The sequence below is a fragment of the Rattus norvegicus genome, chromosome 3 (assembly GCF_036323735.1).
Source record: "Rattus norvegicus strain BN/NHsdMcwi chromosome 3, GRCr8, whole genome shotgun sequence".
NCBI lineage: Eukaryota > Metazoa > Chordata > Mammalia > Rodentia > Muridae > Rattus > Rattus norvegicus.
The window spans coordinates 30,116,004-30,188,092 of record NC_086021.1 but is presented as its reverse complement, the minus strand read 5'-3'; the positions used below and the strand labels follow the sequence as shown (position 1 = coordinate 30,188,092).

The window sequence follows — 72,089 nt, the reverse complement described above, 5'->3', positions numbered from 1 at the left end:
AATTAGCTAGTCCTTGGGCAAAAATGATCACAGTCCATTTACACTTATGTTTGCTCAATGTCCCTGTAAACATCAGTCCTGCAATTACCAAAGACACCTGGTCAGTTGCCCAGACAACTCCAAAGGATTCATGTCACAACAAAAGTCCTAGCTGAGATTAGGCAGTGTGTGAGATGAATAGGGTGAAGATGATATAGTCAAACGCAGATGTATCTGCCTGAATATGCACACTCACATAATCATCCTGAATCTCAACTTCCCAATAGCATTAATGACAAATATAAATTGTGTTACTGAGGTAGTCTTCTTCTTTGTAGAAATAGGCAAGTTTCCAGCCCAGTGAGTGATATACCCCTTTCATAGAAGTTAGAGGAGAAATCATAACACCTAAGCCAGGATTTATGGTTAAGAAAAGTCAGGAAAATTGTTCCCAGGATAGAGAAGAGTCACAGGCTAGGAGGAGCTTGAGCATGATTTTAGTGCAGACTTGTGGCATCCAAGGCACTACAAGGACAATAGGAGAACTGATCACAGATCAGTTGGATCCTCTCCAAATTTTCAGGCAAAGCAAGGCACCTAAAACAAGGATCTCCAGTGATATTAGATTTCTGGAAGTGACTTCTCCATGTGTCCTTGTTGGGGTCTTTAATAAAGAACTGAGGAGAATCAATCAGAGAATGAGAGAGACAGAGCTCAGAGTAAACCAGTTACCAAGACCCACAGACTATGGGATCATTGATGGTCACAGTCACCTCACTCATCTGTCGCATGAACTGGAAATTCAGTACCTGCTTCCACCCAGCAGTCATAGATTGTCCTCCAATCATCTGAATCATCAATGTTCTCACAAAACCAATAAGTGCTCAGTAAAGTTCCTTTCCCAATCTTTACACAATGTCCTTATGGACGTAAGTACATGAGCTTCACACTACCTCAGTATCTGCCTCCCCTTGGTCCTGACTCCTAGGATCCATAAACCCTTGACCTTATTTTCTCCTGTGCATAAGACTCAGGACAAAGTTGAGATTTCAGATAGCTTTTCTACTTTTGTGGAGAAGAGGCAGAATGAAGACCAGGCATTTCATATGGGAAGGACATGATGAAATTAGCTCTCCAAGCATGGATTGCCTAAATAGTGAGCAGCAGCAGCAGCTCAGCTACCTGATTAGAGAAAGAATTTGGTGGCTCTGCAGTCATTATGGGCAGTTCAGTGAGCTGGAGGAGTACCTAGAGGGATGAACACAATGTGGCCTAAACACAAGCCTCAGAACCAGGACTCATTTTGTACAAAGGGTCCTGAACTTCTCAAGTAAACACATAAAAGAGTTGCCATCTGGCACCTCTATTAATCAATGACAGGATATCGGAACATGGATGAATGTCTCAGGACTGTTACATCTCAAAAAAACCAACAGAGACACATACACACCACAAAACACACACACACACACACACACACACACACACACACACACACACACACACACACAAAATAAAGTACTAAACACAACCTCTTAGAAACCTCATCAGTCCTAAAGGCCCTTCTCAGCAATCCTCAGGTCTCTGAATAGAGCAGTGCTTCATTTGAGCACATTAATCTGCCTGATGCTTTTGTTAGAATTAGAAATTCTAAAAGAACTCAGAAACTGACAAAATAAATTGGTAAGTAAAAATCCACAGTCAAGAACTCCTACCTCTGTCTGAGTCCTAGAGATGGGTTAGTTGTCTTTTTCCCCCATAACAGGGTGATGCAATCTATACTTTCAAACATAATTTTTCTTCTGTGTCATTACTCAGACTACTTCTTATTCTACCTCCAAAATTCTCATGACTTTGAGCAGGAACAGCACCAGGAGAACACAGAGAGTTCAGGGCCTTTCTGTGTTTTTTCTAGCTTCTCATCTCTTTCCTTTACTAGGTTCTGAGAAAGCACAAGATTGCACATCTGATTGACTCAACATAATAAGAGTCGTAAGGGCCAACTAAGGCATGTTATGAAGAAGAAGAAGGAGGGGGAGAAGGAGGGTGGAAGGAAGAGGAAGAGGAGGATGAGAAGACGAGGAGGAGGAGGTGGAGAAGGGGGAGGAAGAGGAGGAGGAGGAAGAGGAGGAGGAGAAATGAGGAGATCTCTGTACCCAGATCCTGCAGGAAAGAGAGCTGGATTCTCAGAAGTGGGGACAATCATGAGAGCAGAGGGAAGACCACCACTTCTGCTTGCATTCCTGGCCCAAGAGGAGCATGCCTGAAGCCCCTGGACACAGGAAGGTAGGAGCACTCAGGGAAAGGATACTTCTGGTCTCTGCCTGTACCCAGAGCTGAAAGCCTGTCTCAAGGAGTGCTGACATACCTGAGAGCAGAAGCAAGAACACCACTTCTGCTCTGAGGGACCCTCCTGTAGCCTTCAGTACACAGGAACCAAGGAGCAGTCTGGGACAGTATCCTTCCAGTTTTTGCCTGCATGAAGAGCTGAACAGGTCCCACAGCTCTCTGTATCCAGATCCTGTAGGGAGAGAGCGGGAATCTCAGAAGTGTAGAAAATCCTGAGAGCACAGGAGAGACCACCACTTTAGCTCACATGGCTGGCCCAAGAGGAACCCACCTGGAACCCTCTGGACACAGGAACTTAGGATCAGACTGGAACAGGATTCTTCTGGTTTTCACCTGCACCCAGAGGTTACCCTGTGACACAGCTCTCTGTACCCAGATCCTGATGGGAGAAAGCCAGTCTCCAGGAGTGCTGACACACAGGCTTAGAGGAGGGTCAAGCCACTGTCAAGAGACAGCAAGAAAAGCTAACACTAGAGATAACCAGATGGCAAAAGGCAAGTACAGGTGCCTAAGCAATAGAAATCAAAGCTACTTGGTCTCATCAGAGCCCAAATCTCCCACCAAAGCAAATACTGGATATCCCAACACACCGAAAAAGCAAGATTTTGATCTAAAATCATATCTCATGATAATGTTAGAGGACTTTAAGAAGGACATAAATAACTCCCTTAATAAATACAGGGCAACACAGGTAAAAGAAATAGCCCTTAAAGAAGAAACAAAAACTCCCTTAAAAAATTACAGGAAAACACAACCAAAGGTAAAGGAATTGAACAAAACCATCCAGGATCTAAAAATGGAAATAGAAACAATAAGGACATCACAAAGGGAGACAACCCAGGAGATAGAAAACTTAGGGAAGAGATCAGAAGTCACAGATGCAAGAATAACTAACAGAATACAAGAGAAAGAAGAGAGAATCTCAAGGGCAGAAGAAACCATAGAAAACTTAGACACAACAGTCAAAGAAAATGCAAAACACAAAGGCTCCTAACCCAAAATATCCAGGAAATCCAGGACACAATGAGAAGACCCAACGTAAAGATAATAGGTGTAAAAGAGATTGAAGATTCCCATTTCAAAAGGCCAGTAAATATCTTCAACAAAATTATAGAAGACTCCTAACCTAAAGAGGGAGATGCTCATAAACATACAAGAAGCCCACAGATCTCCAAATGTTTTGGATCAGGAAAACGTCTCCCTCTGCACCAGGAGCTGACCTGGTCCAAGATCTCTCTCTACCCAAATCCCATGGGGAAGAGCTGGACTCTCAGAAGTTTGGACAATCCTGAGATCTTGGGGGAGACCACCACTACTGCTCACATTCCTGGCCCAAGAGGAACCTGCCTATAGCTCTCTGGACAAGGAACCTAAATCAACATGTAGAAAAATGCAAATCGATTCACTATTATCACCCTCTACAAAGCTCAAGTCCATATGGATCAAGGACCCCCACATTAAACCAGACACACTCAAACTAATAGAAGAACTAATAGTGGGGAAGAGCCTTGAACACATGGGCTCTGGGGAAAATTTCCTGAACAGAACACAAATAGCTTATGCTCTAAGATCAAGAATTAACAAATGGGACTTAATAAAATTGCAAAGATTCTGTAAGGTAAAGGACGCTGTCATTACAACAAAAGAGCAATCAAGAGACTGGGAAAAGATCTTCAGCAATCCTACATTCAATAGTGGGCTAATATCCAATATATATGAAGAACTCAAAAGTTAGACTCCAGAGAATCAAATAACCCTATCGAAAATGGAGTACAGTTCTAAACAAAAATTCTCAGCTGAGGAATATCAATTGTCTGAGAAGCACAATAAGAGTACACACATGAACAGATCTATGGCTCCAGCTGCATATGTAGCAGATGATGGCCTTGTTGGGCATCAATGAGAGGAGAAACCCTTGGTCCTGCCAAGGCTTGACCCCAACCCAGTGTAAGGGAATGTCAGTGCAGGGAGTTTGGAAGGGGTGGGAGGATGGGTGGGGGTACACCCTCATAGAAGAAGGGGGGAAGGGAGATGGTAAAGGGGATTTATGAATGGGAAACAGGGAAATGGGGATAACATTTGAAATGTAAATAAAGAATCCAATAAAAAGTGAAAAATGACAGACAGGCAGAAAGAAAGAAAGAAAGAAAGAAAGAAAGAAAGAAAGAAAGAAAGAAAGAAAGAAAGAAAGAAAGAAAGAAAGAAAGAAAGAAAGAAAGAAAGGAAGGAAGGAAGGAAGGAAGGAAGGAAGAAGGGAGGGAGGGAGGGAGGAAGGAAGGAAGAAGGGAGGGAGGGAGGGAGAGAGAGAGAGGGAGGGAGGGAGGGAGGGAGGGAGGGAGGGAGGAAGGAAGAAAGAAAGAAAGGAAATGAGAACAGAAATATGGCAGTAGGGTAAGTGAGCTTACCCTGAAGGAAAAATCTTTCATGTTTTCAGGACAAAGGCTCTAATGATTTCATGAGCTGCTTTGTAGCTGGAATTCACCTTGAGATAGAAAGGAAAGCTCATTAACAGAAATAGAGCACAGTGTGAAGTTATAGAACAGGTGCTGAAAGTTACACCAAATCACACAATGAGAGGCAGGCAATCAGTCTCCCATGGTACCTAGAGTTTGGACATCCATATATACAGAAGAAATGATTGGCTCAGTCAGAAGAATTAACATTGCACTACATGAATAATATCCATCAGAAATAACGGTATCATACACTCAATACTACCCTATCTTGAAATCTGTCTTTTCTGTTTTCCTTTATACAGTCATGATCCCTGAGAAATATTTTTTCTTGCTTTAATACTTGTTTATTATAAGAATAACTTTCATGTAAAAGTATATTATTTTTCAGATGGAGGTTTAGTCCCTGGGAGCTCTGGTTGGTTGGTTTTGTTACTCTTATGGGGTTGCAAACCCCTTCAACTCCTTCAATCCTTTCTCTAACTCCTCTAATGGGGACCCCATTCTCTGTTCAATGGCTGGCTATGAAGTGTCTCTCTGTATTTGACATGCTCTGGTAGACAGCCATATCAGACACCTGTCAGCATGCACTTCTTGGCATCAGAAATATTATCTACGTTTGGTGGCTGTATGTATATTGGCTGGATCCCCAGTTTTGGCTTTTGTAGAAGGATCTGATGATTTTTTGAATTTCCTCAGATTTTGTTGTTATGTCTCCCTTTTCATTTCTGATTTTGTTAATTTGGATACTCTTTTCTGTGCCTTCTGATTAGTCTGGCTAAGGGTTTATCAATCTTGTTCATTTTCTCAAAGAACCAGTTTTTGATTGTTGTTTCCTGTTATTTTTGTCTTTAGAAGTGAAATTATGCTTGCATGGTTCTCTTTGGTTTGTTGCAAGAATGTTACATTCTTGCTTTTTTCTAGGGTGTAGTTTCCATAATTGTGTTGGAGTTCTCTGTTATTAACCATTGTATGGCTGAATTTTTGGAAAAGTATTCTGTAAATTTGGTTTTGTCATGGAATATGTCAGTTTCACCATCTCTCTTGGGAGTTTTGCTGGATATACTAGCCTTGGCTGGCATTTATGTTCTCTTATGTTCTGTATGACTTCTGTCCAGGATCTTCTGGCTTTCATAGTCTCTGTTGAGAAGTTTGGTGCGATTCTTATAGGTCAGCTTTTATGTGTTATTTGTCTGCTTTCCCGTACTGATTTTTTTATAACAAATTATATATTAAATTTATTTTTATTGTATATGTTTCTTTATTTACATTTCAGATGTTATTCCCTTTCTTGGTTTCCTGTTCATAAGCACCCTATCCCCTCCCCCTACCACATAAGGGTGTTTCCCTCCATACACCCCCTCTTACCACCACCCCCAACATTGACCTACACTGAGAGTCCAACCTTGGCAGTACCAAGGACTTCTCCCTACACTGATGCCTGAACAAGACTATTCTCTGCTACATATGAAGTTGGAGCCCTGGATCAGTCCATGTATAGACTTTGGGTAGTGGTTTAGTCCATGGAAGCTCTTTCTGGTTGGTTAGCATTGTTTTTCTAATGGGATTGAAAACTCCTTCAGCTCTTTCAATCCTTCCTCTAATTCCACCAAAGGGGGAACTGAACTGTTCTCAGTTCAGTGATTTGTTGCTAGCATTCAACTCTGTATTTGACATGCACTAGTTGTATCTCTCAGAAGAGATCTATATCTGGCTCTTGTCAGCATGCACTTCTTCATCAAACTTATCTAGTTTTTGTGACTGTATATATAGGGATCACATGTGGGGCAGGCTCTGAATGGCCTTCCCTTCAGTCTCTGCTCTAAACTTTGCCTCCATATCCCATCCTGTTGATGTTTTTCTTCCCCCTTTAAGGAGGAGTGAAGCATCCACATTTTGGTCATCCTTCTTCTTGAGCTTCATGTGGTTCAGGGATTGCATCTTGGGTAATTGGAGCTTTGGGGCTAATATCCACTCATAAGTGAGTGTGTGGGATTGTTTTTGGGATTGGGTTACCTCACTCAGGATGGTATTTTCTAGTTCATTCCACTTGCCTAAGAATGTCATGAAGTCAATGTTTTTGATAGGTGGGTAATACTCCATTGTGTAGATGTACCACATTTGTTGAATCCATTGCTCTGTTGAAGGACATTTAGGTTCTTTCCAGCTTCTGGCTATTATAAATAAGGCTGCTATGAACATAGTGGAGCATGTGATGTTGTTGTATGTTGGAACATATTTTGGGTATACGCCCAGGAGAGGTATAACTGGGTCTTCGAGTATTGGAATGTCCAAATTTCTGAGGAAACTCCACACTGACTTGCATAGTAGTTGTACCAGTTTGCAATTCCACCAACAATGGAGGAGTATTCCTCTTTCTCAACATCCTCGTCAGCATCTTCTGTCACATGACTTTTATCTTAGCCATTCTGACTGGTGTGAGGTGGAATCTCAGGGGTGTTTTGATTTGCACTTCCCTGATGATTAAGGATGTTGAACATTTCTTAGGTGCTTCTCAGCCATTCGATATTCCTCAGTTGAGCATTCTTTGTTTAGGTCTGTACCTCATTTTAATAGGGTTATCTGCCTCTCTGGAGTCTAATTTCTTGAGTTCTTTGTATATTTTAGATATTATCCCTCTATCAGATGTAGGATGGTTAAAGATCTTTTCCCAATCTGTTCGTTGCTGTTTTGCCCTAATGACAGTGTCCTTTGCCTTACAGAAGCTTTGCAATTTTATGAGGTCCCATTTGTCAGTTCTTGATCTTTCAGCATAAGGCATTTTTGTTTTATTTAGAAAATTATCCCCAGTGCCCATGTGGTCGAGACTCTTAGCAACTTTTTCTTCTATTAGTTCGAGTGTATCTGGTTTGATGTGGAGGTCCTTGATCCACTTGAACTTAAGCTTAGTTCAGGGTGATAAGAATGGATTGATTTGCATTCTTCTACATGCTGACCTCCAGATGAAACAACACCATCTGTTGAAAATGCTATCTTTTTTCCATTGGATGGTTTTAGCTCTGAAAAGTTATTTCTGTGGAATAAAAAGAGTTGTTAGAAGATCATGGGCTGAGAGAAGAGGCAGTGGTCTCAGCATGAGTTTAATAAGACAACACCATAAAATATAGCCTTTGGTGCCTTTTCTTATTTATTTATTTTTTAAATTTTTTATTACTTTTTTTGACAATTCAGTTGATGCCCCCTCCAGGTTACTCACCTCATTCCTCCTTACCTCTATCTCTATGAGGATGGCCCCATCAAGCCTACCCACTCCCTAGGGCCTCATCTCTTGAAGGTTATAAGCATCTTCTCTCCCTGAGGCCAGACTAGGCAGTTATGTGCTGTATATGCATTCAGGGCCTCAAATCAGCTTTTGTATGCTGCCTGGTTTCTGACTCAGTGTCTGAGAGATCTCAGGGATCTGTGTTAGTTGAGATTGCTGGTCTTCCTATGGGGTTGCTATCCTCCTCAGCTTCTTCCAGACTTTCCCTAATTCAACCACAGGGGTCTCCAACTTCAATACAATGGTTGAGTATAAGTATCTGCATCTGTCTGAGTTAACTGCTTGTTGGGCCTCTTGGAGGAGAGTCATGCTAGGCTCCTATCTAAAGGCACATTATAGCATCAGTAATAATATCCACTTGAGCTAGATCTAAGGTGGGCCAGTTACTAGACCTCCTCAGTCTCTTTTCCATTTTGTCCCTATAGTTCTTTTAGACAGGAACAGTTCTGGGTCAAAGTTTTTGACTGTGGGGTGACAACCCCATCCCTCTTCTTAATGCCCTGTCTTTTTTCTGGAAGTGGAGTCTACAAGTTCCCTCTCCCCACTGTTGGGCATTTCCTTCCTCTGAATCCTGGGAGTCTCTCAGCTCCCAGGTCTCTGGTACATTCTAGAAGGGCCCCCCAAACTTCTACTCCCAGAGATTACATATTTCCATTTATTCTGGTGGCCCTCATGGTTTCTGTCCTGTCTTCCCGCATACCTGACGATGTTCCCAGTTTGCCCTCCACCTCCTCTTCCACCCAGATCCTTCTCTCCCTCTGCTGCCGTGATTGTTTTCTTCTCTCTTCAAAGTGGGATTGAATCATCCTCATGTGGGCCCTTCTGTTTGTTAATTTTCTATCAAATGTGGGGTTAGTGAAGATATCTCCCAATCTGTAGGTTACCAACTTGTCCTATGACTATGTCCATTGCATTACAGAAGCAGTTTAGTTTTATGAGGTCCCATTTATCAATTATTGATCTTAGCGCCTGGGCCATTGGAGTTGTTTAGGAAATTTCTTCCTGTGCCAATGAGTTTGAGGTTCTTTCCCAATTTCTCTTCTATTAGATTCAGTATATCTGGTTTTACCTGGACGTTCTTGATCAACTTGTACTTGAGCTTTGTGCAAAGTGATAAATGTGGACCTAATTTCATTTTTCTACCTACACACTGCCAGTTAAACCAGTATCATTTATTAAAGATGCTTTCTTTTTTTCCATTGTATATTTTTGGCTTCTTTGTCAAAGGTCAAGTATCCAATGGAACAGAACCTAAGACGCAGAAATATATTCACACACCTCTGGGCACTTGATTATTGACAAAGATGCAAAAAAAATCACACAGTAGAAAAAAGAAAACTTATTCAACAAATGGTGCTGTTCTAATGGAATGTGGACCTGTGAAAGAATGGAAATAGATCTATATACGTCACCCCGAAGAAAACTCAAATACAAGTGGATCAAGGACATCAACATGAAACCAGATACAATGACTCTAGTAGAAGAGAATTTGGGAAAGAGCCTTGAATGCAATGATGCAAGAAACAATTTCCTGAGCAGCATTCTGCTGGCTCAGGTTCTAAGACCAACATTTGATAAATATGACCTCACGAAACTGAATTTTAAAAGGGGGTAAGGCAATGAACACTCTCAGTAGGACAAAGTGACAGTCTATAGTTTGCTAAAAGTTCTTCACTAACCCTACATCTGACTGAGGGCTAATATCCAAAATATGTAAAAAACCCACGCAGTTAGAGTCCAACAAAACAAATATCCCAATTAAAAATGGGGACAGAACTAAACAGAATTCTCAACAAAGAAATCTTAAATGACTCAGAAACACTTTTAAAAATGTTTAACAGTGAACCCAGGAACCTCAGTGAAGCCATGAACAGGATCCTCCAGTGCCTAGGAGCTAATCCTGTGCCACAGCCTGCCGCACCTCAATTCTGCCCAGAGAAAACTTGTCCCCCAGAAGTGTTGGCACACCCAAGCTCACAGGCTCACAGGAGGAAAAGCTCCGGTCATAGCATAAGCAACAGAAACTAATGTTACTTGGCATCTTCAGAATCCAGTTTTCTCACCACAGCAAGTCCTGGATACCACAACACACCTGAAAAGCAATATTCTGATAGAAAATCACATCTCATGATGATGACAGAGAACTTTAAAAAGGACTTAATTAGCTCCCTTAAAGAAATACAGGAGAGCACAGGTAAACAGGTAGAAGCCATTACAGAGAAAACATATGAATCCCTTAAAGAAACACAGGAAAACACAACCAAACAGGTGAAGGAATTGAAATAAAACCATCCATGATCTAAAAATGGAAATAGAACCAATAAAGAAATCACAAAGGGAGATAAACTCTGAGATAGAAAACCAGAAAAGAGGTCATAGATGTAAGCATCACCAACAGAATACAAGAGATAGAAGAGATACTCTCTGGTGTAGAAGATACAATAAAAGAAAAACGTTGACACAACAGTCAAAGAAACTGCAAAATGCAAAAAGATCCTAAGCCAAAATATACAGGAAGTATAGGACACAATAAAAAGACCAAATATAACAATAATAATAATAGAAGAGGGCAAACATTCTCAACTCAAAGGGCCAGTAAATATTTTCAACAAAATTATAGAAGAAAACTTCCCTAGCCTAAAGAAAGAGATGCCCAGAAAAACAAAAACAAAAAACAAAAAACTAAAACAAGAAGACTACAGAACACCAAATAAATTTGACCAAAAAAGAAATTCCTCCTGTCACTCATAATGAAAACACCAAATGCCCAAAACAAAGAAAGAGTATTAAAAGTCATAAAGGAAAAAAAGTAAAGAAATATATAAGGCAGACCTATCTTACACCAGACTTCTCGACAGTCTCTAAAAGCTAGAAGATCCTGGGCAAATGTCACACAGACCCTAAGAAAACAAAAATACCAGCACAGGCTACTATACCCCCCCAAAAAAAACTCTCAGTTACTAGATGAAGAAACCAAGATATTTCTTAACAAAACAAAATTTAAACAATATCTTTCCACAAATCCAGCCTTACAAAGGACAGTAGATGGAAAACTCCAACACAAGGAGGAAAACTACACCCAAGGAAAAGCAAGTAATTAATCTCCTTATAACAAAACCCCCAAAAAGATAACAACACATAATTCCATCTGTAGCAAACAAATAGCATGAAGCAACAATCATTGACCCTTAATATCTCTTAACATCAATGGACTAAGTTCCCCAATAAAAACATATAGGGTGACAGACTGGATACATTAACAGGACCCACATTTTGCCGCATACAAGAAACATACCTCAGTGACAAATGCAGACACTACCTCAGAGTAAAAGGCTGGAAATTTTTCCAAGGAAATGGTCCCAAGAAGCAAATTGGAGCAGTCATTGTAATATCAAATAAAGTCGACATTCAACCAAAAGTTATCAAAAAATGAGGAAGGACACTTCATAACCAACAAAAAACATCTACCAAGATGAACTCTCAATTGTGAACATCTATGCTCCGAATGCAAGGGTACTCATGTTTTTAAAAGAAATTTTACTACAGTACAAGCATACATTGTACCTCACACTACAATAGTGGGAGACATAAATTTTCCATCTCACCAATGAACAGATAATGGAAACAGAAACTAAACAGAGACACAGTGAAATTAAGAGAAGTGAACCAAATGGATTTAACAGATATCTATACAACCTTTCACACAAAACAAAAGAATATACATTCTTCTCAGCACATCATCATACCTTCTCCAAAACTGGCATTATAACCAGTTACAAAACAAGCTTCAACCAATATAAGAAGATTGAAACAATCCCATGAATCCTACCAAATCAGCATTCACCAAAACTGGACTTTTTTAAACTTTATCAACTTGAGTATTTCTTATTTACATTTCGATTATAATTTCCCTTCATGGTTTCCAGGCCAACATCCCCCTGAATCCTCCCCTTCTATATGAGCTTCCCCTCCCCCATTACCACCCTCCCCCCAATAATCACGTTCACTGGGCGTTCAGTCTTGGCAGGACCAAGGGCTTCCCCCTCCACTGGTGCTCTGACTAGGCTATTCATTGCTACCTATGAGGTTGGAACCCAGGGTCAGTCCATGTTGGGTAGTGGCTTAGTCCGTGGAATACCTGGTTGGTTTGCATTGTTGTTCATATGGGGTCTCGAGCCCCTTCAAGCTCTTCCAGTCTTTTCTCTGATTCCTTCAATGGGGGTCCCATCCTCAGTTCAGTGGTTTGCTGCTGGCATTCCCCTATGTATTTGCTGTATTCTGGGTGTATCTCTCCGGAGATATCTACATCTGGTTCCTGTCAGCCTGCACTTCTTTGCTTCATCCATCTTATCTACTTGGGTGGCTGTATATGTATGGGCCACATGTAGGGCAGGCTCTGAATGGGTGTTCCTTCTGCCTCTCTTCTAAACTTTGCCTCCCTTTTCCCTGCCAAGGGTTTTCTTGTTCCCCTTTTAAAGAAGGAGTGAAGCATTCACATTTTGATCATCCGTCTTGAGTTTCATTTGTTCTAGGCATCTAGGGTAATTCAAGCATTTGGGCTAATAGCCACTTATCAATGAGTGCATACCATGTGTGTTTTTCTGTGATTGGGTTACCTCACTCAGGATGATCTTTTCCAGTTCCAACCATTTGCCTACGAATTTCATAAAGGCATTGTTTTTGATAGCTGAGTAATATTCCATTGTGTAGATGTACCACATTTTCTGTATCCATTCCTCTGTTGAAGGGCATCTGGGTTCTTTCCAGTTTCTGGCTATTACAAATAAGGCTGCTATGAACATAGTGGAGCACGTGTCTTTTTTATATGTTGGGGCATCTTTTGGGTATATGCCCAAGAGAGGTATAGCTGGATCCTCAGATAGTTCAATGTCCAATTTTCTGAGGAACCTCCAGACTGATTTCCAGAATGGTTGTACCAGTCTGCAATCCCACCAACAACGGAGGAATGTTCCTCTTTGTCCACATCCTCGCCAGCATTTGTTGTCACCTGAGTTTTTGATCTTAGCCATTCTCACTGGTGTGAGGTGAAATCTCAGGGTTGTTTTGATTTGCATTTCCCTTATGACTAAAGATGTTGAACATTTCTTTAGGTGTTTCTCAGCCATTCGGCATTCCTCAGCTGTGAATTCTTTGTTTAGTTCTGAACCCCATTTTTTAATAGGGTTATTTGTCTCCCTGCAGTCTAACTTCTTGAGTTCTTTGTATATTTTGTATATAAGGCCTCTATCTGTTGTAGGATTGGTAAAGATCTTTTCCCAATCTGTTGGTTTCCATTTTGTCCTAACCACAGTGTCCTTTGCCTCACAGAAGCTTTGCAGTTTTATGAGATCCCATTTGTCGATTCTTGATCTTAGAGCATAAGCCATTGGTGTTCTGTTCAGGAATTTTTTTCCAGTGCCCATGTGTTCGAGATGCTGCCCTAGTTTTTCTTCTATTAGTTTGAGTGTATCTGGTTTGATGTGGAGGTCCTTGATCCACTTGGACTTAAGCTTTGTACAGGGTCATAAGCATGGATTGATATGCATTCTTCTACATGCTGACCTCCAGTTGAACCAGCACCATTTGCTGAAAATTCTCTTTTTTCCATTGGATGGTTTTGGCTCCTTTGTCAAAAATCAAGTGCCCATAGGTGTGTGGGTTCATTTCTGGCTCTGCAATTCTATTCTACTGGTCTATCTGTCTGTCTCTGTACCAATACCATGGAGTTTTTATCACTATTGCTCTGTAATACTGCTTGAGTTCAGGGAAAGTGATTCCCCCTGAAGTCCTTTTATTGTTGAGGATAGTTTTAGCTATCCTGGGTTTTTTGTTATTCCAGATGAATTTGCAAATTGTTCTGTCTAAGTCTCTTAAGAATTGGATTGGTGTGGAAAGCCGTGATAGCATTCGCCATTACAAGATGGCGCCGGCTTCCGCTGCACCAGCCCGACTTCCTTTCAGGAAACTGGCTGTGTGCGCATGTGCAAGAGTGTGTTCGCACCAAGTCTTTGCCCACCCAGGGGCGTGCCAGTGAGATCATGGGTAAGTGACCAATCAGGCGTGGACACACCGTGCTAGGGTTTTATAAGGAGCGCCTTTCTGGGCCCCGGGTCTCTCCTCTTCAAGATGCAATAAACGCTTTGCTGCAGAAAGATACTGGTGTCTGCGCGTCGTTCTTGCTGTCAAGACATTGGGAGCGGGACAGATTGGTATTTTGATCAGGATTGCATTGAAACTGTAGATCGCTTTTGGTAAAATGGCCATTTTTACTATGTTAATCCTGCCAATCCATGAGCTTGGGAGATCTTTCCATCTTCTGAGATCTTCTTCAATTTCTTTCTTCAGAGGCTTGAAGTTCTTATCATTCAGATCTTTCACTTGCTTGGTTAAAGTCACACCGAGGTATTTTATATTATTTGGGACTATTATGAAGGGTGTCATTTCCCTAATTTCTTTCTTGGCTTGTTTCTCTTTTGTGTAGAGGAAGGCTACTGATTTATTTGAGTTAATTTTATATCCAGCCACTTTGCTAAAGGTGTTTATCAGGTTTAGTAGTTCTCTGGTGGAACTTTTGGGATCACTTAAATATACTATCATATCATCTGCAAATAGTGATGTTTTGACCTCTTCTTTTCCAATCTGTACCCTTTGATCTCCTTTTGTTGTCTGATTGCTCTGGCTAGAACTTCAAGAGCTATATTGAATAAGTAGGGAGAGAGTGGGCAGCCTTGTCTAGTCCCTGATTTTAGTGGGATTGCTTCAAGTTTCTCTCCATTTAGTTTAATGTTAGCTACTGGTTTGCTGTATATGGCTTTTACTATGTTTAGGTATGGGCCTTGAATTCCTATTCTTTCCAGGACTTTTATCATGAAGGGGTGTTGAATTTTGTCAAATACTTTCTCAGCATCTAATGAAATGATCATGTGGTTTGTTCTTTCTGTATGTTTGTATAATGGATTATGTTGATGGTTTCCTGTATATTAAACCATCCCTGCATTTCTGGGATGAAGCCTACTTGATCATGGTGGATGATTGTTTTGATGTGCTCTTGGATTCGGTTTGCCAGAATTTTATTGAGTATTTTTGTGTCGATATTCATAAGGGAAATTGGTCTGAAGTTCTCTTTCTTTGTTGTGTCTTTGTGTGGTTTTGGTGAAAGAGAATGTGGCTTCATAGAAAAAATTCGGTAGTGCTCCATCTGTTTCAATTTCATGGAATAGTTTGGATAGTATTGATATGAGGTCTTCTATGAAGGTCTGATAGAATTCTGCACTGAACCCGTCTGGACCTGGGCCCTTTTTGGTTGGGAGCCCTTTAATGACTGCTTCTATTTCGTTAGGAGTTATGTGGTTGTTTAAATGGTTTATCTGTTCCTGAGTTAACTTCGGTACCTGGTATCTCTCTAGGAAATTTCCATTTCCTGCAGATTTTCAAGTTTTGTTGAATATAGGCTTTTGTAGTAGGATTTGATGATTTTTTTTTAATTTCTTCTGATTCTGTAGTTATATCTCCCTTTTCATTTCTGATTTTGTTAATTTGGACACACTCTCTGTGTCCTCTCGTTAGTCTGGCAAAGGGTTTATCTATCTTGTTGATTTTCTCAAAGAACCAACTTTTGGTTCTGTTGATTCTTTCTATGGTCCTTCTTGTTTCTACTTGGTTGATTTCAGCTTTGAGTTTGATTATTTCCTGCCTCCTACTCCTCCTGGGTGAATTTGTTTCTTTTTGTTCTAGAGCTTTTAGGTGTGCTGTCAAGCTGGTGACATATGCTCTCTCCTGTTTCTTTCTGCAGACACTCAGAACTATGAGTTTTCCTCTTAGCACAGCTTTCATTGTGTCCCATAAGTTTGGGTATGCTATACCTTCATTTTCATTACATTCTAAGAAGTCTTTAATTTCTTTTTTTTATTTCTTCTTTGACCAGGTTATCATTGAGTAGAGCATTGTTCAACTTTCATGTATATGTGGGAGTTCTTCCCTTATTGTTATTGAAGTTCAGCTTTAGACCTTGGTGGTCTGATAGGACGCATGGGATTTTTTCTATCTTTCTGTATCTGTTGAGGCCTGTTTTATGACCAATTATATGGTCAATTTTGGAGAAAGTACCATGAGGTGGTGAGAAGAAGGTATATCCTTTTGTTTTAGGATAGAATGTTCTTTAAATTTCTGTTAAGTCCATTTGGTTCATGATTTCCCTTAGTCTGTCTACGTCTCTGTTTAATTTCTGTTTCCATGATCTGTGCATTGATTAGAGTGGTGTGTTGAAATCTCCTACTATTATTGTGTGAGGTGCAATGTGTGCTTTGAGCTTTAGTAAGGTTTCTTTTATGTTTGTAGGTGCCCTGGTATTTGGGGCATAGATAATTAGGATTGAGAGTTCATCTTGGTGGATTTTTCTTTTGATGAATATAAAGTGACCTTCCTTATCTTTTTTAGTTGAAAATCAATTTTATTCAATATTAGAATGGCTACTCCAGCTTGCTTCTTCCGACCATTTGCGTGGAAAGCTGTTTTCCAGTCTTTAACTCTGAGTTAGTGTCTGTCTTTGTCTCCGAGGTGTGTTTCCTGTAGGCAGCAGAATGCAGGGTCCTCATTGCATATACAGTTTGCTATTCTTTGTCTTTTTATTGGAGAGTTGAGACCATTGATGTTGAGAGATATTAAGGAATAGTGAGTATTGTTTTCTGGTGTATTCATATTTGGATGTGAGATTATGTTTGTGTGCTTTTCTTCTTTTTGTTTTGTAGCCAAGACGATTAGTTTCTTGCTTTTTCTAGGGTATAGCTTGCCTCCTTATGTTGGGCTTTACCATTTATTATCCTTTGTAGTGCTGGATTTGTAGAAATATATTGTTTAAATTTGGTTTTGTCATGGAATATCTTGGTTTCTCCATCTATGTTAATTGAGAGTTTTGCAGGATATAATAAACTGGGCTGGCATTTGTGTCCTCTTAGGGTCTGTATGACATCTGTCCAGGATCTTCTGGCTTTCATAGTCTCTGGTGAGAAGTCTGGTGTGATTCTGATAGGTCTGCCTTTATATGTTACTTGACATTTTTCCCTTACTGCTTTTGATATTCTTTCTTTATTTTGTGCGTTTGGTGCTTTGACTATTATGTGACAGGAGGAGTTTTTTTCTGGTCCAATCTATTTGGAGTTCTGTAGGATTCTTGTATGTTTATGGGCATCTCTCTCTTTAGGTTAGGGAAGTTTTCTTCTATGATTTTGTTGAAGATATTTACTGGTCCTTTGAGCTGGGAGTCTTCACTCTCTTCTATACCTATTATCCTTAGGTTTGATCTTCTCACTGAGTCCTGGATTTCCTGTATGTTTTGGACCAGTAGCTTTTTCCGTTTTACATTATCTTTGACAGTTGTGTCGATGATTTCTATAGAATCTTCTGCTCCTGAGATTCTCTCTTCTATCTCTTGTATTGTGTTGGTGATGCTTGTTTCTATGGCTCCTTGTCTCTTCCTTTGGTTTTCTATATCCAGGGTTGTTTCCCTGTGTCCTTTCTTTATTGCTTCTATTTCCATTTTTAACTCATTCACCTGTTTGATTATGTTTTCCTGGAATTCTTTCAGGGATTTTTGTGATTCCTCTCTATAGGCTTCTCCTTGTTTATGTTTTCCTGCATTTCTCTAAGGGAGTTTCTTCATGTCTTTCTTGAAATCCTCCATCAATATGATCAAATGTGATTTTAAATCTAGATCATGCTTTTCTGGTGTGTTTGGATATTCAGTGTTTGCTTTGGTGGGAGAATTGGGCTCCGATGATGCCAGTAATCTTTGTTTCTATTGCTTCGGTTCCTGCACTTGCCTCTTGCCATAAGGTTTTCTCTGGTGTTACCTTGTTCTGCTATTTCTGACGGTGGCTAGACTGTCCTATAGGCCTGTGTGTCAGGATTGCTGTTTTCCTGTTTTCTTTCAGCCAGTTATGGGAATAGAGTGTTCTGTTTTCAGGCATGTAGCCTTTCCTGTCTACTTGTCTTCAGCTGTTTCTGTGGGCCTGTGTCCTGAGTCCACCAGGCAGGTCGCAGAAAAGTTGATCTTACCTGTGGTCCCACAGCTCAAGTTGCTCATTGGGGGTTGCTTTTGAGCTCTCGGTGAGGGCAGCAACCAGGAGGGTCTGCGCTGCCTTTTGCCGGAGCCCCTGTGCACTGGGGTCCCAGATGGCGTTAGGTGTTTTCGTCTGGAGTCAGAAATGTGGGCAGAGTGTAGTCTCTTCTGGCTTCCCAGGCATTTCTGCCCCTCTGAAGGTTTAGCTCTCCCTCCCATGGGATTTGGGTGCAGAGAACTGTTGACCGATTCCCTTCATGTCCGGGCGTTTTCTGGACTGCCAAAACTGGTCTTTAATAACAACAAAATCAACATAAATCCATATATACATGGAAACTGAATGACTCTTCACTCAATGATAATTCTAACTAGAAAAGAAATTAAAGACATTATAGGATTAAAGAAAGTGAAGGCACAACATAGCCAAACTAATGGGACACAATGAAAACAATGCTAAGAGGAAAATTCATAGCTCTGAGTGCCTCCATAAAGAAAACTGGTGAAAGCATACTCTAGCAGCATAATAGCACATCTGAAAGCTCTAGAAAAAACGAAGCAAATACAGCCACAAGGAGCAGGTGGCCAGAAGTAACCAGACTCAAGGCTGAAATTAACCAAGTAGAATTAAAGAGAACTATATGAATAATCATCAAAACCAGGAGCTGGTTCTTTGAGATAACCAACAATATAGATAAACCCTTAGTCAGAATAACTAGAGGGCACAGAGACAGAATCCAAATTAACAAAATCAGAAATTAACAGGAGACATAAAATTAGAAATTGAATAAATTAAAAAATAATCAGATCTTATGACAAAAACCTATACTCATCAAAAAATGGAAAATATCAATGAAATGGATTTTGTAGATAGATACTAGGTACCAAAGTTGAATCAGGATCAAATAAACCACCTAAACACTCCCATAACCCCTAAAGAAATAGAAACAGTCATTAAAAGTCACTTAAACAAAAAAGGCTCAGGGCCAGATCGTTTTAGTGCAAAATTCTATCAGACCTTAAAAGAAAACCTAATACTAATATTTTTCAAACTATTCCACAAAACAGAAGCAGAAGGAACACTACCTATTTCATTCTATGAAGCCACAATTACACTGATACCTAAACCACACAAAAAGCCAACAAAGAGGACTTCATATCAATTTCCCTTATGAATATTGATGAAAAATACACAATAAAATTATTGAAACCACATCCAAGAGCACATCAAAATGATCATTCAAACCACTGAACTGAGAACAGGACCCCCATTGAAGGAATCAGAGGAAGAACTGGAAGAGCTTGAAGGGGCTTGAGACCCCATATGAACAACAATGCCAAGCAACCAGAGCTTCCAGGGACTAAGCCACTACCTAAAGACTATACATGGACTGACCCTGGACTCTGACCTCATAGGTAGCAATGAATATCCTAGTAAGATCACCAGTGGAAGGGGAAGCCCTTGGTCCTGCCAAGACTGAATCTCCAGTGAACGTGATTGTTGGGGGTAGGGTGGCAATGGGGGGAGGATGGGGAGGGGAACACCCATAGAGAAGGGGAGGGGGAGGGGTTAGGGGGATGTTTGCCCAGAAACCAGGAAAGGGAATAACACTCAAAATGTAAATAATAAATACTCAAGTTAATAAAAAAAAATGATCATTCAACGTGATCACATAGGCTTCATCCCAGGAATGCAGGGATGAGTCAATATACAGAAATCTATCAATGTAACCCACTATATAAACAAACTTAATTTTAAAAAAGCACATGAACATCTCATTAGATACTGAGAAAACATTTAACAAAATACAACACCCATTCATGTTAAAATTCTTGGAAATATCTGGAATTCAAGACCCAAACCTAAGCATAGTAAAAGCAATATACCGTAAACCAGTAGCCAACATCCAATGGAGAAACACTTGAAGCAATCTCACTAAAATCAAGGAAAAGACAAAGCTGCCCATGCTCTTACTATCTATTCAATATAGTACTTGAAGTTCTAGCCAGAGGAATTAGTCAACAAAAGGACAAAGGAATTCAAATTAGAAAGAAGTCAAGATATCACTATTTGCAGATGATATGCTAATAGAACTTCTACAGCTGACAAACGACTTCAGCAATGTAGCTGAGTATAAAATTAACACAAATAAATCAGTAGCCTTCTTCTACTCAATGAGTAAATGGACTGAGAAAGAAATTAGGGAAATAACACTCTTCACAATATTCACAAGTAATATGAAGTATCTTGGTATGACTCTAACCAAGCAAGTGAAAGATCTGTAATGACAAGGACCTCAAGTCTCTGAATAAAGAAATTAAAGAAGACCTCAGAAGATCAAAAGATCTCCCATGTTCATGGATTTGCATGATTAATATACTATAAATGGCCATCTTAGCAAAAGCAATCTACAGATTCAATGCAATCCCTATCAAAATTCCAACTCAATTCTTCACAGAGACAGAAAAAGCAATTCGCAAGTTCATCTGGAACAACAACATCCCAGGATAGTGAGAACTATTTTCAACAATAAGAAAACATCTGGGGGAATCACCATCCTTCACCTCAAGCTGTACTACAGAGAAATGGTGATTTAAAAAATAGCATGGTGGGGCTGGGGATTTAGCTCAGTGGTAGAGCGCTTACCTAGGAAGCGCAAGGCCCTGGGTTCGGTCCCCAGCTCTGAAAAAAAGAACCAAAAAAAAAATAGCATGGTATTGGTCAGAAACAGATAGATCAATGGAATATAATTGAAGACCCAGAATTAAACCCACACACCTATGGTCACCTGATTTTTGACAATGAATCCAAACCATCCAGTGGAAAAAGGACAGCATATTCAAAAATGACACCAATAGATTCAACTAACCTAGACTACTTGCAGCCTTCAGAGACTGAGTCACCAAGCAAAGAGCATGCATGGGCCACACTAAGGCCCTGAAACATACATAGCAGGTGTGCAACTTAGTCTCCCTGTAGGTTCCCCAACAACTGGAGTTAAAACTGTCCTATACAACTGTACCCTGATTGTAGTATCCATTCCACAGCAAAGGTGCCTCCTCTGCCCTCTGTGTGAGAGTATATGGTAGAAACATAATGGGCCGGTGTGGGCCTAACTCAGGATGTGGCTCATCCTCTCAGAGGAGGAAGGAGAAACTGATATGGGGTCAGGGGAGGGATTCTGTGAGAGGGGACTGGGAGAAGGCAGCATGTGGTATGCAAATGAATAAATAATAGGAAAACAGTAATATACATAATTACAACTCTGATTTTTTTTTAACCTGAATCATAAGGGATGGGAGCCACTTTCTTTTCTAAGACTTAATAATCTGGATTTCCTGATTTATTTGCATCAGTATATAGTGGAGGGCCTCCAAAAATTGGTAACCCTTTTACTATTTAGAGAGAATCAAATTAGTTCTTTTTATAAAATGAAATTACTTATTCTGGGGATACTTATTGTTAGTTTTCCCCCTAAAAATGACTGCAAACTCTCTGCCAATGTTCTTTTTGTGCCCACAATGATGCATTTTCAGCATTAAAAAACACATTGCTGTTTCTAGTTGTCTTTCACAACTGTCTTTCCTTAGTAGACAGGAAAAAATGGCTTGTGTTGTTAGTTTTCTGACATTAAGGAATTGACTCTAATAGTCTTTGGATGACCTCTATTCATAATCTCTGTCTTAAACATTTCAGAGAAACCTTTATCCCTGAATCCTAAGGAACTGTTTGTCAACAGTCCTTTAGAGAATGACCTAATCTTTCACAGCCACAGCAATGGGAACTTTGTATTTTTATATCTCATGTGATTGTTTGTATAACCACAACTGAAATGTGAACATTAGATTCTAAATCCACAATAGTTTTAACACATTCATTAAAAGGTGCAGATCTTCCTCTTTCATGTCAAATAGACTTTTTGCATTCAGCATTAGCAAATTCAAAGGCTAAAGATTTAGTTAAAAATTTTCTAGCATTTGGATCTGATATTGCTTTATTTAGAGATGTAGTTAGTCTTTGTACAAAGCCAGAGAAAGATTCATTTGATTTTTCTTTGGCCAATGTGTTGTTATCTTCTATGGTATCTTCTATGCCTGAGATTCTCTCTTCCATCTCTTGTATTCTATTGTATATCTCTTTAGAGATTTTCCATCTCCAGGGTTACCTCCCTTTGTGATTTCTTACTGTTTCTGTTTCCATTTTTAGGTCTTGAACTGTTTTATTCATTTCCTTCACCTTTTTTGATTGTGTTTTCCTGTATCTCCTTAAGGGATTTATTTGTTTCTTGAGGGCTTCTACCTGTTTGACTGTTTTTCTATAATTTTTCATTGTTTAAAAATTTCATTTGTTTTTTACACTCCAGAATTTATTCACCTTCTGGTCCACCCTCCAACTGTTCCACATACCATACCTCCTTCCCAACCGCTGTCTCCACAAGGATGTCCCCACTCCCCCAAACCCCTATCCCACCAGACCTCTAAACTCCCTGGGGCCTCCAGTCTCTTGAGGATTAGGTGCATCTTCTCTGACTGAACCCAGACCCAGCAATTCTCTACTGTATATGTGTTGGGTCCTCATATCAGCTGATGTATGCTGCCTGGTTGGTTGTCCAGTGTCTGATCTCAGGGGTCCAGGCTAGTTGAGACTGCTGTTCCTCCTACAGGAACACCCTCCTCCTCAGCTTCTTAAAGCTTTTCCCTAATTCAACCACAGTAATCAGCAGCTTCTGTCCATTGTTTGAATGCAAATATCTCCATCTGACTCTTTCAACTGCTTATTGGGTCTTTTGGAGGGCAGTCATGATAAGTCCCTTTCGGCAATTGCTCCAGAGCCTCAGTAATAGTGTCAGGCCTTGGGGCCTCCCCTTGAGCTAGATCCCACTTTGGGCCTATTGCTGGATCTTCTTTTTCTCATATTCCTCTCCATTTCCATCCCTGAAGTCCTTCCAGACAGAAACAATTATGGGTCATATTAATCCCATCCCTCACTTGATGCCCTGTCTTTCAACTGGAGGTGGACTCTACAAGTTCCCTCTCCCCAGTGTGGGGCATTTCATATAACGTCCCTCCCTCTGAGTCCTGAGAGTCTCTCAACTCCCAGGTTTTTGGTATATACTGGAGAGTCCCCCTCCAACCTCTCCTGAGACTATCTCCTGAGGTTGCCTGTTTCCATTCTTTATGCTGTCCTCAGGGCTTTAGACCATTTCCCCCACCCAGTAATTGATCATTTTTCCCTCTTCCCTTCCCTGTCTCTTTTCCCCCCCAGGTCCCTCTTTCCCTCTTCCCCGTCATGATTGCTTTCTTCTCCTTCCCAAGTGGGACTGAGGCATCCTCACTTGGGACCTTCAGAATACCAATATTCCTATATTTCTTTGAGAGAATTATTCATATCTTCTTTAAAGGCCGTCATCATCAGATAGTATTTCAAATCACAATCTTAATCTTCATACCCAAGGCTTGCTGTAGTAGGAGAGCTGGGTTCTGATGGTACCATGTTTTGTTGACTTGTGTTGATTATGTTCTTGTGCTTGCTTTCACTATCTGGCTGTCTCTGGTGTTAGCTGGCCTGAGTGTTCCCAATTGGAGCAGGACTCCTGAGAGGCAGGTGGGGCTGTGTGCCCAGGGTTAGAGCAGGCCTCCTGGGAGGCTAAAGAACATCAACAAGCCAAATACTTTTATATTGGTAGGAATTTTTGCATATTTTATTAATATAAAATTTTATTAATTAATATAGAAATTTTATTAATATGTTTTTGTTATAACATACTGTATTGTGTTTCAGCTATTGTTTAAGATATTGTACCTTAAACTTTAGGTACAAATATAAGTTATATTTTGTTACAATATACTGTATTATGTTTCAAATATTGTTTAAGGTACTGTATTTATGCAACTTATTTTAAAATATAAAGTGAAGTTCTAATTGTTGAACCTGCTATTATAAACTATTTTGGTTAATTAATAAATCAAATTATTAGTCTATCAAATTTATGGTCATGTTAGATATGAGTTTAGTTAATCACTAAAATAAGCATCCTAGTTTCCTGTATATGTTTTCAAAGTTAAATAGATAGTAGATATCTAGAAACAAGCAACATTTCCCTATACAGAGATATACTGTAGGTAAATGGCTTCAAAAACCTCAGTGATCTACATAATATAACATTTGAAGGTATTTTGTTAATAAAGGGCTCTTTGACAATGAGACATGTCAGCTCCTTCTACTTAAAAAAAAGGTGATGAGCATCAAAGAACCTCCATATGGAGTTTCCTTAAATGAAATCTAACCACCAGGCAAAAACTGCCATTGCTTCAACTGCTGACCAAATGCTGTGCAAACAGTGGACCAGTGTAGGGGTTTGGGTCCCATGTCCACTGCCACGGGGTGTGGGCACTCAGGGAGGCTGGACACAGGAAGGTTGACTATGCTTATCCCACACTGCCAGTGAAACAGGTGTGGGCTGTAGCAAAGCACCAGGATAACCACTCCAGTAGTGGGGAAACATAGTCTGAGATGTAGGACAGCTGGAGCTGGCTTGGGAATCCCTAAGCCTGTGAAGAGGCTGAGGCCATAGAGGTCCCAGGCTTTTGGACATCTATGTCATCTATTCAGGAGCCACTTAATGTCAGAGATGAGCTGATAATAGAATCTTGGCACGTGGCTGGATCGATTCCCCCCAGGGAGGGAACAGGGGATCTCTGGCTATTCCCATAGGGATAGTCCTTGGCTTAGCAGTCTTGGGGTGGGGGGTGGCTAGGAGTGCAGAGGGGCCTTTTACAGGAGATTAGACAACAGCTCTGTAGGCAAAGGCTATCTCTGTGTCTTCCCAAAGGAGATCTGGATGAAAAGAGGCAGCTCATGATTTTAAAGCATTTATTGTCATGGTCGAAAGTGGATACCCCACTTCTCAGGGTGGTCTTGAGATGAAATCTTTTGCAGGGAGGAAATGTCTGGGAAGGAAAGCTTATTGGTTAAGCCCTTCAGGCCTCTGTGTACCTTATTAGAATGGCAATTCCTGTTTTGAGCCTATATGACCACTGGTCACATCCTTTTCCTCATCTAGATGAGGAGGGGCTTGATGCATTGCCCTTAAGTGACTGATGGCCACAAATCTATGGGAGTGCTGTGGCTAGTGACAGGGGCCTGGTGCGCAGGAGCAGGCAAAGCTCCTACCTTCCCTTCAGAGTCTCCAGGGCTTCTAGCATTAACTCAACTGGGGACCAGGCCACCTTTCACAGTTTCACAGACAGGACATGAAGGGAAGTGACAGCCAAGACAGGTTGTCAAAGCCTTCAGGATTCCTGTTTCATAGAAAAATATGTCATATATTCTGGGCCAAAGCAGTCTTCAGATGAAGATGTAGGACTCTCAGCTCCTCCAGTGCCATGCCTCCCTGGATGCTGCCATGTTCCATGATGATGACAGACTGAACCTCTGAACCTGTAAACCAGCCCAATTAAGACTTGCCTTGGTCATGGTGTCAATTCACAGCAGTAAAATCCTAAAATGGAAGTTGGTACCAGGAGTGGGGTATTGCTATGATAGGCCTAACCATGCTTTTGTTTGACAGAATGTGGATTTGGGGAATTTGCATTTGGAAAGTCATGGAATGTTTAAGTGGAGCTTAATGGGCCAACATAGTAGGAATATGGAAGAGGTTGAGGGTCAATTGAACGTGTAAGCCTGCTGGCCCAAAAGTTTTCAGTGGAGAAGAACTTTAATATGAGGACAAGAGACTGTTTTATGTGATGTTTTGGTGAAGAGTGTGCCTGCATTTTGCCATTGTCTGAAGAGACTGCTTAAGGCTAAGGCAAAGATACTTATATTAATTGTATTGACAAAGGAAGTATCAAAAAAGGCCAATAGAGACACTGTTCTTTTGTTAAGTCTGATGAAGAATGTTTTGAACAAACGTAGCAAACTGAGAAAGGAAAAAAACAACAAAATATATAGTTTGAGTGTTAAAGGGACACCAGGAAGTGAAATGGAGCTGAATCCTGTATTCAAAGATATTAAATTAAATTAAAGGACTAGTGACCTTGGGGCAAGATCCCACCCAGCTGAGTTTAGATCCATACAAGCCTTTAATTCTAGGAAGCAAAGACAAGCAGATATCTGAGTTCAAGGCCATCCTAGAACAGAGCAAGTTCTAGGTGAAGAAAAACTTAAATGCAAGCTTAGTGGACCACACCTTTATAATCCCAGTGCTTAGGAGACAGGCATACAGATCCCTTGAGTTCCAAGTCAGTCTATGCCATAATTTCCAAGATAGACAAGCTTAGGCAGTGAAGGAGTTGGAAAGCAGAAAGCTAGTGATAATGTAATAGAATAAGGGGGCAATGTTCTAGCCCCAGCAAGCAGCAGAACTCAGCAGCTTTGGAACGTGGTCCTGGCTTTAGGGTCCAGAATAGAAGGGACTACTGGGACAATTGATGTTGTTTAGCTAGAGCTAAAAAATTAGGGGTGATCACTGAGGTGAAATCTTCTGGGAAGTGTTTTGTGAGAGCCTAAAGAAGCTGTGTTCCAGAGGTAACCAAGGTAGTACCTACTGCAGTAACCATACTTGATAATGTATAAGAGTCACCCAGGTGGTATTGGTTTTGAAGGCATAAGGGAGTCATGAAAAAGAGCTGAGGCTTGGCACTGTGAGAGGTGATGAAAGGCTATTGGTGAAAGTGCAGCCACAGTTGCAGTTGACAGCCTAGGACTAAAGGGGTCATGCAAAAGAGTTGAGGCTTAGCACCATAAAGAAAGCGTATGAGAGGCTATTGCTGAAGCATAGTTGCAGTTGAAGACCTCAGTGTATTGGAAATACCAGTACCATAGGATGATCATCAAGAACAGCAGCAGCAGTGCAGTGGATCAACCTAAGCTTAGAGTGCTACAGAGGGCAGAGCTGGAGAAGTGATGCTAGCCCTTTTGGGAGCCCAAAAGATAATATGCAGGTCCTGTACATTGAAAATGAAGCTGTAACCCTGAAGTTGCCTTGGAGACTACAAGATGTTTGAGATTCCAGAGACCTGTGCTATCTGCTGAGAAAAGCTGCTAACAGGAAGTGAAACCCACCCAGGAGAGAGAAGTTTGTTTCAGTCAACAAAAATAAAAAAAAAAGGAGTTGGAGATCTGAAGACCACTTTGATATCAGACATGGAGGTATAGAATTTGGAGTTTGCCCAGCTGGTTTCCTGGCTTGCTTTGGGATTACAGTTAAGTGATTAGATGAATCTCAGAAGAGACTTTGAACTTTGGACTTTTAACATTGTTGAAACAACTAAAGACTCATGGGGCTTTGGAAGTTGGACTAAATGTATTTTGCATTATTCTATGCTTAGGTATGGTCCCCATAGACTCATATGTTTGAACAAGCCTAGGGGGCCAGGGAGTGGAATGTGATGGTTTGTATATGCTTGCCCAAGGGAGTGGCACTGTTGGGAGGTGTGCCCTTGTTGGAGTAGGTGTGGTCTTGTGTGTTTGGGTTTAATACCCTTGTCCTAGCTACCTGGGAGTCAGAAATCTGCTAGCAGCCTTCAGATGATGCTCAGCTCTTCCAGTGCCATGCCTGCCTATATGCGCCATCCTTCCTGCCATGATGATAATAGACTGAACCGCTAACCCTGTAAGTCATCCCAATTAAATGTTGTCCTTTATAAGACATGCCTTGGTCATGGTGTCTGTTCAGAGCAGTAAAACCTAATAAACAAAACAGGTCATGACTGTGCCTTATGCCTTTGGAAGAACCTGAACCTCAGAACTGATGTGGTTGGCTAATTCATAATTGCTGCTGGAGAGGTGGCTCAAAAGAGCACTATCTGCTCTTCCAGAGCTCCTGAGTTTAATTGCCAGCAACCACACAGTGGCTCCTAATTGCTGAGAAATAAAGGGTGTGATAAGAAGTCAAGTCCCAGGAGTGTCCAGAACTAGGCAAAGAGCACCTACATAGGCTGTCAAGATTCAGAAGAGTAAATAAATGCTGGAATATAAGCCCAAATAACCCAATGTTCACCTGCGTGTGATAGAGAAAAATATCATAGCTATGCATGGTGAGAGGCAGAGAGAGATGAATCTCTTTGAGGTCTAGACTGTCCTGGCCTGGTGGCAAATTTCAGACCAGCCAGAGATACAAAGGGATACTCTCACACACAAAAACAATCTCAAATGTAAAAGTGGAAAACCAGCCAAAGACACAAGAGGCTTTAGGGCCCAGAAACCATTTGGGAACAAGATAAATTAGGATTTAAGAAATTGTTGACTGTCTTTGGATCCTGATTCCCTAACTGGGCTGCCTTCTAGTGCCTCACTTTGGAAAGGATGCACCTAGACCTAGAGATGTGCAATTGGGATATAAAGTGAATGAATAAACTAATGAAAAAAGGAAAATAAAAAAATTGAAGAACACCAGATCTAGGTGTGGTGGCATGTGTGTAACCTCAGGATTCTGGAGTTAGAGGCAGGAGTATGAGGAATTCAGGGCCATCCTTGGCACATAGTAAGGCTGAAACTGGGAACTATTAGAGGCTTTCTGTCAATAAAAAGCAAACAATACCCCAATGCTACTCCACCAAAAATGTAAAATTTGGGGCTGAGAACTGAGTTAATTTCTGACACTACAAAAGGAAAAAAGTAATGATCCCTTATATTGGAAATTTTAAATGAAAACTAGAGTGCAAAAGGAGTGTGGTAGACCTAATTCTCAGAAAATTCAGTCAGTAAATGTCTCTAAGATAGAGTCAAGACAGGGAATGCACCTCAGAGGCAGCATGCCAAGCTAGTATCCATGATGCCATGGGCTCAATCCCAAATTTGTTAAAACAAGAAAAAGGAAAGAAAATTTAAAATAACCCTAATCATGTAGAGATACATTTATTCCAAGGAAAGAATAACTAGCCATTAACAGATAAGCCTAACATGAGGAGAGGCACTGGGCACAAGGTGCTGCTTGGCCCCATCAGAGCTGAACATAAGAATATCTGGTGCCTTTAGGATGACTCTCTCTGCCTTCCTGTCTGTTGCTATGGGCACTAGCCCTCTGTCAATCCTCACAGAAGAGGAAGGAACAACCCAAACTGAGGATGCAAGGGCCACCAGGTAACTGCATGACAGTTTCTCCCATGTTTTGAAGGCTCTACCAGCTCATTAAATACAAGGAGATACATGGGAGATGAAGGTGGTTGACACACTAGGGACTCAATATGTGGTAAGCCAAGTGGTTCTGGGCTCTGCTGGACTCTGAGGTGAAATAGAGGGTGACAGTAAGCAATGTCTCTCAAATCCTTCCACAGACTGGCTACAGGTAGGGCCTCTCCAACAGGGATTCAGCTATCAGTTCCTGATCGCCTGATGGTTCTTGGGCACGGCCACATATCTCAGCTTCTTCATGATGGAGGGCCAGCCCAGCAGCTTCTGGTCCCACACATACTCTGGGGACAGCACCTTTGTAGGCTTATGGTATAGCAGGTACTTGTTCAAATGGCTCTCGTCATGCCACACAGCCTCAATACCATTGGCCTGGTCCTCTACCATAGCCTGGTGGCAGGCCTTGGTGAGATGGTGCACCTCCACCACTGATCCCCCAAAGAAACCCCCTGCATAGTAAAAGTCACCCTCATCCCTGGGGATGTAGGCCTGAGACTTTGGCCGGCGCTCATAGGTAAAGGACTCTCGTCGGCTACGGTAGAAGCCAGGATGCAGGGTGCCAAAGAGCGCTGAGAGAATCTCCACACCCACGTGGTCACTGAACTTCATGTCCACATCTCCACACACCAGATAGTCCACCTCATGCTGAAAGCGCTGCTCTGAGAAGTGGCTGATCATCTCCATCCTGTGCATGGACACGTCCTGCCAGCGGGTGTAGTTGCGCACAGTTAGCACCACCAGCTTCCGCCCTGCGCCCAGGGGCACCTGTGGCACATCAGATGGCCGGTCAGTGAATACATAATAGATGACCTTGTGTCCCACCATGAAGTGCTGCTCTGCCGTCTCCAGGAAGAGTTTCAGGAACACCACATACCTATGAGGGAGGACAGGGGTGTATGGAGAGATTTAACACAGCTAAAACAAAAATTAATGGTACATAGGGACAGGCTCTGGAAACCATGGCTATCCTTTGATCCTTCCACTTTATAGCTATCCTGATCAGTCTTCAGGCTATACTAGCCTCACCCTGCTTTTCTGCAGAAGGGTGCAACATCAGCAACCCATCTTATCATGGAAAGCTGATAGTCCTGGGAGCTTTCAGCCAGGCAGCAGGGCTAACTCCAGCCCAGGCAGATTCCCTACAGGTACCTCTTGTCTTGGCAACTCCTCAGCAGACCATCTCTCCATGAATCTGTCACCCTAGCCCAATAATTACATCCCCATCCTATGACATTTCACACCTTACACTTTTGCCTTGACATGAGCAGAGCCTATACTCATACAGTTCCACTTTTAAACCCTTGTAGAAATTGGATGGATTTTTATGGGTCTGGCACCTGCACCCCTCTTTTGTTTACTCTACAGCACCCTATCTCAGTAAAGCAAAAGGTCTCTATATCCCAGACTTCCTCATCAGAGAATTGAAGGTTCCTGGAGACAAGGCATTCAATAACTCACTTATATCCCTAAGAATCATTCCACATGAACCCCACCAAAGCATGAATCAGTCTCACAGAGTAGAGAAGGCAGAAAGTCAGGTACCCTAGAAAGAAAGGCACGCTTAAACCAAACCCTCAGGTCCAAGTACAAAAGGCTTATAACCCAGGTTCTAAGTCATCTCCAAACCCAAGAAGTTTTAATTTCCTTCAGATGGCTGCCTCTCCCTCAATCATGGCCAGTGCCCCATGTCTCCACCATGGAAACAGGGCTCCACATCACCTGGAAAATGTACAAAGCCCTACCCACTTCAGTGGCAGAAATAGGCAAGTGGCAGTTATCCCTGGGCAAAGGCCACCATGGGGCTCCCAGCTACTCCCCTCAGAGGCTTTCTTCTTATAGACAAGACTCCTACCTACACCTGACAGGTCTCTTGCTCATTTATCCAGCAGCACCAAGAAAAAGTTATGTCTTCTTACTATGAAGGACTCTCTTGCTAGGGGCCACAGGCATTCTCAGGTTACCTAATATTTCTCCGGGTAAGTCCCTAACTTCTCTTAAGTCTGACTGATACAAAGGCCTCAGAGTTATTCATCACAGACCTCACCCAGCACTGCAGGGAAGCACAAAGCCCTTCTCATATACAAGCAGCACAAATGGCTTCTCTTAATCCCCACAGCCCTCCACGCAGTAAAAGCACCATCCTGCTTTTCACATCTTCCAACAGGGCATGTTTCTTGCCTGTGCTCTAAAGTCAGCCTGACTCAAAATCTAAGGGTGTCACAGTACCAACCCTTCCTATCCATGTATCCTGCATCTGAAGACACCAGTGACCACAGGTCACTTGCTTGCAACTTGTTCCTCCCTGCCAACCTTGGAGATGAGGATACATATTGGGGAAGGGGAGGGGGGTTTGGACTGTGTATTCAGAGGCTGATTTCTCTTTCCAGTCATCTGGTTGCAATCCAGACTATGGCTCGGTCAACCATCTATAGTTTCAATGGTATGTAAAAATAGTTTTCAATCACATGATTGGTTAAAGAATGAGCTGATCAGGGGTTGGGGATTTAGCTCAGTGGTAGAGCACTTGCCTAGGAAGCGCAAGGCCCTGGGTTCGGTCCCCAGCTCCGAAAAAAAGAACCAAAAAAAAAAAAGAATGAGCTGATCAGACAATCGCTGGGCAGGAGAAGAGAACAGGAAAGGACCTCCAATTGCTGTCTGGGGTCTTAAGAAGAAGAAAGATGAACAGACAAGAAGGTGCAGAGACCATGTGACTCAATCAAGAGGGTTCACCATGAAATTTTGATGGGAGAGAGAAGACATGAGGACACACATGTAGCAGAGCCGGTGCAACAAGAGATGGCAAGTAACAAGTAGTGGAGCATTTGGCTGTATATGAGCCAAATAATCTGGTTAGAATAGTTCAGGGACAGCCCAGCTTAGTGCTTTCAGGTTGTTAATAAAAATTAAGTGTCAGTGTCTTTAAAACACCCTACAGTAATTTGAGAGTAAAGGTGGCTAAGAAAAGCCCCTGGAATTCTATTTACAGATCCACCTTAAGTGTGAAGGATTCAAATGGCACCTGGCTGAGAACATAGAGGTAAGGATAGGCTGGCCTTGGGTTCAGGAAAGAGGAAGATCTTCATTTACTCACCTGTGAGTACACTCAAGCTCAGGAAGATGATTTGCTGAACAAACCTAACACCCACTGCATCTTAAATACAAGAAGCTTGGAGCTTGGTATGCCTGTGCTGCCACCCTGACCATTGTGTGTATATATTTATACATGAGCTTGCGTGAGTGTGACTGTGTGTGTGTGTGTGTGTGTGTGTGTGTGTGTGTGTATTTACTTTTCTATGTATTTATGTAGAGGCCAGGGGTTGACTTGGGCCAAGGGTGACTTCTGTCATTCATCCTTTTTTGTTCTTCAGACATGGTTGTTTCATTGACTCTGAAGCCCACTAATTGGCAGGTCTGTCCAGAAAGTGACTTGGATCCACTTTTCTCTTCTCTCTACCCCCACCGCTGGAATTACAGGTACATGCCACCATGCCAAGCTAGTATAAGGGCATTAGGGATCAAACTCAGTTCCTTCTGCCCTTGATGCAAGTGTGTTACCCACTAGCCATCTCTCCAACACCAGCTGCTTACTTTTTGATGGCAAACACAGTCAGTCCAATTGTGGTATTCTGAAGCTTGAACTGCTCATTCAGTATGTCGATGTTGAAGGTCCCCTCCCAGATGATGGGAGCCAGCCAAGGAGTGAAGACAAGAACATCATTCCTACTACATGAGGAGAGATCCAAGGGCAACATGTGACCAAACATGCCTGCAGGATCCCTTCTCAGATTCCAAACCCTCACCTTCCTCCAGGGCTGATCACCCTCCCAGAGGACCTGGGCCAAGCAGAAGCAGCTCTCAATGACTTTGGGTGTCATTTGAATACATCTTTGATTTTCTTCAGACTTGGTTGCTTCATTCATCTGAAGCTCACTAATTGGCTAGCCTTTCCAGAAAGTTGCCTAGATCCACTTTTCTCTTCCCTCTATAAACACTGCTGGGATGGTGCATGCCATCATGACAAGCTATTATAACCCCTCACCCCAGCCATGAAAGCAACTGAATTTTAGTATCACCACACTCACCACATCTCTTAAAAATTCCTGATGACAGAGACAGGAAGCATGGGCCAGAAGCCCAAATGTAAAAGGAGATTCTCAGTGCCATATACTTAATCAAATACCCTTAAGATGCTGAAAGTGTTGGTAAAGTGATATCAATGAGAATTACAATCATGTCTTTGGTTTTTGTGAGTTAAGTTTTATCCAGTGCTGGAGACTGACTCAGGGCCTCAGGTGTGCCAATGAACTATTCCACTAAGGCAAGCAAATCACCCTTTAGTGCTTTACAACTTCTGGTCTACGCATGCAGGGACTAACTCTACTCACATGGGTGTTAGCACGTTTGGCTGTGGATAGGCCATCCTGAAAGAAAAAAAAATAAAACAAGATTTTAAGTTGACAGTAAGGTCATTATATGCAAGTCTCTATTGAGAATAAAAACCTATGATCCTGGGTTCTGAGAATGAACTAAAGCAGGAAGATCACAGTCTTACTTGACATAAGATAGAAAGAAGAAATTATGACACCCCATCCCACAGCCTTAGCTGTGATGTCTAAAGACTACTTTAATTCACAAGATTGCGTATGTCTTTCCTGGTATATACTGACATCCCACCTGGTCCTGCAGCTCCTTGCTAGTGGCACACAGCATCTTGGCTTTCTGTCTTGGTCAGGCACCATTTTCATCAAAAGTGCAAAGTGTTTTCCACAAAACTCCTGGCTCACTGTATGGCAGTGGGTTGTCACTGCACAGGATGCCAAGCCCCATGGCAGAAGAACCACTTCTGCTAGTAAGCTTCATACCCTATGATGGTTTGTAAAACAGACAGCAGGGTAGAATGATGCTCAGCACTAGAAGCCCAGGCTACTCTTGCAGAAACACAAGATTTAGCTCCAAGCACCCATATGGAAATTCAAAACAGTGAGTGGTCCTAGTCCAGGACTAGGGAACTGAGGCCCTTTTCTGGCTTCTTTGTGCACAAGAACAAATGCAGCACCCAGACACACATGCAATCAAAATATTCATACACATAAAATGAAAATAAATCATCTAAAAAAATCATCACAGGAAATTTCTGCTCAGGGATGAAGCCTTTTGACATCTTATTGGGTGAGTCTTGCAGGCACTCTTCAGGACCCAGCCCTTGGAAGCACTATTGATTGGCCATGATCAGAGAACAGCACAGAAGAGGCAAGGTTGGTGACAGAACCCCTAGTAAGAATCAGTGTTTAATGGGCACAGTTTACAGGATGAAATATTCTGCAAGTGGGTAGTGCTGATGGCTGCACCACAGCATGAATTTGCTTGCTGAACTGGACTCTTGCAATGGTGAGAATGCTAACTCATGAGTGATGTATGTTGCTCTGAGAATGGTGGTGAACACATGTAAACTTGGCTCTGTACCAGTTGAGCTATCCTGGTTATTTAAAAGCCAAATGGCATGCAGTTAGTAGAGAGTTATATGCTCCATTTCAGGTGCAGGAAGGAAATTCCCAGTTGCTCATGGTACACACACACACACACACACACACACACACACACACACACAGACAAACCTCTAATGCAGGATTTGAGAGCACCATGTGAGGGCCAGATACCTTGGCACACTTACAACTTTCTGGACATCCGTCTGCCTGGTAGCCATGCTGCAGAAAAAGAACACAGGAGGCATGCTTATACCAAGAAGTATTAGGGTTCAGGAACACAGACCCTGGTGGAAGGGCACAGTGGTGCCTGAGAGTAGCGTATATCTGCTAAAATTAAAGAACAGCACCATAGCGATTGCCCCAGGCATTATGCCCACAACACAAAAGTCAAACACAGCTACACCATAGGCACAAATGTCAAACACAACAGTCAAAGTTTACTGTCCCACATTCACAAGATACTCTTGACTGGATTCTGAGCAGAAAAGGAGTTCCAGAACACTGCAGACTGCCATCCCCTTCCCATCATGAAATGCAGTCTATTCCTACCCTTAACCTAAAATAGCAATGATAGTGGATGACTTCAAACACAGCTTCTGGGATCCAAAGATAACATTTAATAGATTACTGGTCTAGAACCTTCTATCCAGGATGAATAGTAGTTTAACCTACACAGAAAGGGCCCAGAGATGGAGCTTCTGCCTAGAGACACACTCAACCACAAGAAATGTGTGAGATCTCTAGGGAAACACACCTCTCTATGTATAGCCAATCATAGGAGCCTCTGAAGACAGAGTCATCAAAGGTGTGACTGTCTCCTAACAAAAATGAGGGTGTGACAGCGTTCTGTATAGTCATGAAAAGGTAACACAAGAAGAAACTAGTGGGAACAAAGAATGGGTAAGAGGTTGTGTAGTCTAGTGAGAAATACAACATAGTCAAAGGTCAAGGCCAGAGCCCCAGCTCAAAAGCATAAATGGCTTATGCAGGAACACAGAGGTAGGCTGCTAGGGTGGATGGATCCACAGGCAGGATCCAACTCTTCCTACCTTTTGTTCTAAAGAATCACTAGATACTAGAAGGAAATTAGGATTGAGACAGACATATAAGCCTGTGTGACTGAAACAAGCCCACAACAGAACTAGGAAAGCAGAGCGAAATCAGGGGATGCCTTCCCAAAAGACAGACTGATGGGATCTGGAAAGGTAGGGATGGAGAGGGTCTCCAACTTGTATCTGGAAGGGAAAAGACATTGCACTCAGCAGGCTGCTGGAGAGGTGTGTGGGGAGCAGAACCTGCTCTTAGAGTTGCTTATGGGAGCATCTGAGGCTGCGGTGAGGACCTGGAGAAAGACTAGAATCATCCATGTAGAAATACAGTCAGAAGCCACAAGGCAGCATACAGCAGAATGCTCATTCAGCCAGTAACCCATCTACCTAACACATGCACTAGTGTGACACATATATCACTAATAGACGTGTACACTTTTCAATGCTCACTCACCAAGTCTCACCTCCTGGGTTCCTGAATTCCTGGATTTTGTGGCTCAGGAATCCATAGCTGTGGGAAGGATAGGCATGGGGATAACTGATCATGACAGACCTGACCAGCTCTCTGCCCCACCCTCCAAATGTACCACTGTGCCCAGAAGAGTGAGCACAGAAGTTCCCAGTGGAGACCAAAGGCCAGGTGACAGGTCTAAACATGCTCACCCTATTAGAAAGAAGAAGTGGTAGCAAGGGCCCTTGGAACAAGACCTGCATGTGAACACCCGTAGTAGTTGCATACAGCCCCTACTCTGTGTTGGGTACCTACAACCCAAGGCAACATCAGAGAATATTTCCTGCCTGTGTCTAAACAGGCCCAGGAGACACGGCAGTGTCTTTGCTCTGTGTGGATTTGCAGACCATCTGCATACATAGATAGCTGAATTCTTGCCTCAAGTTTGACCATCTTACCTTCCCCAGACCAACCATCACAGCTAGAGCCAAATAACTGGGTGTCTAGCTACAAACACCTTTTGTGGAATCAGAGGCTTCACTATATTGGCAACAAAATCTGGACATGCCACTGTGGGTACTGAGCCAAGAGCACCCTCATTACTGCTATTATAGTAGGGATGCACACAGCTCAGTGTCCCCATCAGAACTTTAGCCCATTCTTACCAGCCTGTGTCCTTCTTACCCAAAGAAGACTAAGACAAGCACAATGAAGGGAAGGATTCCAAGGTGAAGTGAGTAGCATTTCGGTCTTCCTGAAAAACAGCACCAAAGGATCTAGTTACTCACCAGCTTCTTAGGCCTGACTCCCCTCCAGGCTTGTCCTGAGATTCAGAGGTCATCCTGTATCCTTCAGCAACCACTCAATGTCAGGCAGCCCCAATGTGGGCTGGAGCTAAAGCCCCACTGAACACTCCCTTCCAGATCATGACTCCAGCTGCTCCCCTAGGTCCCTGATGTCTCCTTGGGCCCTCATACTCTCAGGCCACTGAGCATTCCTTCTCAGGGTAAACTGAAAACCAAAAGGAATACCTTAGGATCATTGTTGGCTCCATCACAGGAGGCTAGAACAAGCTCCTCCACTATCCCATATACTTAGATCCACAGGGACAGAAAATTGTCTTTTCTAGTGAATTTTCCTCCTGCTGGGGTTGAAACCCAGGGTTGATATGTAATAAGCAAGTATTCCACCAATGACTTATGTCCCTAATGCCTCAGATGATTTTTATGTCTCTAGAAGATATATTTTCTTATAATTAAGTCCAAAATTTCCTAATAACATACATCTAAAAATCTAAGCTCTGGTGAAAGAACACAGTGGCTAAAACTTTTGCCATAGCCATACAAACATGAGAACCTCAGTTCATATCCCCAGAGCCTGTGTAAAAGACAGACATCTGTAATCTCAGCACATCTATGATGCAATGGGAGGGGGAGATGGGGAAATCCATGAAAGCTCATGTGACAGAATATACAGTGAGGAACAACACAGGAGACTCTGTCTCAAACAGGGTGAAAGGCAAGTATGGGTACCCATGGATGTCCTCTGACCATCACAGCACACCCACACTCACATGATATATTTTAAAGAATGTCTAAAAATGCTTACCTCTTCCTGTCCCAACCAGATAACTTTCCATTTTCACCTACCTGATGTGGTATATTTTTAAACATTTCAAGTATTTATTTAGTTGTATATGTGTGCACTCTTGATGTTACAGAGCACATGTAGAGGTCAGGGGACAACTTGTGAGGGTTGGATCACTTTTATTATGTGTGATGTGGGTTCTAGCAATTGAACTCAGGTCTTCAAGTTTGGCATCAAGGACCTTTACCCACTGAACTCATTTGTAGTGAATGTAGTCCTATGTTTTCTCTCCTTGCCTCCAAATCCTCCCACAATGGGATTTCTAAAACACTCTAGAAACAATGAGAAAGTGACATTTGATCTTATTTGTTCTTGTTATGTTCTCCTCCAAATTTGGACATTTACTAGCTTAGCTGTAGAGAAATCCAAATGAAAGTAATATTTGTTCAATTTTGAAATAAATACTTCTTTTAATTTGAGGGTGAAAATGATGGGATAACATGCAAGAGTACTAACTGACATTTCAGAAAACCAGTGTTAAACATCTACCTGTTGGCTCACAACTGTCATCACCACTAGTTCCAGAGCATTCAATGCCCTCTTTGGGCCTCCATGAACACTGAAAATATATGGTACACAGATAGGTATGCAGACCAAATACCTGTACACATAAATTAAAAATACAAATGAAAGTAAATTCTTTGGTTTTTTTTTCAGACTGGTTTTTTTCTGTGTAGCCTGGAACTTGCTCTGTGCCTCTGCCTCCTGAGGACTGGGATTAAAGATGTAGACCACCACCAAGCACCTAAAAAACTTTTTCGAGGTATAATTTACATCTAGAAAATGCTCATTTTATATATTGTTTGATAAACATTGAAAAAAACTCCCTTTGTTGTCTATGTCCTGACATTTCTTTCCTCATCTACATAGGAGGCACAAGACACATGTGCCCTTTTGTCTGCCTGCTTCTATAGCATGAGCATATCGAGACGTACCACGGGGTCCTTCGTGAATTTTTTGAGAATCATTGAGGCTTGTTGGCTTCCAACAGAGCCTCAGGTTCAGAAAAAGACCCTACCTCAAAGGAATCCATTAAGACAGATAAAAGGAGGATACCTAATGCCCACTTATGTACTCTGTACTGACACTAACACACACACACACACACACACACACACACACACACACACACACACACCTTTTTAAAAATAAAGCATTGACTAAAAATCCATGCCTTGAGGGTAAATTGGTTTCATGAAGCTCACTCCTATCTAAGGGGTCATTGGTAGCAGACTAGCCAAGGATATGCTATTGTGATTTTTTAACTATGGCCAAGCATGAATCACTACTTCTACATGGAATGAAGAGTTGCTAAGTGTGTTCAGACAGGCTCTGGAAAAGCAGGCTCCTCACAACATGATTGCTTGCCCAATATTCAATAAGCATTCTTGTCAAGTACTGAGGACACCTAGAGCAGAGATGAATATCCAACAAGCAGCCACTTCCCAGAACTCTAGGTTGGTCAGCTTTTCAGGAGCTAGCGCTTTTTAAGAAGCTATTCCACATAGCAGCCATGCCCAACAACTCACCAGCCATCACTGTGTGTAAACCCCAGGCTTACATTCTCTGGTGGAATTCCTCTATACCTCCAAGCACACTGCACCAGTGTCTGGAGCAGGGACTTCCCTACAATTGCTCTTCTCATGGCACACTTATATCCTAGATTCCCACACACCAGGTCTCATACTTACCTGGAGACTGGTGTCTCCAAGCCTATATCCTATTCCTGCTCACTGTGGCAGGCATACTTCCTGGTGTCTAGCTTGCTCATACCAAAGAGTGTTCAACAAATTTCACTGCGAATAGATATTAAACATAACTGAGCCCATCCCACAGCTCCCTGCACCCAAATCCCCTGGGTGACCCAAATCTCCTGTCGGCCTGCACTTCTTTGCTTCATCCATATTGTCTAATTGGATGGCTATATATGTATGGGCCACATGTGGGGCAGGCTCTGAATGGGTGTTCCTTCTGTGTCTGTTTTAATCTTTGCCTCTCTATTCCCTGCCAAGGGTATTCTTGTTCCACTTTTAAAGAAGGAGTGAAGCATTCACATTTTGATCATCCGTCTTGAGTTTCATTTGTTCTAGGCATCTAGGGTAATTCAAGCATTTGGACTAATAGCCACTTATCAATGAGTGCATACCATGTGTGTTTTTCTGTGATGGGTTACCTCACTCAGGATGATATTTTCCAGTTCCAATCATTTGCCTACGAATTTCATAAAGTCATTGTTTTTGATAGCTGAGTAATATTCCATTGTGTAGATGTACCACATTTTCTGTATCCATTCCACTGTTGAAGGGCATCTGGGTTCTTTCCAGCTTCTGGCTATTATAAATAAGGCTGCTATGAACATAGTGGAGCACGTGTCTTTTTTATATGTTGGGGCATCTTTTGGGTCTATACCCAAGAGAGGTATAGCTGGATCCTCAGGCAGTAGATTGATCCATTCTTAAAACCCTGTACAAAGCTAAAGTCCAAGTGGATCAAGGACCTCCACATCAAACCAGATACACTCAACCTAATAGAAGAAAAAGTGGGTACGCATCACGAACACATGGGCACTGGAGAAAATTTCCTGAAGAACACACCAATGGCTTATGTTCTAACGTCAAGAATGGACAAATGGGATCTCATAAAGCTAGAAAAGTTCTGTAAGGCAAAGGACACTATTGTTAGGACAAAACAGCAACCAAGAGATTGGGAAAAGATCTTTACCAAACCTACAACAGATAGAGGCCTTATATACAAAATATACAAAGAATTCAAGAAGTTAGACTGCAGGGAGTCAAATAACCCTATTAGAAAATGGAGTTCAGAGCTAAACAAAGAATTCCCAGCTGAGGAATGCCGAATGGCTGAGAAGCACCTAAAGAAATGTTCAAAATCTTTAGTCATAAGGGAAATGCAAATCAAAACAACCCTGAGATTCCACCTCACACCAGTCAGAGTGGCTAAGATCAAAAACTCTGGCCCTTGGTCCTGCCAAGACTGAACCCCCAGTGAACGTGATTGTTGGGGGAGGGTGGTAATGGGGGGAGGATGGGGAGGGGAACACCAATATAGAAGGGAAGGGGGAGGGGTTAGGGGGATGTTGGCCCGGAAACCAGGAAAGGGAATAATAATCAAAATGTAAATAAGAAATACTCAAGTTAATAAAGATTAAAAAAAAAGACTATACATGGACTGACCCTGAGCTCCAACTGCATAGGTAGCAGTGAATAGCTTTGTTGGGGCACCAGTGGAAGGGGAGGCCCTTGGTCCTGCCAAGGCTGGACCCTCAGTGTAGGGGATTGTTTGGGGTTGTAATGGGTGGTGGTTGGGGAGGGGAAACACCCATATAGAAGGGAAGGGAGAGGGGTTAGGGGGCTAATGGACAGGAAACTGGGAAAGGGAATAATATTTGAAGTGTAAACAAGAAATACCCAAGTTAATAAAGATGGAGAGGAAAAAAAAGAAGTGCATTCTGAAAGGGACGGGATTTAGATCTCTCCTGAGAGACAACCAGAGCATGTCAAATACAGAGATGAATACTTGCAGAAACCACTGAATTGAGAGCAGGACCCCCTTTGGGTGAAATAGAGGAAGAATTGAAAGAGCTAAAGGGGTTTACAACACCACAAGATCAACAATGCCAACCAATCAGAGCTTCCAGGGACTAAACAACTACCCAAAGTCTTTACATGAACTGACCTTTGGCTCCAACTACATATGTAGTAGTGAATAGACTTGTTGAGGCCCAGTCCTTGGTCCTGCCTATGTTGGACCTACAGTGCAGGGGAATGTCGGGAGGCATTGTAAGGTGGTGTTGATGGGAGGGGGGAATACCCTTATGGAGGAGGCCAAGAGGATAGGGGACTTATGGACAGGTAACCAGGAAAGGGAATAACATTTGAAATGTAAATAAAGAAATATATCCAATAAAAAAATAAAATTAAACAATGGGAGTGGCTTATGAACAAGTGTTTCAAATAACCTGAACACGTTAATTTTTAAACCATTTGTCTTGATGTCAAATGTCATGATGTCTTCTCTTGACATGGGCCAGACCCCGAACTGGTGTCTGAAGGGAATGGACACCCACTGCAGAGTACCAGGTCCCCTGCATATCCAAGAACACCTAAAACAACTAGTCTCTGACCTGAGGCCATAGGAACTGAGAAACTGGTTTGTTCCTTATCTTGACTGAAAACCCGGCCAAAGACATCAATGGTTATCAAATTGTATACTCTATATGCTTTACTGTATAATAACTGTTAACATATATTGAAAGGAAAAAAGGTGACAAGTGAAGGACAGGGTAGAAGGATAAAGAAAAGACAGAGAAGAGCCTAGGAAAGCATTCCCAATGACAGGAGCAGGGAGTGAAGTTATGTCATGCCAACTCCATTCACTCTTACCACCTCTCCAAAACCTTTTCCCATAGCAACACGGGAGCGCCTCGCCCCTTCACAACCCAAGGGCTTCCTGACACATCAGTGAACCCAAGGACAGCATGGCTGACTGAGCACTAACACTGTGACTGTTGGAATCAGCAGGACTGTGTCCTGCTCTGAGTCCATATTGTATGTCAGGATTTCTTCAGTCTATGCTTTGCCATAAGAGGTTCCATCATCTGTCCAGCACCACATATCCAGTCAAAAATGATAAAATCCTATTCCTCAAGATAAGAAAGAAGTTACCCTATCACTCTATAAGGATATGGGTCTGAGTTGAGAGTAGAGGGACATATGTGAATATTAAAATCATATCTGTGAAAATGAACTGGGGTAGTTTAGATAAGAATGACCCAAATAGACTCATACATTTGAATGCTTAGTCACCATGGAGGGGCATTATTTGAGAACATTTAAGAGGAGTGCTCCCATTAGAGTAGGTGTGGCCTTATTGGAGGATGTGTGTCACTAGATATGGGATTTAAGGGTTCAAAATGCCATTTAAGGTCCAATTTCTCTCCCTCTTTCTCTCTCTCTCATACTGCCTAGGAATGAGGATGTAGCTCTCAGATACTGCTCCAGTGCCACGGGTGTCACCATGGTGATAATGGACTATAAGGCTCTGAAGCCCCCAATGAAATGCGTTCTTTTATAAGAGTTGCTATGGTCACAGTATCTCTTCACAGGAATAGAACAGTGATTAAGACAGAAGTTGACACTGGGGAAAAGGGTTTGCTGTGACAGGCTTGATCCTGGTGCTCATTGGAAGAATAAGAACTCTGAAACTTTGGACTAGAAAAGTGGTTGGACTCTTTACAGGGGGCGGGTTAATGTGGATCTGAGTAGGAGCACGGAAGACAGCAACTGAGAGTGATATAAACTATGAAGGCCCAGTTCAAGTTTCAGAGGGGCAGAATACTGAGGAATGGCCTGTGGACCATTCTTGAGATATTTTGGCAAAGAATGTGGCTGTTTTCAGCCCTTGTCCAGTTGAAGCAATTTGAATTACTGGTGTAGAATAATAGGACATTTCAAGACAGTCTAGTATTGACTTAGTAATCACTAATGCATATCTATAATGAAAAGTAGAAGCTGGACAAGGAGTAGTGGAAGGATTAATGGAGCTAAGTCAAGTGCTCAGAGATAAACTGTTTGAAGAATTGCCTGATACACCTTGGGCAGGGGCAGGTCCTCACCCTACCTGAAGGGATGTCTTGTGTTCCTCTCCCTTTCGTTGTGTAGCTCCCAGTTCCCTGCAGATACCACCTTGTCCAGGAGGCTGCCTGTGACTCTGCTTCCACCCAGGTGGAAGAAGAAAAGAGGGGAGCATGGAGAAGATCAACTGTACCTGAGGCCTAGAACCTTAAGGGAAGCAGACAGTGCTGCATGACTGCCCACATGAGGTCACTCACACAGTGGCATCTCTGTTATCGCTCTGATGCACCTTCTAGCTTGAGAAGCACTTCTTCACTGCAACATCCAAGTCCAGTGTTCCCCAAGGATGCAAGCTGGGAGGGATACATCAAGAAACAGATCCTCTGATGCCCAAAGCTTTCTAATGACCAAGGTCCAAGAGGAAACCCAAGGTGGTTGCTCCATAGGACCAGGCTGGTGCTGAGAAGCCCCCTCCTTCCCTGCCTATGGGATCCAGACCATTATTCTGGGCACAAACACACACACATGCCCTTTTCTCATTAGTCTCACCCAGAGTATCCTGAGCAGTTCCTATCTAGAAACTTAGCTCTCTCTAAGATCCGAGCAGTTGGTTATGCACTAAAACTCTAGTTGCAGGACTGAGCAGCACCCTCCGCATCGCCAGCCCCACAGTCCTGTCCCAAGACCTAGAATATGTCCTCTGGTTCATAGGGCCTGTAGGCTGGCAGGGACACCATGCCTTGCAGGTAGGAGGAGTGAGTGCACAAGGACCATGCTGCCAGCAGGTGTCCTATTCTAGCTAGTGCTTCCAGGCCTGTTCCAGACCTCTTCCCACTTCTGCTTCTTGTAAGTGTTTTCCTAATTCACTTGTAGTAGGTGAGAACAGAGTCACCTAGGGGTGACAGGGTTGATCAGAATGGAGTTTAGTGCCCCCCACAACTTCATTAATATTTAATTCATCCTTCTTACTCCTCTGTCATGTAATGGCCGTAAGCCTTGATCCTCACATTCTGCTAGGCATGGGCTCCATGGACACAGTATTGCATGGCATAGAAATAAAAAGAAGAAGAAATATACTGTGTGCCAGAAACCTGGAGCCTTTTGGCCCCAGCATATCTCACCATCGACCTTCACTTCTCTCCTAGCAACTCCATAGGCTTTCAGTACCTGGTTGAGAGCTAGCTGGTCCACTCCCCACGGAACTGAAAAACAGCCAAGTTCCATTCTCCCATAGTTCCATTCTCCCTCCTCACATCACTTAGGCCTTTAGGAGGGAGACACCACAGTTTATATGCAGGAAGACTCAAGGCTGTGAAGATACCTACCCATCTCAGCCTTCGATATAGAGTCAATAAAGCACTATAAAAATCCTAGCAAGTTGTTTTGTTAAATATCAGAAGGTTGATTTAGAACTGGGCATTTGTTTCCATTTGTAAAGTGGATTTCCTATTATACCCACAGCAAGAGATTGATTCAGGCAATTTGCAGCTGAAGGTAGGAAAGTCAAGATTTCAAGATCATCTTTGAGGACCTAATAAATTCTACATCAGCCTGAGATAAGACATTCCATCTGAACAAAAGGCTAATTTTATATTTTATATGGGGGAAGCAAAGTCCCCTGGACAGCCAACACAAAGAGGAGGGATAAAGTCTGGGGCCTCACAGCTGAGGTGGCATGGTATTTGAAAGACTGCACAAACAAGACAGTGGAGCAGAAAAGAGAGCCCAGAAATAGACAGAAATACATCTATCCAAAAAATGAATACATGACTGTACTGGATTCCTTGAATATGATCATGCAAAACAAAGAGGTATGACACTGGTCTGCCTTCATAAATGTTAATTCCACACAGCTCACAGACTCAAATGCAAATCACTTACTATAGGCTACCTTGGGAGGAAATGGAGACCATGGGAGTTTTGGTGATGACCTTTTAGATACAACACAAAGAACAGAACATGGAAGACAAAATTAAAGCTACCTATTTTAGAATTAATATTTTTCTACTATAATAAATGCAAAGAAAAAAACAAGAAATGTACTGGTTGCAAAACACATTATTTGATAAAGGACTATAATCCAACATCCAAATGGACTTCATAAAATCCATCCACATAAATCCTACCAACCTGAATGTGGTGCTTAAACTTCACAGTCTAAAGGGTAAAATCTAAAATCAACTAAGTCATCTCTGGGAAGGCATTTCCAAGAAGTATTAACTGGGTGGACAAAAGGTAGCCCAGATATAGAGGTGTCCAGGAAGAGCATGCGTTTCCTCACTTAGCTTCTTTCTGGTAAGTGTGCACTCTCAGGGGAACCACTGCCACCATTGTTTCTTGTCAATGCCCTCATCTGAGAAACATTTCAGTGGCGTGGCATAAACTGCCCCACTTACCCACCTCTTGTCACTACACATGTACAAACACACAGATCCAGGGACCCTCAGGGTTCCTGTCAGCTCAGCTGGTCTGGTCCTGGAGACTGAGTCACTAGCCCAACCCAGCAGCAAGGAACCCAAACCCAGCTGGTTAACAATCAATGGAGGGTACCTGTAGCCAGCCCCCTATCACCCCTCAGTTCACCTCTGAGGTCCATGGCAAGGCCCGGGATGGTTCCTCTTCTGCACAGTAAGTTGGACAGCACAGCCAAGACCTCAGGCACATAGCAGACTCACACTCAGGACAGACAATCACAGCTCTGAACACCTGTGGGTGGGGAAGAACTCTGGCACACTACACATTTACCTGGGTGTGCCTACAGGAACCAGGAATCCTCAGAAGGTATCCCCAAGGATGCAGGCCGAATCTAATCCACACCTTATTAACACAGGGACTGCAGGTTATATTGTAAAGTTATGCTCTAGCTTATCTTTGCTGCGGTCCTCAATTCAGTCCCCAATGTTTATTTTAGCTTAAGTTCCTTCCTAAGCTAGCAACACCCCAACTGCAACACAGCAAACACAGCAAAACTGTTCTGTTTTAGGGGCGCTCTCTCTCTCTCTCTCTCTCTCTCTCTCTCTCTCCCTCCCTCCCTCCCCTCTCCCCTCCCTTCCTCCCTCCCTTCTCTCTCTCTCTCTCTCTCTCTTTCTCTCTCTCTCATTTCCTTCCTCTTTCCCTCTTTCCTAGTCTTTCTCCCTTCTACCACTCTTCCCTCTCCTCTCTCCTTTTCCTCCCTTTCATCTCTATCCACCCTCTCATCTCTCTTACCCCATTTCTTCATCTCTACCATTGCTTCATGGTGTCATGCTTCCCAGGCTGGCCTGAAAACATTCTCTAGAACAGTCTTGACCCTTGTCTGCTTCCACTTCCCAAATTCTGTGATCTCAGGCATGCAGCACCACCCCCAAGTATGTCCAGCACTAGAGATGAAACCTATGTCGCCAGCCCTCCATCTCCTGACTCCAACATGGTATCATTGTTCCACACTAAAAATCTTGAATGCACATCCACTATACAATCCACAGGTTAGTGATACTTTCTACACCTTGTAATTTAGATCCCTTTAGCAAACCTCTCGCCAAAATATTTACAATATAATTCATATGAGTAGTAAATTATTAGTAAAGTAGAAAGAAAATAATTTTACGTTTGGAGGTCACACAAGATGAGAAACTGTATTAAAAGGTCAAATATTTAGCAAAGTTGAAAAAGCACTCCATTAGATGAAAAACTCTTAGTCCTAGTGCTATGTTCTGGGGTCATTCAGACATTCACTACTATGATCATTAATAAAGTTTAGCAAAAAATTGGCTTTTATTCATATCCTAGTCCCAGCTCTACATGTGGGTCTCTGGATTCTTGGATGTAGCTCACAGCCTCCTAAGTATGTTGTTTACAAAGGTAAAGAACACAAAGTTACATTCTGTTCTTATGCAAGCAGAAGGTCCTGTCTTGAAAAACAAGCTTTTGATTACAGGAAAAGAAACAGAGGTTGACTTTAAAATCTATTACTCTACATGAACAACAGTTTTGATAAAATTGTACAAGACTAAGCAAGTAAAAGAATCAACCCTCAACAGCTCATAACATTTGGAATTCAATTTCGCTTTAAAGATCTCTTGTACACCGAAAATTTGAACTTTTAAACATAACATTAGCCATTACATTCCCTCCTTGAGTTGTGCCCTGCATCTAATCCTTGATTCTGTACTGGGTACCTGTTCATATTGGGACTTAATGATCACCAGTGCAATAGCTCCTCAGAGGGATTTTACAGATCAAGTTAATGCATTGATGGTGCAGTAGCCAATTCCCAGGCACAAGGGAAGGGCCTTACAATGTCTGACAGCAGAGTTACTAGCTAGGCAATGTCTGAGAATGAGAACAGGAACTTTTTGTTTTTCCCTATAGGGCCTTTTTCCTTTCTGAATGGGAGGGTTTTTTTCCAGAACACATACACTATAGCTAATGATTTCCAAACTGTTTGCATAGAACAACTTTCCCCTAAAGACGTAAAGTAACCTCCTTGTGCCGTTTAGGGCAGGTCCAACACTCTCCCAAACTGTAAATCCACCTCAGCTAACACGGCCACCTGTTCTAGCTTGGCAATCTATTTTTTCTAATATAGACAGATCCTGGGTTATTTGGAATCTGAGGTTTTTGAAGTTAATGTCAGACATTACTGTACCAGTGGTGTCTGAAGTGGGTCCTCCTGTTATTAACACTAAGCTGATTATGAAGTGTGTGGGGAGGAGAAATGCTTATCTTTCCTTGAAGATGAGCAAAGGAAGACCCTGTGTTGGTACATGCATGTATTTTCTCCCTACTGCACCGCCATAAATAATTACTTGGGAAACAGGGACACCAAGATACAGAATGTCATGGGCTGATGCATCTGCCAAATAGCACAACCTGCCAGCACATTAAAAACCAAACAGTTTCAATTGGGAAGTGGAGAAAGACAAAGGTCTACCTCCGTAGTGGTGGCTGACAACTGTTAGACATTTATGACAAATTGGCATTTGCTCTTATAGGGAGACTTCTTAATAGATATATATCCCATGAAAGAGCAGGAGGAAATATAGTCCCACAAAACATCATTAGTTTCCAACCCACTTCAGTTTTACCTTTAGTAGATTTCACAGACTTTGGTGATGGTCCATTTTTCTGTAGCCAGGTCATAATCTGCAGTAATGTGCTTGACTTGGAAATTAAATTTCCATGGGAAGACACCAACTCCCATAACAGCAGTTGGAGTGGCTTGCTGGCTGGTAAGTAAATGCCCTGGAAGCCAGACTTTCTAATGCCCATGTAACCTAAGACACAGGTTCCACCATCAGAACCCCCCAGCTCAATGGCTAGGAAGCCTTGACTGGTGCCATGAACCTCTGCCCCTCCCACCTTCAATGTAGGGACAACCCTATTCCCCACCTATTCATACCATCCCATTCTAAGAGGTTGCTGCTGAAGCATCCTCAGACCTGTTGGGAGCGATGCCCTTGAAGCCCTCCATTGTTGATGTTAAAATTAAGTATGACTAAGTTCATGAAAAATCCCCAACCAGCTGCAGAAGACTAATACAAATCTGGTGGTCAAGAAAAATAATAATATGATAAAGTTGTCCTGTTGACTAATAATATGACAAACCTGTGACCTTTCTGACAACCTGTCAACATCAGCCTACTCCCTGACCACACAAATATTGTGTCCTCGGCCTGAGTAAATGTTTCTTACTTTCCCCCTCCCTCTGTTACCCATGCTATGGTATAAATTCAGCCTTGGAGAAAAATAAAATTGTCGCCTTGATCAGACTCTTGTCTTGGCGTCCTTCTTCGTGTCTCTTGTCCCCCATTCTCTTCCAGGTACCCCCGGACCCTAGGTACACAGACCCTGTTGTAACACTTCACACTCATAGCCAACTACTCCCTACAACTCGAATTCTCAGGATGCACCTGAACAACTCTGGGGAGCCTACAATTGGAGACCTCAGCTTTCTCCTATGTTTGATGGTGCCTCTGAGCCAATCAGCAACATAAAATCCTGAGGAGAGGAGAGATGAGTGACCAAGGAACCTAGTGAAGTAGGTGCCCCCATTCCATTTGGTGCTTCCAGGCCTGTTAGAAACATTTTCACACCTCTGCTAACCTGGATGCAACAGAGTTGAGCAGGATGGACTTTGGTGCCCCCATACTTTGAATAATGTTTGAATTCATTTTCTTATTCCCTGTCATCTGATCTGTGTCAGGTATGTCTTCATCTTCCCACTCCTGTTTGGCATAGGATTCATGGCCTTGGATTTGCATTACATTGAAGTACACTATGTGTCAGAAACCTGGAGACTTACAGCCATAATATATCTCACTATCAACTGTCACTTCTCCCATAACCGTTCCTCACTCTTCTATTAACTGATTGAGATATGGCCTGCTTTCCAGAGAACTGGAAACCAACCAAATAAATACCAAGGCTTCAGTCGCCCTCCTCCAATCACTTGGCCCATTTGAAGAGAGAGATCACACTTTATATACAGAAAGACTCAAAGCTGTGGAGATACTTGCTTGTCCCAGCCTTTGATATAGTAGGTAGACAACCATCAAAGCCCTAGAAAGTTATTTTATGACTACAAAAAGCTAATTTAGAGCTGGGAATATATCTTGATTGATAGAGTAGCTTTCCTAACATGCTCAAAGTCAGAGTTTGATCTCAGCACTCTGTAGGTGGAGGCAGGAAAATCAATATTTCAAGATCATTCTTGGCTACTTAGTGAGTCTAGTATCAGCTCAAGATAAGACACCGTGTCTGCACAAAAATAAATGAATTTAAATTTTCTGTGGGTAACTAAAATCCCCTAGGATAGCCAAAACAGTGATAACAGAAAATGCCCAAAGTTCATTCTACCTGAGGCAGCATGGTATTTGAAAAACTAGAAAAATAGTCAGTGGAGCCAAATAGGAAGCTAAGGAATAGATCCGCACATTTCATCAGTCCACTCCTTTAGCAAAGAAGTGAGTCTATAGAAGTGGAGAAATGAGTGTCAGATCCGTTTAACATTCACATGCCAAACAAATAAGACACTGCCCAGCTTCCATAAAAGTTAATTCAGTGGAGCTCACATAATTACATGTAATTCAGTTACTAGAGGATTGCTCAGGAGGAAATGGAGACCATGAGAGTTTTACTATGACTTTTTATATACAACACCAAATGCAAACACATGAAAGAAATGACTAAGCACTAACTTTCCTTAAAATTTTACTTTTCTGCTCTAACAAGGGGGCAAATAAAAGACAAGCCATGAACTGAATGCAAAAGACATTATCTGATGAAAGAGTATCATCCAAAGTACATAATGAATTCACAAAATCCAACCATTTAAAACCTGCCAACCCTACCATGGTAGTTAAACTTATCTGGCACCTTGGCAAGATCTAGAATCAACTAAGACACATATCTGGATAAGGCATTTCCAGAAAGAATTAACTGAGTGGACAACACCTCCATGAAGTACTCCAGATAGAAAGGGTTCCAGAGAAGAGCCTTGCTGCAATCCTTAGTTTCTTATAGTTAAGGGTGCCTCTTTTGTGGCTGCCACAACCTTCATCACTGCTTGTTGTCAAGAGTCTGATGTGAAAAAAATTTACATTTCTGTGGTTGCACTGTGAGTATGTCAAAACCTGCCTGAAACCTATTCAGACTCAAAACAATACTGGACTTTTCAGAATCTCTTATTGACTTTCTTTGCCTTATGAAAGCAGTAAAAAGACATGTGTTAGCTAAGCCAACAAAATCAAGTTTCGTACATTATGAGCAAACACTGAGACCAGCTAGGACAGTTTGCTTTCAATGTGGGAATCCAGGACACAGCAAAAGGACTGGTGTCTACTGACACCATTCTATTCTTCAACAACTGCTGCTACCTTTTGAACCACAGAAGTTTAGAATGAGAATTCCAAGTACAGAAAATTGTCATATCATGTGTTCACAGCACAGTGCCGGGGAACAACTTAGGTGATGAAACTTTGTCTGGTCTTATCAATACTGGTGCTGATGTTTTTATTACTTTTACTTTTGGCCACAAAAATAGTCTACTCAGTCACCATCCTCTATTTTGATTAGTTTTGATTACCAGCTAGTCTAAAAAACAAAGGTTTCTGAGATGGTAAAATAGAGAGGTTATAAAAGTCATGCAAAACCTATATAGCTGTTTGGCACAGGCATTCCTGTGAATATATGACTGTAAGATTAAGGTACCTAAGCTCCCAAGATTAGGGAAAAAATGAGGATTATTTACTGTCACATCTTGAAACTTGGAGTTAAAATGCTCTATTTGGTTTAGGGTTTCCAAACTTATAGAAATTCTTCCCTGGTAATGCAACTTAGATGTGTGCTTTTCCTACCATAGGGTTTACTGATTCCCCAATTTGTGTTGAACAATGAACAACAAAAGAAGGAAATGTAACATCTTAATGTATTGCTATAGCAAAAAGTCAATGTAGGTTATAAAAAACAGCCCTTTGAATCCTCCTATTTTCACCATAGCAAGAGGAACAGTAAAATGGCAGTTGCTACAACTCCTGCATGCAGCCTATGAGGCCTTTGTAACCAAGTCTTCCTCATCCACAGCCACTTCTATGGAGTAGCCTTTATCATACAAGATTTAAACAACTATTTTTAAGTATTACTTTAGCCTATCATGATAAGAAAAGTTTATCATTTCTCTGCCTATAGTTAACAATAAGTAATCTTTACATGGATCAATGGAAATTTCTTACTTCGGGGAATGATTAAACTAATCTTAATGGGTATCCTCACTGCTAAGTCTCATGCCATGTGTAATGAGTGAAAAAGCTTTTTAAAATATTAAACTAAAAAAGTTGACTGTGACTTAATTATATCTTTATATTTTAAGTATACCTGTATTTCCTACAGGCATTCAGGTTTTACATAGCTTCAAAAGATAAACAAGTTTGGCATGTTAATCTGAAAGTTTTATTACCCCCCTTTTTTTGAAATAAAAATAAATCTTTAAATGTTTTCCAGTTTATTTCCCTGTTTCTCCACCTTCCCCATGAGGTACTACTATGCAAGTCAGTCAGGTCTGAAATTCTTTATTACCCCTTTTTAACTTACTTCCATATCACATAAGAAAAGGAATGTAAATGGTCAACTCAGATATGGAATCCAGGAATTTATTGATACCTCCCAAGATACTTTTTTACACATCTTTTGTATTTCATAACAAAAACTATTATCCTCTTTTACAGAATAAATCTTAGATCATTACCCCAGTGATATGATTCTACAAGGCCACAGCACACCTTTTTTGTTGTTCCTACGGCTCCTTCCTTTTCCCTTTTGCCTGGTGCCTCATACTTTCTATGTATCTGAGCTACAACTCAGCAAATGCCAGGTCACTATGTCTTGGTACATTTGCTGATCTAGTAGTTTCTCAAGTGATCAAAACAAATTATAAACCTGTATATACTTTCCAAACTTTCCAAACTTCTGTCCTCTTAGAGTTTACCCACCAACCATGACTGACCCAGTGGAGTACAAACTGGTGCCCAGGGGCATCCAGCCCTCCACACTCCTCTGATTTTACTGACCTGATGCTTCTTTTGTTCCCCTTCCTCCAGTGCACTCTGGGGCATCCCACCTTCACCCCGGCTGCCCAACCCATAGGTTTCAAGCACAGATTTTTTTTGACCGAGCCTCAGCCTCATCCAAATTTGCATCCAAAAACTAAATCACCCTGATCCATGAAAGTATGAGAAACCTGCAAGCACCCACATCAGAGCATGGTGCCTGTTGGGCCTCACTGACCATCCCTGATTTAGAAGCACTGAACTTCCTCCCCACCCAAAATTGAGCTTGCCAAATAAACTATGGTACGGTTCCACTTTGTGTGAATGTGTTTAAATCTTTCCATTTAAAATTGTTCAGATTGGCCAGTAAGATGGCTCAGTAGGAAGAGCCTTCCTGCATATGCTTAACAACTTGAGTCTGAGATCCAGAACCCATGAGTGAGGAGAGAAATGCCACCACAGAGTTGCCTTCTGAACCCTTTACACATATCATGTACACATTACACAGAAAAGTAAATAAGAAAAATCTAATTTCTTTGTTTAGGAGAAAAGAAAAATGGTTAAAATGATAATGTAGTTTTATGTATTTTGCCACAGGGCGGAGAGTGATAAATGAGTTTTTCCTATCTAATGTAGTTAGTCATCAAGAGTCAACACTCCATAACTTCCCAACTTTCTAAAACTCTGGTGGTCATGCCTGTGGAGTCTATCATGCCCAGAGCCATTGTACTGATTAGGAATTAGACAATGGCATCAAATTGTAAGGTCCAGGCCCACAGGTGGGGTGAAACACAGTCACAACTGGAGCTAAAGTAAAGTAAAGTAAAGTGGACTTTGTACTCCCTTGTATTCCTCACAGGTAGCACACATTTCTGGAAAAACATTCAAGAATATTTTTTTCTAACAAAAGTGATCCTGACATGAGCAGCTAAGAGCTGGAAGTTCAGCCCCACCCTCCCTTCTATCACACCATCTGTCCAGCCCTGGAGGATTACTGGTCACTGGAAAGCCTGGAGATTCCTCCCCATGGCTTCCTTTCTCCACTTCTCTGCACAAGTGGCCTGGACTCCAATGACCTCCTGAAAATCCAGGTCCACAAACACTTGTGTCCTGGAATGCCAAGGCCAGTAGAAAAGAAGAGGCCCAATAAAGGGACAGAAATGTCATTTACATTCAGTGTCCTTCCACTTCAGCTTTGCATAGTCAAATGAGGACTTTCCAGCTGACCCTAAACATTTTCCAACTTACTCACTCTTCACCAGTATACATGCACAAACACACAGATCTAGTAACACTAGGGACTCCAGGACCCAGCTGCCCTGGCCCTGCTGCCCCTGAACCTGTGGCTCTATGATCAATAAATACTTAACTAGACGGTGAGGAATCAATGGGCTACGTACAGCCAGCCCCCTCCTTACCTCCCAGCTCACCACTGAGGTCCATGGCAAAGCCCAGGATTGTCCCCTTTCTATATAGCAGTTCAATAGGCACAGTCCAGAACACAGCACATAGCAGGAACCACCATCAGGAGAGACAATACCCAGTCTTGAACATCCTGTGTGCTGGGAAGAATTCTGACAGACATCTGTTTTGCCCACGTTTGTCTACCAGAACCAGGTGTCCTCAGACAGGAATCCCCAAAGATACCGGCAGTATCTAATGATACCTCACGTCCCATCAATTGTGGGTACTTTGCTGTGCTATCATGCTCTAGCTGAACATTGCTATGCTTCCCAAATCTGTTCCCACTGCCCTCTTCACCTTAGATTCCTTCCTAGGTAGCAACCCTCCCACAAGCTCTTGTCATCTGACTGTTTTGTTTTAGGGCACTCTCTCTCATTTTTCTTTCTTTTATCCCTCACTTTTTTTCATCCCTCTGTCTCTCTGTTTCTCCCTTCTTTCTCTTTTCTCTCCTGCCTTTCTCTCATCTCTTCTACCTCTCCTCTTGTTCCTCTTCCTCTTCTCACCTTGGTCCTTTCTCTGATGAATCTCACCCCATTTCTTCATTGCACACTTTGCAGGGTGTCATGTAGCCCATGCTGGCCTGAACACACTCCCTAGGAGAGTTTTGGCCCTCATCTGCTTCCACCTCCCAAATGCTGTGATCTTAGGCATGCAACACTGCCAAAGTTTATCTAGCATTGGAGATGGTACCCCATGTCCCCAGCCCTCCTTCTCCTGACTAAGACTACAACATGGCATAATTTCCCCTCAGTGAAAACCTTTAATGCACATCTTCTTTATAACTCACTGGACAGTGATATTTTCTACACTGTGCTAGTCACCACAGATGAAAAACTCCTGGTCATGGGCACTTCTGACATTCCAGGCTTTTGAAGGAATTGGAAAAGAGAGGCCTAAAAACAGGCTGTTGTGACCCAGGTCTTCATGAGCATGACTTCTGATGTTAGCTGGAACAAGCACTTCCAGCTGTGTTCCTCAATCTGGATGGAGCACTGTGCATCTCAGAGTAAAGCTGCCTCTCACTGGCCCACAATATGTACTTCCAGTGCAGGCTTCCCCCAGACAGCACAGAAAATACAAGCAAAGGAAAGAGGAGTCAGAAACCCTGCCCTATGGCCCCCTTCACTAGACTACACAACAAGGCATCGTCTTCTCTCTAGTCTCCACTCTCAATCTACCCAGCCCAATATGTGGAAAACATTTGTTCATCTGTGGGTTCTTTCATGGGTAGATGGGATACTCAGTAAGGAAGAAATAGAGGTCCCTGTGCTACTCCCTAGCATCTACTCAATGTCACAGCCTCTGTCTGAGGCATAATGTGAAATCCACAGAACAGAGATGATACTCAGAGGTCTCTGGCCAAGTACAACAGCAGAAGCCAGATGAAGAATCCTCTATGTCACATATGCCATCAGCATGCATAAAACACAAGTCAGAAAAATCAGTGACCTGAACAGGAACATAAACTGTGATGTTCTTTCTGATCTGGTTGGTTCTCTTTTTAGATTCCAGGGTTCTTAGAAATTGTGAGTGGAGAAGGTCATTATGAAAGGCTAGTCACAGTTTCCAGGAAGTCCTTGCCAGACAGGTTAATCAAACATTGTTTTCTGGTTTTGTTCCTCACTTGGCTTTTGAAAGGAGTCTGTGCAGCAAGCCCAAGACAAGTCCCTGGGTTTTCATTATATCTCTCCATCTGGCAAGAACTCAAAGAAAATATTATAAATGTTTATGATCAATGTGACCTTGGGATTTTAAGGTCTTTGGAAATAAGTTGAGTGAGAAAAGTGGAAAACACTGGAGATGTGGACCATAGAATCGGTAGGTTGCTGTACAGAATTTGATGAGCCATTTTGATTAAAGATTGGAAAACCAAAAATTCAGAGAGAAATGTGGCCAGTGGAGGCCCAGCTTAGGAGGTTTCAGAGGACCAAGACAAGCCTGGAGGCCACTTGAGTTGCATGCTGCTCCAATATATTCTTCCCAATACATTTCATGGGCTGGGCTCCCACACTGTGGAAAATTGAGGAAGTTGAGACATCCATGTGACATGGCACATTGCAGGCTTCCTCTGTGCACATCAGTAAATGAGAAAGTCCAAATTTAACAACAAAAAACCCATACTTTTCCCCAAGAAACACATAAAAAGGGTTGTAGAAATTCATGCAATTGTACAGGAAGAAACTCATTGGTTGGGGTGGGAGTAAGAGGAAGGTGTACTAAGGGAAAAGCAAGCTGAGCAGCCCACTTGCAGGGGGAGAGAAAACAAAATCACTTCCTAAAGGCAAACAGGATGAGGGTCCATAGTTCTGCCCTCAGGAGAGGCCTCTAGTCTCCATAAATTCAAATCCAGCTTGGGGTTTTAGGTGAGACAGTCATTGGTTTTCAGGTAGGTGTTGGAGGGAAGTCCCACATTGCTACTCCAACTAGAAAGCCATGACTAGGTGCCTTCTTGAGTGAAGAGTCTTGTTAAAAAGTGAGCAACCCTGGGGTTGCACAAGAAGGAGCATGCACAAGAATGGGGCCTCCATTATGGAAAACAAGCCAACTGTTGTGTGCAACAAGAAACTAGACTTGAGCTTGGAAGTGCATGGGTGGTGATTATTCCACAGAGGGGGAGCCATGGACAGATCTCATCACATGAGGATAAACCTACACTTAGCCCTGAGCCCAAGGCCAGCACAGAGATAGTTCTGGAACTATCTATCTGGCATTGTAGAGCCCAGGAGCTGTAAAGTTCTAGAGTTATGCATGATGTTAATATCTGTATCCTCCGGCAAAAGAGTTCAGACTTGGGGTGGTTTAAAAGTATAGAGTCCAGTCCTCTACCTTTATTCACCTCAGTCCTGTAACTACTCTGTATTTTATCCACTCAGCACTGTATCTACTTCAGTATTGTATTTACTCAGTACTATATCTTCTCAGTACTATGTCCACTTCAGTGCTGTATCTTTTCATTACTGTGACCCCTTCAGTATTGTACTTTATCTATTCAGTATTGTGTTCACATCAGTACTGTATTTACTCAGTACTGTGTCTGACTCAGTACTGTGTCCACTTCAGTACTGTATTTACTCAGTACTACATCTTCTCAGTACTATGTCCACTTCAGTGCTGTATCTTTTCATTACTGTGACCCCTTCAGTATTGTACCTACTTAGTACTTTATCTACTCAGTACTTTGTTCACTGCAGTACTGTATTTACTCAGTACTGTGTCTGACTCAGTACTGTGTTCACTTCTGCACTGAAGGAACACTGGTCCATGTGATTATTGTTTGGGCAGGGCTTTCTCTTCTCCCTCATTCCCTCTCTTTTGCTAAAAACCTTTAGATTACGTTCATATATCAAAGAGCTGAAGTCCAACAATCAAATACCCTCTTTTTCTCACCTAATTAACATAACCCAACTAAAATTAAACACCTTGTCTTAACATGAGGATGTCTCCTGTCTATTCAGAGACAATCCTTTGTCCCCCAGGGCAAATATTCCTGACCCCTTTCCCTTGCCACTTTTCTCCCCTCTTCCTCTTCTGCTGTGTCTTGTCTTTGTGCCACATTTTCTGCCCCTTTTGCCCTATGGAGCAAAATGACACCTTTGTGCTTAGAACATGGTCTTGTGGTGACCTGCAGCTACTTTGAGGTTCCTTACAAGTACTCTATCTACTCAGTACTGTGTTAGCTTCAGTGCTGTACCTACTCAGTACTGTATCTACTCAGTGATGTATCTAATTAGTACTGTGTCTTCTCAGTACTGTACCTACTCATTGTTTTATCTATTCAGTGCTGTATGCACTCAGTGCTGTATCTACTCACTGCTGTATCTTCTCAGCTCTGTATTCATTTTAGTATTGAATCTAATTCACTGTCAGTACCGGACAGAATGGAAACCTGTTATTTAGGTTGCCCTGTCTGACAGTAATTTCTCTCTCCCAGACTAGGAGTGGGTTTTCAGAGAATGGCCAGTCTAAAGCTTTCCAATTACACAGAAATATAATCATTGGTTAAGAAAGTGACATTAATTATGAAAAGAAAGGAGTGGAAATTAATGTTTTTCTAATGGCTCAGTCAGGGAGAACTTTCTCTTCCCCCAGGGCTTCATAGAGCATGCATGGAGAGGACAAACCAAATGAGAGGCTTGGGGAACTATTTTCTTCTCCCTGTGTGCATTCTCCTTAGATGACAGAGAGCTCTGGATGAGCAATCCAGCGCCTTCCCATCTTCACACAGAGACCATCTCTGAGCAAGAGCAGGAGTCAAGCAACAAAAGAAACCAACCCTCCTGCTTCCGGGTGGGAAAGGTGCAAGTTTGTTTTTCTTTTTGTGGTGGGAGGTTTCTGTGGGAAACCTGAGAGAGACAAAATTATTTGGGTCACCAACAGAGGGATCATAGGTTTTAAGCCAGGGGGTTCTCACACCAGAGAAAGTCCTGATTCAGTACAAAGAAACAGATCTTAAAGAAACACATAGAAAGACACACAGACAGACATACAGAAAGACATATATTAAAGACAACCAGCAGTGGCTAGCATGTGTTCATCTACTGGAACAGACAGGGAATCAAGGATGTCTCACTTGGTTCCAGGACACTGGATCAGTGCTGGTATGCGACTTCTCCTATGTGTCCAAATAGAAGACACCTTAACCAGACTTACCTCCAGAGATGACAGACCAGGTGACTTTCTAAGCTGCCCTCCCCTAGAAGTCCTCTGACAAATACACTCATCTTTGCTCCAAGAGGCTCTGATACCTTAGGTGTCTTGAGGTCTGGCTTCTGAGATAATGGTGGCACTTTCAGAAATGTTGCAGTTTTTTCCCACACTGCTGATGAAGAAGATGCCCCACATAGAATAGGGGTAAGATCAGGGAACGGTCCAGAGGGTGAAGGAATCTGCACAGCCCAGAGAATGCGTCCAGCAGATGTCCCATATGTACCAAAGAGAAGCAACCTCTGTGAAGAGAGCTCTGGAGATATCAGACTCTTGGTCTGTTCATACATAGCATTAACCTAAACCACAGAAAAGACAAGACACCACAGGATCATATAGCGCTCACCACAAATGCATATAGCTTTTTAATTTCTAATTCTCTAGGGTCCCCAAACAATCTGGTTCTGCAATCATTCTTTGTGTGTGGGGTTTGTTTGTTTGTTTGTTTGGGAGTATTTTGGGAGACAAAGTTTCACTAGGTAGCTTTGGCTGGCCTGAAATTCACTTTGTAGACCAGGTGTCTCAAGTTTACAGAAATCTACATTCTTCGGCCTTCAGCTGAAATTTAAGACATGTACCACCATGCCTGGCCATCTTTACTTACATTTACATTATATTATAATTTCATGTGTATGACTCTTTTGCTTGTGTATATGTTATTGGGGTCCCAGACCATAGTAAGCCCCTAGACTTTGGCATAACTGACTCCATGTAGGGACTAGTATTCAGGCCATAAAACTCAGCATACAGACACCACTATCTGCCAAAAAGAAAACAAAGACCTAATTCATCAAAGTTCATAGTTCTACAAAAGTCTTTTCATCTACTAGCCTTTCCTTTTTGGATTCTGTAGTTCTGCTTCTGGCTAACTGTTCTTGTTAGCTGAAGTATGTCAGCCCAGAGCATGTTCTTTTGTATTTAAAAGCTCACCCCAAGAAAAGACTTGGCATTGCACAGGGATCCTGAACACCCAATGTCATCACCAGCCAGCTAAGACTTTCTATTGGCTTAAACCCATATCTGAACACTTTCTCCAGTGCCCTGCCAGTCACCTGGGAATACACCACTCCTGCTTATGAAGAAGCTTTGCACCTCTGATTTTCATAAGCCCATTTCTTCCACAGAAACAAGTGTACAATTCGGGACTGGAAAGATGCATTTTTCAGCCTCCCATTGACAGAGGTAAAACAACCCATCTTTGCTTTTAAATGGACAAACCCAGAGGAAGGTTACAGCAGGTAATTTATATGGAAAAGGTATCCCTGAAGATTTAAAATTCCCCAATGCTGTTTGATGAGATATTAAGTGCTAAACTCCTGATCTTCTGTGAGAGGTTTTCCTGGAAAATACATTATAAAAGGACCACTGAAGTGCTATTGCCAGAGTTACAGAACTTGGGCTCCAAAATGTCAGGTAAAGAAGCCCAATTTTGTGCATCAGACTCTACCTACCTTAACTACCAGCTGAGGGGAGGCAAAAGAATTCTGTCTCATTAGGATTGCTTCCATCCTTCAGATCCTAACTCCAAAAACTGAAGTTTGAGAGTTCCTAGGTGCAACTACATATCACTACCTCTGGATATTAGAGTTTGGAGAAATAACAAGGCCTCTACACGTCAACAAAAAGGGGCACTGAACCCTAATCTGGACTGAGTCCAAACCAAACCGAAGAAATTTTAAGTTTTAAAATTAGATCTTACTTGCTTCTATCCTGGCACTTACAGATGTCTCAAAACCTTTTAATCTATTTGTCCACAAAATGAAAGACAAGGGAGGTTTCATCAAAACTTTAAGGCCATGGAAACATCTTCTGATATACCTGACTAGACCCTGGAGCACCAGGATGACCAACAGGTCTAAGAGCTGTCCCACTACTACTAAGAGAGAAATGATTAAGTTAACTAGGGATCAGAATCATACCCATAACACCTCAGGACAGGGCTGGTGGCCTCTTCTGAGGAACACTACAATGGTGGCTAATGTATAATGACTGTGTGACTTAACACCAGGCCTCCCCTTAGCAATGAGTCTAACAATGGCTCTCATAGCCAAAAATGTGCTTAGACATAGAGTGAAATCTTCATTGTGCATATAGATATCAGAGTTCTGGGCAGGTATTAATAATAATTTTAACTATAAATAATTTTAAATTTTTTTTATCTTTTTTTTATTAACTTGAGTATTTCTTATATACATTTCAAGTGTTATTCCCTTTGGCGGTTTCCGGGCAAACATCCCCCTCCCCCCTCCCTTTCCTTATGGGTGTTCCCTTCCCAACCCTCCCCCCATTGCCGCCCTCCCCCCATAGTCTAGTTCACTGGGGGTTCAGTCTTAGCAGGACCCAGGGCTTCCCCTTCCACTGGTGCTCTTACTAGGATATTCATTGCTACCTATGGGGTCAGAGTCCAGGGTCAGTCCATGTATAGTCTTTAGGTAGTGGCTTAGTCCCTGGAAGCTCTGGTTGCTTGACATTGTTGTACTTTTGGGATCTCGAGCCCCTTCAAGATCTTCCAGTTCTTTCTCTGATTCCTTCAACGGGGGTCCTATTCTCAGTTCAGTGGTTTGCTGCTGGCATTCGCCTCTTTATTTGCTGTATTCTGGCTGTGTCTCTCAGGAGCGATCTACATCCGGTTCCTGTAGGCCTGCACTTCTTTGCTTCGTCCATCTTGTCTAATTGGGTGGCTGTATATGTATGGGTCATATGTGGGGCAGGCTCTGAATGGGTGTTCCTTCAGTCTCTATTTAATCTTTGCCTCTCCCTTCCCTGCCAAGGGTATTCTTTTTCCTCATTTAAAGAAGGAGTGAAGCATTCACATTTTGATCATCCATCTTGAGTTTCATTTGTTCTAGGGATCTAGGGTAATTCAAGCATTTGGGCTAATAGCCACTTATCAATGAGTGCATACCATGTATGTCTTTCTGTGAATGGGTTAGCTCACTCAGGATGATATTTTCCAGTTCCAACCATTTGCCTACGAATTTCACAAAGTCATTGTTTTTGATAGCTGAGTAATATTCCATTGTGTAGATGTACCACATTTTCTGTATCCATTCCTCTGTTGAAGGGCATCTGGGTTCTTTCCAGCTTCTGGCTATTATAAATAAGGCTGCGATGAACATAGTGGAGCACGTGTCTCTTTTATATGTTGGGGCATCTTTTGGGTATATGCCCAAGAGAGGTATAGCTGGATCCTCAGGCAGTTCAATGTCCAATTTTCTGAGGAACCTCCAGACTGATTTCCAGAATGGTTGTACCAGTCTGCAATCCCACCAACAATGGAGGAGTGTTGCTCTTTCTCCGCATCCTCGCCAGCATCTGCTGTCACCTGAGTTTTTGATCTTAACCATTCTCACTGGTGTGAAGTGAAATCTCAGGGTTGTTTTGATTTGCAATTCCCCTATGACTAAAGATGTTGAACATTTCTTTAGGTGTTTCTCAGCCATTCTGCATTCCTCAGCTGTGAATTCTTTGTTTAGCTCTGAACCCCATTTTTTAATAGGGTTATTGGTCTCCCTGTGGTCTAACTTCTTGAGTTCTTTGTATATTTTGGATATAATGCCTCTATCTGTTGTAGGATTGGTAAAGATTTTTCCTAATCTGTTGGTTGCCGTTTTGTCCTAACCACAGTGTCCTTTGCCTTCCAGAATTTGCAGTTTTATGAGATCCCATTTGTCGATTCTTGATCTTAGAGCATAAGCAATTGGTGTTTTGTTCAGGAAATTTTTTCCAGTGCCCATGTTTTCCAGATGCTTCCCTAGTTTTTCTTCTATTAGTTTGAGTGTGGCTGGTTTGATGTGGAGGTCCTTGATCCACTTGGTTTTTTGTTATTCCAGATGAATTTGCAAATTGTTCTGTCTAACTCTTTGAAGAATTGGATTGATATTTTGATGGGGATTGCATTGAATCTGTAGATTGCTTTTGGTAAAATGGCCATTTTTACTATATTAATCCTGCCAATCCATGAGCATGGGAGATCTTTCCATCTTCTGAGGTCTTCTTCAATTTCTTTCCTCAGTGTCTTGAAGTTCTTATTGTACAGATCTTTTACTTGCTTGGTTAAAGTCACACCGAGGTACTTTATATTATTTGGGTCTATTATGAAGGGTGTCGTTTCCCTAATTTCTTTCTCGGCTTGTTTCTCTTTTGTATAGAGGAAGGCAACTGATTTATTTGAGTTAATTTTATACCCAGCCACTTTGCTGAAGTTGTTTATCAGCTTTAGTAGTTCTCTGGTGGAACTTTTGGGATCACTTAAATATACTATCATGTCATCTGCAAATAGTGATATTTTGACCTCTTCTTTTCCGATCTGTATCCCCTTGATCTCCTTTTGTTGTCTGATTGCTCTGGCTAGAACTTCAAGAACTATATTGAATAAGTAGGGACAGAGTGGGCAGCCTTGTCTAGTCCCTGATTGTAGTGGGATTGCTTCAAGTTTCTCTCCATTTAGTTTAATGTTAGCAACTGGTTTGCTGTATATGGCTTTTACTATGTTTAGGTATGGGACTTGAATTCCTATTCTTTCCAGGACTTTTATCATGAAGGGGTGTTGAATTTTGTCAAATGCTTTCTCAGCATCTAATGAAATGATCATGTGGTTCTGTTCTTTCAGTTTGTTTATATAATGGATCACGTTGATGGTTTTCCTTATATTAAACCATCCCTGCATGCCTGGGATGAAGCCTACTTGATCATGGTGGATGATTGTTTTGATGTGCTCTTGGATTCGGTTTGCCAGAATTTTATTGAGTATTTTTGCGTCGATATTCATAAGGGAAATTGGTCTGAAGTTCTCTTTCTTTGTTGTGTCTTTGTGTGGTTTAGGTATAGGAGTAATTGTGGCTTCGTAGAAGGAATTCAGTAGTGCTCCATCTGTTTCAATTTTGTGGAATAGTTTGGATAATATTGGTATGAGGTCTTCTATGAAGGTCTGATAGAATTCTGCACTAAACCCGTCTGGACCTGGGCTCTTTTTGGTTGGGAGACCTTTAATGACTGCTTCTATTTCCTTAAGAGTTATGGGGTTGTTTAACTGGTTTATCTGTTCCTGATTTAACTTCGATACCTGGTATCTGTCTAGGAAATTGTCCATTTCCTGAAGATTTTCAAGTTTTGTTGAATATAGGTTTTTGTAGTAAGATCTGATGATTTTTTGAATTTCCTCTGAATCTGTAGTTATGTCTCCCTTTTCATTTCTGATTTTGTTAATTTGGACACACTCTCTGTGTCCTCTCGTTAGTCTGGCTAAGGGTTTATCTATCTTGTTGATTTTCTCAAAGAACCAGCTTTTGGTTCTGTTGATTCTTTCTATGGTCCTTTGTGTTTCTACTTGGTTGATTTCAGCTCTGAGTTTGATTATTTCCTGCCTTCTACTCCTCCTGGGTGTATTTGCTTCTTTTTGTTCTAGAGCTTTTAGGTGTGCTGTCAAGCTGCTGACATATGCTCTTTCCTGTTTCTTTCTGCAGGCACTCAGCGCTATGAGTTTTCCTCTTAGCACAGCTTTCATTGTGTCCCATAAGTTTGGGTGTGTTGTACCTTCATTTTCATTAAATTCTAAAAAGTTTTTAATTTCTTTCTTTATTTCTTCCTTGACCAGGTTATCATTGAATAGAGCATTGTTCAATTTCCACGTATATGTGGGCATTCTTCCCTTATTGTTATTGAAGACCAGTTTTAGGCCGTGGTGATCCGATAGCACGCATGGGATTATTTCTATCTTTCTGTACCTGTTGAGGCCCGTTTTTTGACCAATTATATGGTCAATTTTGGAGAAAATACCATGAGGAGCTGAGAAGAAGGTATATCCTTTTGCTTTAGGATAGAATGTTCTATAAATATCCGTTAAGTCCATTTGGCTCATGACTTCTCTTAGTCTGTCGACATCACTGTTTAATTTCTGTTTCCATGATCTGTCCATTGATGAGAGTGGGGTGTTGAAATCTCCCACTATTATTGTGTGAGGTGCAATGTGTGTTTTGAGCTTTAGTAAGGTTTCTTTTACGTATGTAGGTGCCCTTGTATTTGGGGCATAGATATTTAGGATTGAGAGTTCATCTTGGTGGATTTTTCCTTTGATGAATATGAAGTGTCCTTCCTTATCTTTTTTGATGACTTTTAGTTGGAAATTGATTTTATCTGATATTAGAATGGCTACTCCAGCTTGCTTCTTCTGACCATTTGCTTGGAAAGTTGTTTTCCAGCCTTTCACTCTGAGGTAGTGTCTGTCTTTGTCTCTGAGGTGTGTTTCCTGTAGGCAGCAGAATGCAGGGTCCTCGTTGCGTATCCAGTTTGTTAATCTATGTCTTTTTATTGGGGAGTTGAGGCCATTGATATTGAGAGATATTAAGGAATAGTGATTATTGCTTCCCGTTATATTCATATTTGGATGTAAGGTTATGTTTGTGTGCTTTCATTCTCTTTGTTTTGTTGCCAAGACGATTAGTTTCTTGCTTCTTCTAGGGTATAGCTTGCCTCCTTATGTTGGGCTTTACCATTTATTATCCTTTGTAGTACTGGATTTGTAGAAAGATATTGTGTAAATTTGGTTTTGTCATGGAATATCTTGGTTTCTCCATCAATGTTAATTGAGAGTTTTGCTGGATACAGTATCCTGGGCTGGCATTTGTGTTCTCTTAGGGTCTGTATGACATCAGTCCAGGATCTTCTGGCCTTCATAGTTTCTGGCGAGAAGTCTGGTGTGATTCTGATAGGTCTGCCTTTATATGTTACTTGACCTTTTTCCCTTACTGCTTTTAATATTCTTTCTTTATTTTGTGCGTTTGGTGTTTTGACAATTATGTGATGGGAGGTGTTTCTTTTCTGGTCCAATCTATTTGGAGTTCTGTAGGCTTCTTGTATGTCTATGGGTATCTCTTTTTTTAGGTTAGGGAAGTTTTCTTCTATGATTTTGTTGAAGATATTTACTGGTCCTTTGAGCTGGGAGTCTTCACTCTCTTCTATACCTATTATCCTTAGGTTTGATCTTCTCATTGAGTCCTGGATTTCCTGTATGTTTTGGACCAGTAGCTTTTTCCGCCTTACATTATCTTTGACAGTTGAGTCAATGATTTCTACGGAATCTTCTGCTCCTGAGATTCTCTCTTCCATCTCTTGTATTCTGTTGGTGAAGCTTGTATCTACAGCTCCTTGTCTCTTCTTTTGGTTTTCTATATCCAGAGTTGTTTCCCTGTGTTCTTTCTTGATTGCTTCTATTTCCATTTTTAATTCCTTCAACTGTTTGATTGTGTGTTCCTGGAATTCTTTCAGGGATTTTTGTGTCTCCTCTCTATGGGCTTCTGCTTGTTTATTTATGTTTTCCTGGAATTCTTTCAGGCATTTTTGGGATTCCTCTCTGTAGGCTTCTACTTGTTCTCTAAGGGAGTTCTTCACGTCTTTCTTGAAGTCCTCCAGCATCATGATCAAAAATGATTTTGAAACTAGATCTTGCTTTTCTGGTGTGTTTGGATATTCCATGTTTGTTTTGATGGGAGTATTGGGCTCCGATGGTGCCATGTAGTCTTGGTTTCTGTTGCTTGGGTCCCTGCGCTTGCCTCTCGCCATCAGATTATCTCTAGTGTTACTTTGTTCTGCTATTTCTGACAGTGGCTAGACTGTCCTATAAGCCTGTGTGTCAGGAGTGCTGTAGACCTGTTTTCCTCTTCTTCAGTCAGTTATGGGGACAGAGTGTTCTGCTTTCGGGCGTGTAGTTTTTCCCCTCTACAGGTCTTCAGCTGTTTCTGTGGGCCTGTGTCTTGAGTTCACCAGGCAGCTTTCTTTAGCAGAAAATTTGGTCTTACCTGTGGTCCCGAGGCTCAAGTTCGCTCGTGGGGTGCTGCCCACGGGCTCTCTGCAGCGGCAGCAACCAGGAAGACTTGTGCCACCCCTTCCGGGAGCTTCAGTGCACCAGGGTTCCAGATGGTCTTTGGCTTTTTCCTCTGGCGTCCGAGATGTGTGTGCAGGGAGCAGTCTCTTCTGGTTTCCCAGGCTTGTCTGCCTCTCTGAAGGTTTAGCTCTCCCTCCCACGGGATTTGGGTGCAGAGAACTGTTTATCCGGTCTGTTTCCTTCAGGTTCCGGCGGTGACTCAGGCAGGGGTCCTGCTGCTCCTGGGCCCTCCCCCACGGGAGCCCAGAGGCCTTATACAGTTTCCTCTTGGGCCAGGGATGTGGGCAGGGGTGAGCAGTGTTGGTGGTCTCTTCCGCTCTGCAGCCTCAGGAGTGCCCACCTGACCAGGCGGTTGGGTCTCTCTCTCACCGGGTCTGGGAGCAGAGAGCTGCTGCGGGCCGGGATCCGCGGGTGTGGGATTTCCGGTAAACACAGAACGTGCCTGGTCCTAGAGGAATTCTGCTTCCGTGTGTCCCAAGCTCACCAGGCAGCTTTCTTGCAGCAGAAAAGTTGGTCTTACCTGTGGTCCCGAGGCTCAAGTTCGCTCGTGGGGTGCTGCCCACGGGCTCTCTGCAGCGGCAGCAACCAGGAAGCTAATTTTAAATTTAAATATAGAGCATTAAAAGAAACTGATGCCATAATTATATGTGCACTAGAAAAAAACAAGTAAATATTCATAAGTAAATTTGAGATTTAGCACTTTGACAATGATTAAAATAATTCGTTTGAACTTATAACCAAATGTAACAATTATGAACTTACGAAAAATACGAAAGACAGTAATTCCACAACCAACTCTGCTGGCTCTTAATATTGGAATGTTCAGACTTTAGAGCTTTGAGATTTGTTATTTAAACCAAAGGAAGAAAAGGATATTAAAGAAGTTTGGAACAAGAAGATCAACTAGGGAACTGCCCTAGATTTAATAATAATAATAATAATAATAATAATAATAATAATAATAATAATAATAATAATAATTTAAATATAAATAATAATAATTTTAAATATACAGCATTAAAATAAACAATAAAAAACTCTCATTAGAATCTAACTTTATGCCCACTGCTCTCCTTATAGGATAGGATTTACCCACTCTGAGATTATGTTTGGAAAACCAACCTTCCCAACTACTTCCCAAAGTACAACTGTTGATATCCCAACAAGAGATCAGAGTTGGCAAAGCTCTCTAGCCATTCATATATCAAGTCACGACAGGCCCTGCAGTTCTTCAAAAAGCCTATTTATAGTGTGTGTGTGTGTGTGTGTGTGTGTGTGTGTGTGTGTGTGTGTGTGTTGTGGACCTCTAAGTATACCATTAGTTTCACTTCCTTTGAGTCTGGTGATACTTTTGGAGTCAAACATATAGCCAATGGTGTACAGGAAATAACTTAGAAAGGATCCTCTCTACATAGATATTCTCTTGACTTCTATGGCTATGAAGGTAGCTGGAATTATACTATAGCTCCACCATACCTAGGTCAAGAAGCAAGAAGCCATGGATGGTCCCAAATGGACTGTCTCTAGTCTATGGACTGATTAAAATTAAGGATTCATGGAGATTCAGGTCCCTTCTATTTTCTGCCTCACTGCCTTCTCCTGTCACTTTTATTTGGTATGAAAATAGGGTAATTGTCCAACCCCCACTACCTTCATGCCTCAACCTGACAACTGAGGAAGACAGATACAGAGGAGGTGACAGCTAATATGGCTACAGACCAGCAACCCATATTCCATTTTGACCTTTGCTTATTAATGCCTACTTTGAGTGTCTGGTTGTATGGAGGAAAGGAAAGATGTTGTAATTTTTGAGATAGAAATATAGAAAATATATAATTCTGTGCATGCCATGAATTAGGGCCCCCTAATTGACAGGAACAAGAGAGTTTACATTGCAAAAGAATGTATTGTAAAACAAAGCTTTCATTATAAAAATCACAGATGAAAATATGCAAATAAAATCCCTCCCAAGGAATACACAAGTAAAAATTTAATCCAACAGCCACAAAACTAAAAATATTCTTGAAAAATATTCTGGCCTTTGGAAAACTGGGAGAACCTGGAGAATCAGTCCCAGTGCCACAAGAAAGAACCCTGGAGATAGAGTTAATTGTTAAGAGTCAGAAATTGTCAAGGGGATTACTGGTTATGCTTACACACAGCCTGATGCTACATGGGAGAGGAACTAACCAGACTGCCAGTCCATTAACCATCAAGGTACAGTTTTGGGGGCACCCTGAATTAGTGTTAGAGGATTTATAAGGGGCCAAACTTATCTAATATTCAAAACCTTTAACCTAAGCATTTCTCCTTATCCTGATGCCTGCTATTCTGCTTTATGGGTTAAGTCATCTGGATAACAGCAATATTACCAAGCACCTGAGACTACTTAGTGGGCACCACTAATGGTTTAAATAATGTGCCACTTCTGATGCTTTCCAAACTAAGTAGACAGGATGATCAGGACCTAGAAGGATTAGAATAAGAGTTAGATTCCCTTGAGGAGTGGTAATACAAAATTGGAGAGGCTTAGACTTATATCTCATGAGTTAAGGAAAACTAAAGTCTAGCTATGGGAAAACGTGTTGTTTTTATGTTAATTGATCAGGGGTAATTAAAAGTTCTTGGCATGGACAGAAAAGAATCCTAAAGAGAGCAACAATGACTTAATCAGATCTTTGGTACCAACCTCTGCTCTCTTGGTTCCTCTGGCTAATTCCTATTCCAGCAGCACCAGCTTGATCTTTAATTCTCATTCTGATAGAACTCTGAAGGAAACCTGCATCTTAAACTTCCCTGATCAGCCTACTATTCACAGCAGACCTCCATTATCCTGCTACCTCTTTGTCCAGCCTCATCAGAACTGATGATCCAGAAGCATAAAGGTTAGATAGCTTTCCAACATCCATCTGTGTCTTCTGGAGCACCCCCAGCTGCCTGGAGTCACCTAATAAACAACACATTCAACAGACCTGACGTATAACCAAAGGATACCCATCAGAGGTCTGCCACAATGAAATCATTGAAGATAGGCCTCCTCTCAATACCTACTGCAACAGGAAAATTCAGGGACTAAAGCCATCCAGATGGCTAATGGCCCCCAAAAAACACAATCAACAAAATCCAGAGCGATATGTCAACTTCAGAGGACAGCTATACTCCTTCTACTACAGTAAGCCCTGGATATCCTAACACAAGGGAAGCACAAGAAAATGACTTTAAATCCAATCTTACAAAGATGATACAGTCCTTTAAAGAGGAAATAAATAAATCCTTTAAAGAAATACAGGAAAATACAATCAGAAAAGTGCAGGTCTTCAAATGGAAAAAATAAAATAAAACCCTTAAATAGATACAGAAAAATACAATTAAATAGGAAAAGGAAATAAATAAAGCAACTCAAGACCTGAAAAGGAAAATGGAAGCAACAAAGAAAACACAAACTGAGAGAATCCCGGAGGTGGAAAATCAAGAGACGAGAACAAGAACATGATACAAAGGAATCACAAACACATACAAGATATGGAAGACAGAATCTCAGGCATAAATGACACAATAGAAGAAATTAATACATCAGTCAAAGAAAATGTTAAATCTAAAAAAGTCCTGTTACAAAATATCCAGGAAATCTGGAATACCATGGAAAGAACTAACCTAAGAATATATCAAGAATAGAAGAAGGTAAGATGTCCCAGTTCCAAGTACCAGAGAATATTTAAAACAAAATGGAAAAGTCATGTGATAGCACATGCTGCTGAGGATGTGGAGCAAGAAAAACCTGCTTTCATTGCTGGTGGGAGTGTAAACTTGTACAACCACTTTGGAAAACAATTTGGTGGTTTCTCTGAAAACTGAGAATAATTCTACCTCAGGATCCAACTATACCACTCCTGGGCATATATCCAAAGATGTCTGATTATACCACAGAGACATTGATCAACTATGTTCATAGCAGCTTTATCCATAATAGCCAGAAACTGGAAACAACCTAGATATTCCTCAACTGAAGAATGGATAAAGAAATGTGGTACATCTATACAATAGAATAATATTCAGCCACTAACAGCAAAGACATCATGAATTTGGCAGATAAATGAGTGAAATTTGGAAATATCGTGAGTGAGGAAACATGGACCCAAAATGACATACATGGTATGTTCTCACTTATTAATGTAAGTTGGCCATAAAATAAGATACCAGTGCTACACTGTACAAATTCAAAAAGGTAAACAAGATAGAAGACCCAATCAAGGATGCTTGATTCTCACTCATAAAGGGAAACAAAATACTTTTAGGAGGCAGATAGAGGGAGGTAACAGAGTGAAAGAAGGGATGAGGCTGGGAATGAGGGCTTTTAGGAGCAGGTGTGGGCAGAGACAGGGGATGGCCACATGTCCATGAATGGAAATCTGTAGCTAGGGGTAGGGTTTGCATCTCAGAGACAGACCAAAGACCTGGTTAGAGGAGGCTCCAAGGAATCAATAGTGGTGACCTTAACTGAGACTCTTAACAGTGGGTATATGGAACCTCAAGTGTCCAAATCCTGTTGCTAGGCAGGGACCCCAGTAGAGGGATATGAACACCAACCTACCCAGAAAACTTTTGACCCAAAATGTATCCTCTTTGCAAGAAATGCAGGAGTGAAGATGGAGCAGAGACTGAGGTAATGGCCAAGTAGTAACCAGCCCAACTAGAGAGCCATCCCCTTGGGCATGCAGTAATCCCTGACACTATTAAGGATAACCTGTTTTGCTTGCACACAGGAGTCAAGCATGGCTGTCTACTGAGAGGCTCCACCCAGGAGCTGACTCAGCAAAATATAGAGACCCACAGCAAAACATTGGATGGAGTTTGGGAGCTCTTACGGGAGAGCTAGGGGGAGGGATTGAGGACACCGAAGGTGATAGGAGCTCCACAGGAAGACCAACAGAGGCCACTGGGCTCTCAGAAATTGAACTACCAATACGAATGCAATATTTGTGTCTTCTCACCCCAGAAAGGGAACACATGATTAAGAATGATGTCATGATTAGAGC

General features: G+C 41.9%; 1 protein-coding gene across 1 annotated transcript; it reads right to left on the bottom strand.

Moving 5' to 3' along the window:
• Positions 1-28,963: 28,963 nt before the first annotated feature.
• Positions 28,964-46,152, bottom strand: Abo3 (histo-blood group ABO system transferase 3). Its single transcript, NM_023094.4, has 7 exons — positions 46,063-46,152; positions 36,923-36,992; positions 36,242-36,298; positions 34,910-34,957; positions 33,638-33,673; positions 32,841-32,975; positions 28,964-30,126 (listed from the first exon to the last, which is right to left on the bottom strand). Exons 1-7 carry the CDS (start codon positions 46,073-46,075, stop codon positions 29,439-29,441), a joined length of 1,047 nt encoding a protein of 348 aa, NP_075582.3. The 5' UTR covers positions 46,076-46,152; the 3' UTR covers positions 28,964-29,438.
• Between the last annotated feature and the right edge of the window lie 25,937 nt (positions 46,153-72,089).

Bases quoted from the DNA above. Each gene is read 5' to 3' on its own strand.
- Abo3 (NM_023094.4), bottom strand. The intron at 32,976-33,637 runs GTGAGTAGAGTT...CTCCTCATGTAG, and splicing joins CCAAACGTGCTAACACCCAT to TAGGAATGATGTTCTTGTCT. The intron at 30,127-32,840 runs GTAAGCAGCTGG...CCTCCCTCATAG, and splicing joins ACTGTGTTTGCCATCAAAAA to GTATGTGGTGTTCCTGAAAC.